Raw genomic sequence first — 72,089 nt, forward strand, 5'->3', positions numbered from 1 at the left:
ACTCTAAGCAACTATCCGCCACAAAGATCTATCATATTACCCTCCCCCCATTTCAGTCAGATGTCCTTCATCCATTATAGTGTTCCACATATAAACATATAGTTCCTTAGTCAGGACTCTACGACACTAAACATGAGTTCATTCATTTTTAGAGATCAGCCATCGCAGCCACAAGTTTCTCATTATCCTGTTTTATTTTGTCTGGTTTTATTCATATTTTATTAATATCTGGGTCCGATTAACAGATGTCAACATCTGGTGCCCAATTTTAGGAGGTCCGCATATATATTTTTATATTTTTATATTTTTTTATATATTTTTATATACTCTTTTATACCCTCCTTATGTCATCTCCTCACCATAGGTGACACCCTACTTTTAGTGTACTCTCTCTGTGTTGCCCCCCTCTTATACACATTTTATACACTTTTTATATATATTTTATATTTTTTATCAAAATTGTATTTACACCTTTTAAAGCTTTAAGCCTTTCATAAGCATTAGCATTTTATATGGGATTTTATATATGTAGATTTTATTAATAAGTATTTATCCTCTAGTGTATATCCACTAGTTTTATCATCCTTGTAAAATCAACGTATTTTCCATATTATATCTCAAAATGGATTTTATATAGTCTAACGCATTTAGATCATAGCTTTTCATTGTGTCTGTACACCATCACATTTGCTCACAAATTCATCTTTTTGTTTGAAGATTCAATCCAGAATTACGATTTGACTTATTATATAGCACAGTCGCACATTCGATTCCTACTGCATTTGATTTTTTTCTCTTCAACACACATGTTTGAAATAAACTCATTTGCATAGTCATCATATAATGTTGGCTTTTACTGTCAGAAATGTTAAGTACTAAGGAGCAATAAAAACCGGAACCGGAAATGGTAACCGGAAGCAAGAAAATGGTAAACAAAAACAACACATGCATTGATACAAACCGGAACCGGAAATGGTAACCGTAAACAATAAATGGTAAACAAAAGCAACACATGCATGATTTAGAAATTAGAGAGAAAGAATAGAGCCCATATAAACAGATCGCTAAGATAAGTCGCAATAAAATTACTCACACACATTAGCATAAGAATTGATATGAACAACCAGGACTAAAACGTCCCATAGGGTAGCTAAACAGGAAGTAAGGGCTAAACAGGAAGTAAGGGCTAGATCCACCAGCGAAACCGGAAGTATATGTATGAACAACAAATCCATATTAGGACACACACAAACTAGCCATATACAATGGAAAGACAATTTATAACTACACATGTCTTTAAAAACTTAGTAATGACCTCAATAACACAAGCAAAATAAATGCCTTCGCCCATACCCACAATGCTTTCGCCCATACCCATAATGCTACCAAACAGGAAGGGGGCATGGCCTATTAGTGTTTGGCGCCAAAACATCAGCCATAACTCTTATAAATACTGTGAGCTTACTCAGTTTATCAGTCTTGATAAAGGCCAGAGGTATATGGCCGAAACGCGTCGACAGATCTGAGTAAGCATAATACTGATATATCTATTGTACAGATTGCATATATTAGAGTATTGTTTGTTTTCTTTTTTTCAGGATTTTTTCTTTTTGCATAATCTTATTTTTTCAAAACATTGCATCAATACTGAACCACTGATTGATTGATTTGCACTGACATCACCAACATCACTTCGGATTTCGAAATTGACACTATTTTTTTATCCTATTTTATCCTTTTTCACCTTTTTTCATTTTTTTATAACATTTTTTTGGAGGGATTTCATCATTTTTTATCATCATTTTTTCATCACATAGAGTGAACACACATTTTTTCTACCACTTTTTTCTAAATTGTTGTATTGGACACTGATCACACCCAAATCTTGCTACTTTTTTCTCCTGCACAATATTGGATTACAATTAACCCTACACTATCTACCAGGAGCATCTTACACTTACTGGACTCAACCAAGGTGTTAATCATTTAACAGATACTCAGCATAAAAGGCTATATCATCAGCCACTGAATTTATCAGTATTTACAATTGTTTTTATTATTATATTGTATTGTATTTTACCTAACACTGTAATTTGCTACCATTTGTAACATGGATCCATGAACAACTATCAGTGTATATTGTTCTTTTTTATTATTATAATTATTGTATGGAATAAAAAAATTTGTAATTTTTAATTTTACATTCTATCAGCTAATTTTAGCCTATTTTAGCGTTCCCCACCCTACCCTCAGCCTTCTATTGGCGCTCACCTCTACCTTGCATATATCTTTTACACATTGGGCACGCTAGGGTACCCATCGAGGAGAGCTAGAGGCATCCCCCACCCCCCTTCCCCACCTGTTCTTTGCGCAGGATATACACCACCTTTATTCTAACGCCGGTTCATAAAGCTCTTAACTACTGTACTCTAAAGTACACTAACACCCATAAACTACCTATGTGCCCCTAAACCGAGGTCCCCCCACATCGCCGCCACTCGATTAAAATTTTTTAACCCCTAATCTGCCCTCCCTAACATCGCCGACATCTAACTTCAAACATTAACCCCTAATCTGCCGACCGGAGCTCACCGCTATTCTAATAAATGTATTAACCCCTAAAGCTAAGTCTAACCCTAACACTAACACCCCCCTAAGTTAAATATAATTTTAATCTAACAAAATTAATTAACTCTTATTAAATAAATTATTCCTATTTAAAACTAAATACTTACCTGTAAAATAAATCCTAATATAGCTACAATATAAATTATAATTACATTGTAGCTATTTTAGGATTAATATTTATTTTACAGGCAACTTTGTAATTATTTTAACCATGTACAATAGCTATTAAATAGTTAAGAACTATTTAATAGTTACCTAGTTAAAATAATTACAAAATTACCTGTAAAATAAATCCTAACCTAAGTTAAAATTAAACCTAACACTATACTATCATTAAATTAATTAAATAAAATACCTACAATTACCTACAATTAAACCTAACACTACACTATCAATAAATTAATTAAATACAATATGTACAAATAACTACAATGAAATTAACTAACTAAAGTACAAAAAATAAAAAAGAACTAAGTTACAAAAAATAAAAAAATATTTACAAACATAAGAAAAATATTACAACAATTTTAAACTAATTACACCTACTCTAAGCCCCCTAATAAAATAACAAAGACCCCCAAAATAAAAAATGCTCTACCCTATTCTAAATTACTAAAGTTCAAAGCTCTTTTACCTTACCAGCCCTGAACAGGGCCCTTTGCGGGGCATGCCCCAAGAAGTTCAGCTCTTTTTCCTGTAAAAAAAAACATACAATACCCCCCCCAACATTACAACCCACCACCCACATACCCCTAATCTAACCCAAACCCCCCTTAAATAAACCTAACACTAAGCCCATGAAGATCATCCTACCTTGTCTTCACCTCACCAGGTATCACCGATCCGTCCTGGCTCCAAAATCTTCATCCAACCCAAGCGGGGGCTGGCGATCCATCATCCGGTGGCTGAAGAGGTCCAGAAGAGGCTCCAAAGTCTTCATCCTATCCGGGAAGAAGAGTAGATCCGGACCGGCAACCATCATCTTCCAAGCGGCATCTTCTATCTTCATCCGATGAGGACCGGCTCCATCCTGAAGACCTCCGACGTGGACCCATCTTCATCCGGCGACGTCCAACTGAAGAATGACGGTTCCTTTAAGGGATCCCTGATCGCAACAGCCAATAGAATGCAAGCTCAATCTGATTGGCTGATCGGATCAGCCAATCGGATTGAACTTGATTCTGATTGGCTGATTCCATCAGCCAATCAGAATTTTCCTACCTTAATTCCGATTGGCTGATAGAATCCTATCAGCCAATCGGAATTCGAGGGACGCCATCTTGGATGACGTCCCTTAAAGGAACCTTCATTCGGCTAGTAGGGGTCGGGAGAAGAGGATGTTCCGCGTCGGATGGAAGATGATGGCTCCGGAAGAAAGAAGATTGAAGATGCCGTTGATAGAAGACTTCATCTGGATCATGGACCTCTTCAGCTCCCGCTTGGATGAAGACTTCATCCGGATCATGGACCTCTTCAGCTCCCGCTTGGATGAAGACTTCATCCGGATCATGGACCTCTTCAGCTCCCGCTTGGATGAAGACTTCAGCCGGATCATGGACCTCTTCAGCCCCCCGCTTGGGCTTGGATCAGGACATCGGAGGAGCTCTTCAGGACGGATCGGTGAACCTGGTATGGTGAAGATAAGGTAGGAAGATCTTCAGGGGCTTAGTGTTAGGTTTATTTAAGGGGGGTTTGGGTTAGATTAGGGGTATGTGGGTGGTGGGTTGTAATGTTGGGGGGGGTATTGTATGTTTTTTTTACAGGCAAAAGAGCTGAACTTCTTGGGGCATGCCCCGCAAAGGGCCCTGTTCAGGGCTGGTAAGGTAAAAGAGCTTTGAACTTTAGTAATTTAGAATAGGGTAGGGCATTTTGTTATTTTGGGGGTCTTTGTTATTTTATTAGGGGGCTTAGAGTAGGTGAAATTAGTTTAAAATTGTTGTAATATTTTTCTTATGTTTGTAAATATTTTTTTATTTTTTGTAACTTAGTTCTTTTTTACTTTTTGTACTTTAGTTAGTTTATTTCATTGTAGTTATTTGTAGATATTGTATTTAATTAATTTATTGATAGTGTAGTGTTAGGTTTAATTGTAGGTAATTGTAGGTATTTTATTTAATTAATTTAATGATAGTATAGTGTTAGGTTTAATTGTAACTTAGGTTAGGATTTATTTTACAGGTAATGTTGTAATTATTTTAACTAGGTAACTATTAAATAGTTCTTAACTATTTAATAGCTATTGTACCTGGTTAAAATAAATACAAAGTTACCTGTAAAATAAATATTAATCCTAAAATAGCTACAATGTAATTATAATTTATATTGTAGCTATATTAGGATTTATTTTACAGGTAAGTATTTAGCTTTAAATAGGAATAATTTATTTAATAAGAGTTAATTAATTTCGTTAGATTAAAATTATATTTAATTTAGGGGGGTGTTAGTGTTAGGGTTAGACTCAGCTTTAGGGGTTAATACATTTATTAGAATAGCGGTGAGCTCCGGTCGGCAGATTAGGGGTTAATAATTGAAGTTAGGTGTCGGCGATGTTAGGGAGGGCAGATTAGGGGTTAATACTATTTATTATAGGGTTAGTGAGGCGGATTAGGGGTTAATAACTTTATTATAGTAGCGCTCAGGTCCGGTCGGCAGATTAGGGGTTAATAAGTGTAGGCAGGTGGAGGCGACGTTGTGGGGAGCAGATTAGGGGTTAATAAATATAATATATGGGTCGGCGGTGTTAGGGGCAGCAGATTAGGGGTACATAGGGATAATGTAAGTAGCGGCGGTTTACGGAGCGGCAGATTAGGGGTTAAAAAAAATATGCAGGGGTCAGCGATAGCGGGGGCGGCAGAATAGGGGTTAATAAGTGTAAGGTTAGGGGTGTTTAGACTCGGGTTTCAAATTAGGGTGTTAGGTGCAGACGTAGGAAGTGTTTACGCATAGCAAACAATGGGGCTGCGTTAAGAGCTGAACGCGGCTTTTTTCCAGGTGTTAGGTTTTTTTTCAGCTCAAACAGCCCCATTGTTTCCTATGGGGGAATCGTGCACGAGCACGTTTTTGAGGCTGGCCGCGTCCGTAAGCAACTCTGGTATCGAGAGTTGAAGTTGCGTTAAAAATGCTCTACGCTCCTTTTTTGGAGCCTAACACAGCCTTTATGTGGACTCTCAATACCAGAGTTATTTTTATGGTGCGGCCAGAAAAAAGCCGGCGTTAGCTACGCGGGTCTTTACCGACAAAACTCTAAATCTAGCCGTAAAAAAGCTACAATGTAACTATTAGTTATATTGTAGCTATATTAATAGCTAGTAGGGGGCTTAGATTAGGTGTAATTAGTTTAAAATTCTTGTAATATTTTATTATTTTTGGTAATTTAGTGTTTGTTTGTTTTTTGGTACTTTTCTGATGGATGGAAGACCTCTTCTTGCCCCGCTTGGATGAAGACTTCTGCCGGTCTGGATGTACTCTTCTGCCCCATCGGATGAAGACTTCGGCCCGGCTGGGTGAACACAACTCAAGGTAGGGAGATCTTCAGGGGGGTAGTGTTAGGTTTATTTAAGGGGGTTTGGATTAGAGTAGGGGTATGTGGGTGGTGGGTTGTAATGTTGGGGGTGGTGGGTTTTTTTTACAGGCAAAAGAGCTGTTTTCTTTGGGGCATGCCCCCCGCAAAAGGCCCTTTTAAGGGCTGGTAAGGTAATAGAGCTGTTAACTTTTGTAATTTAGTATAGGGTAGGGCATTTTTTTTATTTTGGGGGGCTTTGTTATTTTATTAGGGGGCTTAGATTAGCTGTAATTAGTTTAAAATTGTCGGTCTGGATGTCCTCTTCTGCCCCATCGGATGAATACTTCGGCCCGGCTGGGTGAACTCGACTCAAGGTAGGGAGATCTTCAGGGGGGTAGTGTTAGGTTTATTTAAGGGGGGTTTGGGTTAGAGTAGGGCTATGTGGGTGGTGGGTTGTAATGTTGGGGGGTGGTATTGGTTTTTTTTTTTTACAGGCAAAAGAGCTGTTTTCTTTGGGGCATGCCCCGCAAAAGGCCCTTTTAAGGGCTGGTAAGGTAATAGAGCTGTTAACTTTTGTAATTTAGTATAGGGTAGGGCATTTTTTTATTTTGGGGGGGCTTTGTTATTTTATTAGGGGGCTTAGATTAGGTGTAATTAGTTTAAAATTCTTGTAATATTTTTTTATTTTTTGTAATTTAGTGTTAGTTTTTTTTGTAATTTAGTGTTTTTTTTGTACTTTAGTTTAGTTTATTTAATTGTAGATAATTGTAGGTACTTGTAGTTAATTTATTGAATTATAGTGTAGTGTTAGGTTTAATTGTAACTTAGGTTAGGATTTATTTTACAGGTAATTTTGTAATTATTTTAACTAGGTAGCTATTAAACAGTAAATATCTATTTAATAGCTATTGTACCTAGTTAAAATAAATACAAAGTTGCCTGTAAAATAAATATAAATCCTAAAATAGCTACAATGTAACTATTAGTTATATTGTAGCTATATTAGGGTTTATTTTACAGGTAAGTATTTAGTTTTAAATAGGATTCATTTATTTAATTAATTTAATGATAGTGTAGTGTTTGGTGTAATTGTAACTTAGGTTAGGATTTATTTTAAAGGTAAATTTGTATTTATTTTAGCTAGGTAGTTATTAAATAGTTATTAACTATTTAATAACTATTGTACCTAGTTAAAATAAATACAAACTTGCCTGTAAAATAAATATAAATCCTAAAATAGCTACAATGTAACTATTAGTTATAGTGCAGCAATATTAGGGTTTATTGTACAGGTAAGTATTTAGTTTTAAATAGTATTCATTTATTTAACTATAGTAAATTTATTTCGTTTTATTTAAATTATATTTAAGTTAGGGGGGTGTTAGGTTTAGGGTTAGACTTAGGTTTAGGGGTTAATACCCTTATTATAGTAGCGGCGACGTTGGGGGCGGGAGATTAGGGGTTAATAATTGTAGGTAGGTGGGGGCGATATTAGGGAGGGCAGATTAGGGGTTAATAAAATGTATTATAGTGTTTGCGAGGCGGGAGTGCAGCGGTTTAGAGGTTAATACATTTATTATAGTGGCGGCGATATCCTGTCGGTTGATTAGGGGTTAATACTTGTAGTTAGATTGGGGCGACGTTGAGGGGGGGCAGATTAGGGGTTAATAACTATAATGTAGGGGTCGGCGATGTTAGGGACAGCAGATTAGGGGTTAATAGCTATAATGTAGGCGGCGGCGATATCCGGTCGGCAGATTAGGGGTTAATACTTGTAGTTAGATTGTGGCGACGTTGGGGGGGGCAGATTAGGGGTTAATAACTATAATGTAGGTGTCGGCGATGTTAGGGACAGCAGATTAGAGGTTAATAGCTATAATGTAGGCGGCGGAGATATCCGGTCGGCAAATTAGGGGTTAATACTTGTAGTTAGATTGCGGCGACGTTGGGGGGGCAGATTAGGGGTTAATAACTATAATGTAGGGGTCGGCGATGTTAGGGACAGCAGATTAGGGGTTAATAGCTATAATGTAGGCGGCGGCGATATCCGGTCGGCAGATTAGGGGTTAATACTTGTAGTTAGATTGCGGCGACATTGGGGGGGGCAGATTAGGGATTAATAACTATAATGTAGGGGTCGGCGATGTTAGGGACAGCAGATTAGGGGTTAATTGCTATAATGTAGGCTGCGGCGATATCTGGTCGGCAGATTAGGGGTTAATACTTGTAGTTAGATTGTGGCGACGTTGGGGGGGGCAGATTAGGGGTTAATAACTATAATGTAGGGGTCGGCGATGTTAGGGACAGCAGATTAGGGGTTCATAGGGATAATGTAGGTTGCGGCGATATCCGGTCGGCAGATTAGGGGTTAAGTAATGTTATTATAGGGTTTGCGATGTGGGGGAGCCTCGGTTTAGTGGTTCATAGGCAGTTTATGGGTGTTAGTGACTTAGTGTACTAAATGGGTGTTAGTGTACTAAAACATACCGAATTTCGGAACCGAATAGAACCGAATTCAGCCGAATTCAGCCGAATCCGAATAAATCTGAAACTAATTTATTCGAATCCGAATAAATCCGAAACGAATTTATTCAAATTTTGCCGAATTCGATTCGATCCGAACCGAAATTCGAAAAGTCCGAATCGATGCACATGTCTACAACTCAGTATAATAAAAGGTGAACTTTCCTATGCACAAGAAATAATAAAAAATAATATGGTGTTTTGTATCCCAAACATGGAAGAAATGGCTCAATTTCAAACTGCAGCTTCTTGTGGAATAAAAAGACATTTAGGAATTGATGTCAAGTTGATTTTTTTTGATCAACAGAATAATGATTTGGCGAGGGATAAACATAAAGGGCTTACATTACAAGTGGGGTGCTAAATATTGCGCCCCCTCTAACTTGTGCTCATATTGTCGAAAGTAAATGCTACCACATGAGCACAAACTAAATTTGCGCTCTTTGGGTTAGCGCGACTAAAGTCCTAGTGTAAAGGGTTAGGGCTAAATTTAAAGCTGCACAAAGCACATCATATATTCAAATTAAAAAGTTATAATGGTTATAAGGTATATGACAAGTAATGGAAAGGGCTATAATGTATATATACTTACATGTACATGTCTAAATATGCATATTTATGTATATATATATATATATATATACATACTGTTAAATAGCCAGTGGCCCAGCACTCCAACTTAGGGGGTGTGTCCGTGACCTGGGTACAATCCTTAAAGCGAAGCAAGTATGTAAGACCATATAGTGAAGGGCACTCTTAGGTTTTATATAGAAGCCAATAAGTATTACTTTATTGATAGTGTCAAAAGAACATGGTCGACGTTTCGGCCCTCAGTTGGGCCTTCATCAGGACATTTACAGTCTGAAAAATAAACAAAAAACAAAAAACAAAAACTAATATATTATATGCTAATGTGGTACAAACAACAAAATCACCCATCACCAATCTATACATAAAATATACAAAAATAATAAAAGCATAATTAGGAGAATTCCGCAATACACCGCAAATAGACATGCCATAAACAACCAACAAAGATGGTTATTAGAGTCATGAAGTCATATGCAATACCCAGCACCTAGATATCAGGGCTGACCAATCCAAAACAAAGAAAATCAACAACCTAATTATTAATGATGAGCAAGCCATCAAAAATACCATAGATAAACGGTAGCGGGGCACAAACAATTCGAACTACAAGCCACCATTATGTTTAGAACCATTCAAAAGAGGTAACAAAAACAACACTTTCTGCTAATACGTAAATCCACAGAGCTCATAGCATAGCACATAGATGGCATAACGAGAAATGATGGAGATACAATGTAACTATTAGTTATATTGTAGCTAGCTTAGGGTTTATTTTACAGGTAAGTATTTAGTTTTAAATAGGAATTATTTAGTTATTAATTGTAGGTTTAATTTAGATTTCTATTAATTATATTTAAGTTAGGGGGTGTTAAGGTTAGGGTTAGACTTAGGTTTAGGGGTTAATAAATATAGTATAGTAGCGGCGACGTTGGGGGCGGCAGATTAGGGGTTAATAAATGTAGGTAGGTGGTGGCGATGTTAGGTACAGCTGATTAGGGGTTAATAATATTTAACTAATGTTTGCGATGCGCGAGTATGGCGGTTTAGGGGTTAATATGTTTATGAAATCGTGCACGAGCACGTACAACCAGCTCACCGCTGACTTAAGCAGCGCTGGTATTGGAGTGCGGTATATAGCACAATTTTGCTCTACGCTCACTTCTTGTCTTTTAATGCCGGGTTTATAAAAACCTGTAATACCAGCGCTGTAGAGAAGTGAGCGGTGATAATAACGTGCAAGTTAGTACTGTACCCCTCATAACGCAAAACTCGTAATCTAGCGCATTGTTTGTTAAGTTATAAAATATCTTTATTGAACTGTATTGAGAGCAAACCAAAAAGAGACAATATATATAAGGACTATATAACATAAAGCTCATGGACACAATAAATCTCTGATCACACAACAAGAGGAATTACCAAATCCTAATGGAAAACAGTAGGCTTCGTACAGAATTAATCTGGGACTTCTTTCAAGGATGATAATGTTTTATAATACTTACTTGCATGTGTTGGTGTCCTTGTTTGTATGACATTGTCTCAATAAAAACAATAATAAATAAATACATTTTTTAAAAAGCCAATTGCTACCTTTGCAGCTCTTCCGTTTTCCCTCCACAAGGTTTTCTTAACTCTCCAAGTGAATTTACCTAAACTAATGCATGCCTTAGTGAGGGGTTTTCCAAGCCCTTCAAGTTATATTATCCATCCCTTTTATTTACTTTCCCAGAGTCCAGACCAATTTTGAAGCAACCCATGTTTAGTTTTGAATTGCAATCAAACATCCTTTGCTTTGAATCCAAAATGTAAATTGCATATATTTTATTATGTATACATAGAACTTTTACATTTTGACGTCTTTGATGTATATTGGCTAAAACACATAAATCTTTTACTTGTTATTTTTATTTCCTACTATCTTCCAATAGAGAAAGAATTCAGTACAATGTGAACTAGTTTTTGCTGTGTCATAAAAAGTAAAATATACTCCTGTAGTTGTAAAATGGTCCAACAAATAAGAAACCATTTGCATCCACTAGATGGAGCCCCAGGATCTAATATCCACATTGAATAAACTATGGCAACTGTAATACAATTGCTAGTGGATTATTCATCTGAATTTTTTTTTTTAAATAAATATTTGAAGTATTCTTTGCATTAACTTCTCAGGTGTGTGTCTGGATATGCAGTTTTCATGTTTCCCAACATTTCAAGTGACCAAAAATGAAAACTTTAAATTCAGATGCATCCTCTGTTGTGTTGTCCATGGGAAATTAAAATACAGTGCTGAAATAGTGATATATGTAAAATGAGCACTTGCTCCACAGACAATTCGAGGCAGCATAAACTATGAAGATAGTTTAGTGCCTATAGGGCAGTGTATAAGACTGCAATTTCCTATTTGATATTGCTATTGTGCCACTTTACCTTACAAAAGAGGCAGCTACGGCATTTTGAATCATTTTCAGGGTGACTTTGCAGGTTGAGGATACATTGACCATGCCCACTAAAGGATCCTACCAAAAAACGTGCAATACAGACGCACAAAATATAAAATAATGTATAATTACATTTAATTCAATCAAATTTTCAAACTGCAAAAGATTCACAGAGCCAGATTCACTGGAGGAAATATTTTATTATTTTGTTTTCCTAAAGAAAAGTGGGTGAAACTCAGATGCCAAAATAAACAAATATGTATAGAAATCCAGCTACATTTTGCTGGATCCTCACAATTAAATATCCATGCCAAGCCCACATCTCAAGGCAGATTTGTACAGTTGGAAAATGCAGGATTAAAATGTATGTTTTAGAGGGATGAAAGATTCCAAACTTGCCAGTGGTAGTTCTCTGTGTGTGCTGTGTCCTCTGCACCTTCTGTCTTGTAGCAACCTCAATTTGTAAATTAAGTATTTGCTCTACATACAACAAGGAGAGAGGAAAATTTCTATTAGAAGCACAGGAATTCTCAACATGTAGCTTATGTCAACATGTTTCTATAAGTTTGTTGTTACCAGATATATTAGAGGCTGCTGAGCCCATCTTCTATATCAATGGAACCTCTATTATATATTTGTATTCTATGTTTTCCTTCTAAGTAATGGAGATTGAGTTTACTCCAATTTTCTCCCCATCTCTTCCCCTGTCTCTCTTTCCTAGGCCCTGATATTCAAAACATTGTCAATATTTTCAAAGAAAAGGGGAGTGACCAAGCAGTGACAGCGAGTTGCAATGTCTTCCCCATAGAAGTCAATTGTAGTGTGACGTCACCACCCACATTGCTGACATTGCCACTCGTTTGTATTTTGCTGCGGCCAGGGGGCCCTTTTTGAAGTGGGCATACACAGTGCAGACAGTGAACTCACTGAAACTAAAAATAGTTTCCGTGTAGGCACACTCCAAATATTGCCTGCGGGACCTAATTTTTACTTACTAACTGCCTCAGGCAATGTAGTGCTGGGAGACAAACATGGCTGATACCCTCTTTTCAACCTGCACTGCGATGATTCGAACATATCAATCTGGTGTCGATGTGTCTGAATCAAAATGCAGCCTACTCCCACTAGCATGCTCTGCTAACTCGCCCGGAATGCCTATAACTACATCATGCCTAACCTACACTCCCCTTGCACCACCTCACTACCTCCCACCGACCATCTACACCTACATCAGAGCTAACCTACACTCTCCGTGACTGCCTACACCTCATTATGCCTAACCTACACACCCCTGGTATGCCCAGCCAAGTCCCTAATACCGCCTACATTTAAGTTATGTCTAACCTACACTCCCCTGGAATGCCCAAGCTAACTCCCAAATACTGCAAACCGTCAGAAAATTACATGACTATAATAAACTATACTAAATAGTAAACCTCCTCTTTATAACTATAGGAGCTATATTGTTAAATTTATTATAAATGTTTAAATGATGTTTCACAGAGATCGAGTAGGGTGCAGGAGATCAAGTTGATGGGGACAAGAATTGAAGTGTCCACCATTCCTCCCAGAAGGCAGCACCCCAAAACAAGTGGTATCCCTAGATGCTGAGAGTCCATCTTCACGGCAGAGGTGGACTTAACGGCATCCTCCACTGCCTCCATTCCGCAATGTTCATCCGTGTTGGGGCCCTCTTCATCCTAACTCCTGGCGCTGGGGGCCCATCTTCAAAACCCTATACAGAAAAGGATAATTTGAATAAAAAATTAAATACTTTCTTGCTATTGATGAAGATTGTGGAGTGGAGGTGGCAGAAAATGCTGCAGAAGTCCGCCTGAAGACTTCACGGAAGAAGTCTGCCGTGAAGATGTTCCCCCGGCACAAGGAGCCGGGATGAAGAGGGCCCAAAGTTCCATCAAGGGAAGCCGGATTTTCGATCAGTGAGAACAATCTTTGGGGTTAATTAGGGCTTCTTCTTTTTTTTTAAGAATATGCTTTTTTATTAAAAATGTTATTAGAGGGGGGTTGTTATTTTCATTAATTGTAAAATAGCTGAATTATGTTTAGGACAATGCCCTGCACCAGTTCCTTTTAAGGTCTATTGTAATTTATTTTAGTGTTAGGGTCTAGGGGATTTTTTGGTTTGGGTGGGTTTTTTATTTTATGGGACAAGTAGATTAGTGTTAGGTATAATAATGGGTTTTTATTTGGGATACTGTATTTTTTTATTTTCGCTAACAGATTTTTTTATTTTATTGTAACTTAGATTTTTATTTTTTCATGTAACTTAGGGGGTTTAGTTTAGTGAGGGGTTTAGGTGTTATGTAGAGTAGGGTTAGTATGTGTTTGGGGTTTAGTGCAAATAAACCTTTTTAAGTGCTGGAGACCCTGCTTCTTTTGTTTGGGGTTGTGGCGGTTTACGGTTAATAGTGTTGGGTACTTGCAGTGGGTATGTGGCGTAAATGTGTTAATAGGATAGTACGTGCAGTGGGTACAGTTAGGTTCGTAAATAATTGAACGCTAACACAAGTTTTGTTATTTTGGCTGTTCACCAAAATACATTCAAGTTACAGTTAAATAATGCATATGGGCTTAAAGTGCAATCTCTCAGTTTTAATGTGAGGTATTAACATCCAAATTGGAGGAAGGGTTTAGAAATTAAAGCTTTTTATATGCAGCCCCCTCTTTTTCAACCAAATGTAATTGGGCAATTGACTCAAAAGCTGTTTCATGGACAAGTGTGGGCTATTCCTTCGTTATTTTATCATTAATTAAGCAGGTAAAAGGTCTGGAGTTGATTATAAGTGTGGCATTCACATCTTGAAGCTGTTGCTGTGAACCCTTAGCATGCATTCAAAGGAGCTCTCAATGCAAGTGAAACAGGCTGGGGGGGGGGGGGGAAACATAGGCAGCAAAAAAAAAAATCTATCAGAGAGATAGCAGGAACATTATAATAAATAAATAAACAGTTTGGTACATTCTGAGAAAAAAAGAATGCACTGGTGAGCTCTGCTACACAAAAAGGCTTGGACCCAATTCCCCAGCTTTGCACAACCAACATTGTTATATTAATATACTTTATAACATTTAAACCTCAAATTTCTGTCTGTTTCTAAGCCACTACAGACAGCCTCTTATAACATGCATTTGTATTTGCTTTTCACAACAGGGGAGTGCTAGTTCATGTGTGCCATATAGATAAGATTGTGCTAATGCCTATGGAGTTAAGAGTTAGCACAACACAGCACTAATTGGCTAAAATGGAAGTAAATAGATAATAAATAAATAGTCATGTGACCAGGGGGCTGTCAGAAGATGCATAGATACAAGGTAATCACAGAGGTAAAAAGTGTATTAATATAACAGTGTTGGTTGTGCAAAACAGGGGAATGGGTAATAAAGGGATTATCTATTTTTTAAAACAATAACAATTCTGGTGTAGCTAATCCCTTTATCACCCATTCCCCAGTTTTGCCTAACAAACACAATTATATATATACTCTTACCTCTTCAGACAGCCCCTAATCACATGGCTATTTATTTATTATCTATTGACTTGCATTTTAGCTAATTAGTGCTGTGTCATGCACAAATCCATGGGTGTGAGCACAATGTTATCTATATGGCCCACAAGAACTAGCAGTCTCCTGGTATGAAAAGCTAATTAAAAAGCATGTGATAAGAGGCTGTCTGTAGTGGCTTAGAACAGAAACAGCATGATCATATAAAAAAGCAGTAAAATCATTAAAGGGACACTGAACCTAATTTTTTTATTTCGTGATTTAGATAGAGCAGGCAATTTTAAGTAACTTTCTAATTTACTCCTATTATCAAATTTTCTTTATTCTCTTGGTATCTTTATTTGAAATGCAAGAATGTAAGTTTAGATGCCGGCCCATGTTTTGTGAAGAACCTAGTTTGTTTTTGCTGGTTGGTGGATAAATTCATCCACCAATCAAAAACTGCTGTCCAGAGTTCTGAACAAAGAAAAAAGCTTAGATGCCTTCTTTTTCAAATCAAGATAGCAAGAGAATGAAAAAACATTGATAATAGGAGTAAATTAGAAAGTTGCTTAAAATTGCATGCTCTATCTGAATTACAAAAGAAAAAATTTGGGTTCAGTGTCCCTATAAGCAATTGATTTGTCTTGTTTATTTATTTAGTGCAATGTGCATTGAAAGCAAGAAACAGTAATGTCCCTAACTTAATTAACTCTAGGTTTTCATCGTGCTTATTCTTGCCTCCATGGTTATTACCCTCATAAGACGTGTGCACGAGAGACCCACCCAGGAAGCCATGGTGTAAATAACAGCAGGCAAAAAGCAAATGAATGAACTTCTGAGGACACATCAGACACCAAAATGAAGACTTGTGCTGTGGCCACAAAAGTGGTAACTCAATAATTTTTATGTATGAAGTTATATTTCCTCTCCACTGGGCCTACATTTTGGGGATGGATGAGAGCTTTTGATTTCTGCACCAATCTTCTGTGTCACAAGGGGAGATAAAAATGTTATATTGTAATTGTTATGTATTAAAGATGGTATATACTCCTAGCAAATAAATATAACAGGTATACACTAAACACTATGAGGCCGATTTATCAAGGGCCGAATGGCCGTTGATGCCCCTGTTTCCGCGCAAGCCTTCAGGCTCGCGGGAAGCAGTAGTTATGAAGCAGCTGTCTTAACCGCTGCTCCTTAACTGGTCTGCTGCCTCTGAGGCTGCGGACATCAATTCGCCTGATCTTGTACGATCGGGTTGATTGACACCCCCTGCTAGTGGCCAATCGGCCAAGTGTATGCTGTCAGCATTCAGCGCTGTCTGGCGGGCCAGACTTTGATAAATATTTTAAGCTTTTATTTAAAAATCAGTTACAACATGTAAGCAAAAATTATACTGGAACTAACCTAGTAGCCATAAAGATAACAGATTGACACAGAATATATGAGTCATGATTACTTTTAGGAAAGGTAAAATCTGGGGAATATATATAAATATTGTGGTTGCAAATTACTTGCACACTGATTAATTGAAAAGATTTCAGTTTCTACAATGCACCTCTACTCCTAATGCACAGTACTTCAGGCCTTAAGGGGACAGTCAACACTAAAATTGTTATTGTTTAAAAAGTTAGATAACGCCTTTACTACCCATTCCCCAGCTTTGCACAACCAACATTGTTATATTAATAAACTTTATAACATTTAAACCTCTACATTTCTGCTTGTTTACAGACAGCCTCTTATCACATGCTTTTTTTATTTGCTTTTCACAACAGGATACTGCTAGTTCATGTGGGCCATATAGATAACATTGTGCTCACGCCCCTTGGTTCTGCACAACACAGCTAAAATGCAAGTCAGTAGATGATAAATAAAAAGTAATGTGATCAGGGGGCTGTCAAATAAGGCTTTGATGCAAGGTAATCACACAGAGGTTAAAAGTGTATTAATATAACAGTGTTGTTTATGCAAAACTGGGGAATGGGTAATAAAGGGATTATCTATGGCCCAGATTATGAGTTTTGGGTTAGATGCTATGCAGTGCTAATGAGCAGTTTTGTCTCACCGCTCACTTATCTACAGCGCTGGTATTACGAGTTTTCAGAAACCCGGCGTTAAAAGGCAAGAAGTGAGCATTGAGCAAAATTTTGCTCATTACCGCACTCCAATACCAGCGCTGCTTAAGTCAGCGGTGAGCTGGTCGTACGTGCTCGTACACAATTTCCCCATAGAAATCAACGGGGAGAGCTGGCTGAGAAAAAGCCTAAGACCTGCAAAAAAGCAGCGTAAAGCTCAGTAACCCAGCCCCATTGATTCCTATGGGGAAATAAAATGTATGTCTACACCTAACACCATAACATGAACCCTATTTTGATAGGGCTATTAGATTAGGTTTAATTAGTTTAGATATCTGTAATTTGTTTATTAATTTCTGTAATTTAGTGTTTTTTTTGTACTTTAGCTAATTTAATTTATTTAATTGTTATTAAGTTAGTTAATATATTTAATTATAGTGTAGTGTTAGGTGTTAGTGTAACTTAAGTTAGGTTTTATTTTACAGGTACTTTTGTATTTATTTTAGCTAGGTAGTTATTAAATAGTTATTAGATTTAGGGCTATTAGATTAAGTGCAATTCATTTAAATATCTTGTCATTTGTTTTTTATTTTGTGAAATTTAGTGTTTGTTTCTTTCGGTAATTTAGGTATTTGTATTTAATTTAGGTAATTTATTTAATTGTAGTGTAGTGATAGGTGTTAGTGAGTGTAACTTAGGTTAGGTTTTATTTTACAGGTACTTTTGTATTTACTTTAGCTAGGTAGTTATTAAATAGTTAATAACTATTTAGTAACTATTCTACCTAGTTAAAATAAATACAAACTTGCCTTAAAATAAAAATAAACCCTAAGCTAGCTACAATGTAACTATAAGTTATATTGTAGCTAGCTTAGGGTTTATTTTATAGGTAAGTATTTAGTTTTAAATAGGAATAATTTAGTTAATGATAGTAATTTTATTTAGACTTATTTAAATTATATTTTAGTTAGGGGGTGTTAGGGTTAGACTTAGATTTAGAGGTTAATACATTTAGTATAGTCGCGGCGACGTTGGGGCGGCAGATTGGGGTTAATAAATGTAGGTAGGTGGCAGCGATGTTAGGGACGGCAGATTAGGGGTTAATAATATTTAACCAATGTTTGCGAGGCGGGAGTGCGGCGGTTTAGGGGTTAATATGTTTATTATAGTGTCGGTGACGTTGGGGACGGCAGATTAAGGGTTAATAAGTGTAGGTAGGTTGCGGCGACATTGGGGTTGGCAGATTAGGGGTTAATAAATATAATGTAGGTGTCGGCGATGTTGGGGGCAGCAGTTTAGGGGTTCATAAATATAATGTAGGTGGCGGCAGTGTCCGGACTGGCAGATTAGGGGTTAAAAATTTTATTATAGTGTTTGCGATGTGGGAGGGCCTTGGTTTAGGGGATAATAGGTAGTTTATGGGTGTTAGTGTACTTTTTAGAACTTTAGTTATGAGTTTTATGTTACGGCATTGTACCATAAAACTCATAACTACTGACTTTTAAATGCGTTAGGGATCTTGACAGGGTAGGGTGTACCACTCACTTTTTGTCCTCCCAGGACAGACTCATAATACCGGCGCTATGGAAGTCCCATAGAAAAACGAGTTTACAAAGTTTACATAAGTCGTTTTGCGGTAAGGCCAAAGAAGTGTGCGGTACACCTAAACCTTCAAGACTCGTAATACCAGCGGGCATAAAAAAGCAGCGTTAGGACCTCTTAACGCTGCTTTTTTACCCTAATGCACAACTCGTAATCTAGCCGTATATTTTTAAACAATACAAATTTTTGAGTTGACTGTACCTTTAAGGTTGATGGGAAAGTATGGATTTCAAGAAAAAGCCCAGTACCTTGGAAAACATTAACTAAGCCATTGTAATGATAATGTCCTTGTAACATTAAAAACAGCAAAATAACAAAAATTATTTATAAACTCATCATCATAGCTCAGTTAGCTTTTAGCCCTGGAGACAAACACCAAAAGTAGTCCTCTAAGACCTGGTTTATCAACAGCCGGGCCATGGTCTTGATAGGTTCACCACTCCACACATCAGAAAGCATGCGTGGATTGAGTGTATTAGTTCACCCTGCTCCACAATCTCCATATTACTTAGTCTGTGAGGCAGAACCCTGTGAAAAAGTATTCAAGGGACTTTAGGTCTACTCAGATGCCTATATTTTTTTACCTGTCTAGAACCAGCAGCAATATTAAGCCTTTAGTCTTTCCCTTTCACCTCTTTGTCTTTTCATCTTCTGCTCATCATCTTCACAGGCTGACCTTCTCTTACTCTCTTTCTCTCCTTGTCAGATTCTCTGATAGACTAAGCCACTGTCTCTTCAGCATCATTCTTCCACTCATTCTTGGATCCTTCTGATTATAATGCTGAAGCTATATTTCCAACAAAAAAAGTTGCCTTATATAAGGGACATCCTTGTATGTTGTTTTTTTTAATTATATTTGCCTGACCACCTCGATTGGTAACATGAACATTTAACACATTCCATATCATTTTGTGCCAATATATGGTTAAAATTAATTTTTATACTTCATTGCAATTACAAATGAACATGAAACCTGGAAGTGACCTTAGGGTAAAAGCAAGGAGAAAGACTGATACTGTTATTGTGATCATTTGCATCTTAGAGAGACATGGAAGTCCTCATTTGAAATGAGAGACCTTAAATTTCCTGTTTCAGGTTCCTCTGAAGTGGCTGAAATACGAGCTCTATAAGTGCCTCCCCCCCTCCACCTCTAGATGTGAAAAAGTGGCTCTGCCCCTTGTAAAGAAGACTTAAAATCACATGCAAAAATATAATCATGTAGTGCACAAATGAAGAAAGGAATATATAAAATAATTTCATAGGAAGTGTATTTGCATAGAGCAGTGTTATCTCGCTTTTATAGCCATTTTTACCTGCCAATGTGATACCTGCCTATTACATCATAGCCCAACTGTGCACCATAATCTGCCTGTAGCACCTATCAGCTATTATCATGGTTTGCTTTCTGCAGATAGAATATGCTAGCTAAATCCTTACTTGCTATAGCTGAGGATGACCCTGGGCTGTGTTATCATTCACAGAGAAGTATCAATGTTATATAATTTCAATTTGTATCTGATTGTTATTAATTGATATGGTTAACTATGTTGTTAGTGCACAAATAAAGAAAAATGCCTAGGCATTTTATAGTAAAGTTTACATTTTTACTTCTTTAGCAAGGATATGCCGAAACTGCTATCTCAGATCAGCCTAACTTCCAAAATCACAATTAAATCAAGATACTAAACTCCAAAATTATCATTAAATTAAATGTTCATTGGTATCTCACATCACTTTAATTTAGTGCACCCTATATTTCCAATGGATTTCCAATGGATATTGTGGCCACACTAAATATTGCTCATATTACAAGTTGAAAGTTATGCGCTTGACCAAACCACACAACAGCGTTAAAAAGGTTAGTGTGACTTGAGACCTGAAGTAAAATGTCAGGGCTACAAAAATAGTATTGCAAAACACATGTAAAACATATTAAAATAAAGTTTCACACACACACACACACACACACATACACACACACACACACACACACACATATATATATATATATATATATACATATTATTGAAGATTAATAAGCAGTTTTGGAATACAATATTTATATTAATTGGAATGATAATAATAAAGAATTTGCTTGTGAGAAATTCAGCTCAATATAACAACTTTTATTTTTTCACAGCACCCAAAATCTTAGATCACACGATACAAAATTCTCTGCTTCCTTATTTGGTACTAATAAAAATGAGTTACATTAAATACATTGACATAACTGCATATAATTTCTTACATTAAATGCAAACAGACATGAAAACAACCTTATAGCTATAAAGTAAGTAAGTGCATAATATAATTACCTCTGGGGCCCCATTAAGAAGTCTGTCTTTACTTCTGGTAATCTATTGCTTGTAACCTCTCCTTACTTCTCTTCTCCTCTTCTTCACTCCCCCTTCTATCCCTACATCTTATATACCTTTAAATGATAGGCCTCTTCAGCTAATACTTCCCAAAGTGGATAATGGTGGATGCTTAGTATCATTTCGGGTTGGCTAAGAGTGTGATTGGTTCATCATAATAGCTGAATGTATATTATTGTTTCTAAAGTAATTTGTATCTCAGCACTTTACCTATTTCTGTATGCTATTTCTGACTGTTGAACAGCTGCTTTTAAGAACACCAGTTGGGCTATTAGTTATGTTCCTGTCATGGCTTTTTATGTAAACTAGTTTAACTAAAGGAGTTTATTGCTATATTCCTGTACATGTACATGTGTGTTCTAAGAAACTTTCAGCAAGCTGAACATTAAGTAGTTACATCACACACACACACACACACACACATATATAATTTGATCATATTTAGTCAATTACTCATATTGTAACAGTCATTCCCTTGGGGCCATGAGACATTTTTGGAGTAATTGCTTGTATCTTATCTGTAAACATTCTAAATTATTATGTATTTATTTATTTTATTTTATTTTTGCTATCTAAATTATTAAAAGAAAATTACAACACTAACAATAGTCTATTTTATATATATAAAACCAATGGTAATGTGTTTATGTGAGGTGTAGCATAATTTAGCATAAAAACTGGACATGACAGACCCATATAGGCCTCTTTCTCATGTTTGGCATAAACACTTTAGCTTCTGTAATACTTCTTCTCATAAGTCATGGACCATGGCACATGGAAAATGGTAATGTATTTCTTTCTTTTCTTGATGATATCTGTAGTCACCCATGTCACAGAGGCTCTTTCTCACTGTTGGGGTTGGCAGCAACAAATAAACTTCTGTAACCCTTTTTTTCCCAAGTCATAAAACATGACACCTGGAAAGTGGGAATGTCCTTTTACTTTTCAGAAAGCTTTTCTCCTTGATGACTTCTGTAGTTTCACAGAAGCTCTTATTAATGCAGCAACTATATTGGAGACTTATCTCACCTACAGTTGGTCTGGGCTTTTCTTCTAAGTCGTTTCCCAGCTAATGTGCTTCCCTCTTGTGCAGATAGTGAGGACGTTGATTTGCAGGCAGAATCCTTTTGAAACACTCTCTTACTTTTGGCATTGCAGTCATCTTTTTGGAGTAGCTTATTACTTGTTGCTGGCAGTAGACTTCTCTCTGATCTGGAGCTGGACTGTGGGTTTCTTCTTGTCACTGCTGGCAGTACACTACTCTCTGATCTGGAGCTGGACTGTGGGTTTCTTCTTGTCACTGCTGGCAGTACACTACTCTCTGATCTGGAGCTGGACTGTGGGTTTCTTCTTGTCACTGCTGGCAGTACACTACTCTCTGATCTGGAGCTGGACTCTGAGTTTCTTCTTGTCATTGCTGGCAATACACTACTCTCTGATCTGGAGCTGGACTGTGGATTTCTTCTTGTCACTGCTGGCAGTACACTACTCTCTGATCTGGAGCTGGACTGTGGGTTTCTTCTTGTCACCATTGTGAAGGCTGATGGATGAGCATCTACTGTCATAATAGTGGAAAACTTGTGAGAAATATTTTTCCTTATCAGCAAAAGATTGAGGATTATATTTGAATGTGGTGTCACAGTGTCTATGTGGCCAATGTGAGGGTAGAAAAACCCTAAATTTATCTCCTGAGAATTTCCTAGTACCATTCACCTCATTCCTAATTTAGGATTGAACAGAACACCATATCTACATATCTTATTTTTCTAAAGTTAGAATTATTGCATCTATAACACTGAATGATTTCCATTACATATGATTGCCATATATATTCAGTAGTTACTGAGAAATACCAGGTAAATAGCTTAACATAACATTTAACATGACTGTAGAATTGATGATTTAAAAGGATACCCCTCTTGAATTAAATAAGCAAGAAATAACTACCAATTTTAAAACTATATGTCGTTCATTATTTTATCTTAAGACCTAGAATTTCAAAAGATAAAATAATCATCTGCAAATGTAGACTATTAAACTATGGGGTATATCATTCTGCTTAGTTAATTACCTGAGTCCTAATTACCTATTGAGGTTTTACATGGAATAGTATGATGAACAATGTAAACCAATATAGGAGTATACTATGGTACCATATAAATTTTGTAAAAATATACTTTTACATATAGGAACAGTAGTTTAATAATCATAGATATGTGTTAGTTTTCAGAAAATGCTGGAACAAGGATTAATTGACTCATTGTAAAAGTACTTGTTAGTAACCTTTGGTTGGTTATGTTCTGTTACAAACTAAATTATAGCAATCAGCTTTAGTTCTGATATTTTAAGATGGAGATTCTCTGGATGCAACTGTGCCTCTGATGTCAGGCATGGCACTGCTTTCTGCTTTTGGTATCAGTCATTCCTTTTTGTGATACCTGTTAAAAAATATATAAAATGTAAATCTACATATAATATATACAATAGATAGATATAGATATATATTTATATATATATGCAGGGAAAAAAACTAATACTCCCACCAACTACAGCCACCTGGGTGCAAGTAAAGCAGATGATATTCTCCAAAAATAATGCACCCGTCCAAGTGAAACACCTTGTCATATACCATATTCCTTTTAAACCCTTTTTATACATTTATTTCAATAATTAACATATAGTTTACATTGAATATGTATATATATATATATATATATATATATATATATATATATATATAAATATTCTCCAAAAAATAATGCACTCTCAGCAGTTGCGTATTTAGGTTTTGTGCTGCCCTAGGCACTTGAAAATTCTGTTGCCCCCCGCCCTTTTTTATAGCCATATATTTTTGGTCATAGCATAACATGACATTTTTTTAAAAATTATTTTTCATTGCAAGGAACAATTTCCAATATATTTAAGTCACTAGGAGCAAATTAACAGAAATAAATTATAGAACAGTGTTTCTCTAATTGTCAAGAGTTAAATACAAAATAAAGTAAAGAAAAGTTGTTTTACTATGTATATTGAAATGTGCATTTTCTGAGAACGTTGATAACAAGGACTTAATTTAATTTAAATTATTTTTGTTTTTATTTGAAAATAAGTAGTGTTTGTTGATTTTTTTTTCTCTCTTTTTCTTTCCTTTTGTAAGCTGATTTATTAAAGTATCTCTAAATCAGACTGAAAATAAATTAATCTAAAATGACTCAACATTGTTAACCAGATCTCACACTAGCAATTATTGTGGAAGATAAGTAGCACAAGCAAACATATAAACACAGACACATAACCAAACAGAAAACAGAAATACACTAGTTACACTGACTGAGTAGGAGGACCTTGTTTGAGATAGAAATCAAATAATTGAATGTGATAATGACCTAGGTAGGCATATCAGCTCTGCTATAAAGCACATTCCTGGCTCAGATAAAACTTTTTTGGATGCCTATAACAAAGATTTTTGTTCTCCTTTGCTCCCTACCTGCGGGCACACTCTGTGCAGGGGGAAGCTTGCTAATTATTTGCAGACCACCGGAACTCTCCGTTATTAGCTGCCTCAATTCCATCACCCCCACACTAACACAATGTATACCATCAGACACTCGATCACTTGTACTACCACACATGTGGTCTATTTACTAGTGTGTCCATGCTCCAAGTTTTTGGGCAAAATGAAGGGCACCTTGAGAGATCGAATGGCCAATAACAGGCTGGCTATATGCCAGTCATTACTGTAGGATTCTTTGGATCAACCAGTGGCAGGGCACTGTGCGGAGCAGAGACACTCAGTGGCATTAATCAGATATACTCTGATTGACCATGTGCCGAAACCAGACCGGGTGGAGACCGGGATAAACTCCTACTCTCTAGAGAAGCCCAGTGGATCTACAGGTTGGGGACTATCTCCCCAGGAGGATTGAATTTTGCACCAGATTTCAAGGGGTTAATATAGTCTGATACATACCTGGGGTGCAGATATGTAGCGTGGTGTGATATGATGATAGTGTGCCAGCAGCATCTTGGGATGCGGTCAGTTCACTAGGGTTATCATATGAGGACCCTGACCCAGTGGAGGGGATCCGCTGGTGGGGAACTCGGAAGTGTCAACAATGTCTACAATTCATTGTCACCCACATAGCAGATGATACCAATTTTGCTTAAATCTGGGAGGTATGCCATATAGAAGGGGAAAGAAGAGGTTGGCCTTATCCCTTCTCTCCCTCTATGGATGTTACTAATGGAACATTGTGCCATTTTGGATGGAACTTACAATCTATCGGCTAGATTACGAGTTCGGCGTTAGCGTTAAAAAGCAGCGTTAAGGGGTCCTAACGCTGCTTTTGAACGCCTGCTGGTATTATGAGTCTGGCAGGTACAGGTGTACCACTCACTTTTCTTCCGCGACTTTTCCATACCGCAAATCCCCTTACGTCAATTGCGTATCCTATCCTTTTAATGGGATTTGCCTAACGCTGGTATTACAAGTCTTGGAAGAAGTGAGCGGTACAGCCTCTACCTCCAAGACTCCTACCGCATATAAAAGTCAGTAGTTAAGAGTTCTATGGGCTAACGCCGGAACATAAAGCTCTTAACTACAGTACTACAAAGTACACTAACACCCATAAACTACCTATTAACCTCTAAACCGAGGCCCCCCCCACATCGCAAACACTATAATAAAATTATTTAACCCCTAATCTGCCGACCGGACATCACCGCCACCTACATTATACCTATGAACCCCTAATCTGCTGCCCCTAACATTGCCAACACTTACATTATATTTATTAACCCCTAATCTGCCACCCCCAACGTCGCCGCCACCTAACTACAATGATTAACCCCTAATCTGCTGCCCCCAACGTCGCCGCTACTATATTAAATGTATTAACCCCTAAACCTAAGTCTAACCCTAACCCTAACACGCCCCTAACTTAAATCTATTTTTAATAAATCTAAATAAAATTACTATAATTAAATAAATTATTCCTATTTAAAAATAAATACTTACCTATAAAATAAACCATAAGATAGCTACAATATAACTAATAATTACATTGTAGCTATTTTAGGATTTATATTTATTTTACAGGCAACTTTGTATTTATTTTAACTAGGTACAATAGCTATTAAATAGTTAATAACTATTTAATAGCTTAAATAATTACAAAATTACCTGTAAAATAACTCCTAACCTAAGTTACAAATACAGCTAACACTACACTATCAATAAATTAATTTAATAAATTAACTACAATTATCTAAAAAAAATACAATTAAATAAACTAAACTAAATTACAAAAAAATAAATAAATAAATAAATATTACAAGAAGTTTAATCTAATTACATCTAATCTAATCCCCCTAATAAAATAAAAAATCCCCCCAAAATAATAAAATTCCCTATCCTAAACTAAATTACAAATAGCCCTTAAAAGGGCCTTTTGCGGGGCATTGCCCCAAAGTAATCAGCTCTTTTACCTGTAAAAAAAAGAAATACAATACCCCCCCCAACATTACAACCACCACCCACACACCCCTACTCTAAAACTCACCTGATCCCCTCTTAAAAAAACCTAACACTACCCCATTGAAGATCACCCTACCTTTAGCCGTCACCCAGCCGGGCACCGATGGGGCAGAAGAGGACATCCGGACCGGCACAAGTCTTCATCCGATCCGGCCAGAAGTCTTCATCGAATCCGGGCAGCAAAGGTCCTCCAAGCGGCATCTTCTATCTTCAATCAATCGGAGCGGAGCGGGTCCATCTTCAATCCAGCCGATGCGGAGCCATCCTCTTCTTCCGATGTCCTAACACTGAATGAAGGTTCCTTGGAATGAGCTGTAATCCTTTCAGGAGGCTGCTGTCCAGCAGTCTCATAGGCTAAGCGGATTAAGCTTCTTAGTCAAAAAGAAAAAGAGGTTGCCGAAGCCTTTTGACCTCTCCTCTGTCCAGAGTAGACAACAAATAAAGCAGATGTTTGACGAAAATCTTTAGTAGCTTGTAAGTAAAACTTTAAAGCACGGACCACGTCCAGATTGTGTAACACAAGGATGGAACAACAATCTCTTGATTGATATTCTTGTTAGATACCACCTTAGGTAAGAACCCAGGTTTAGTACGCAGGACTACCTTATCCGTATGAAAAATCAGATAAGGAGAATCACATTGTAAGGCAGATAGCTCAGAGACTCTACGAGCCGAGGAAATAGCTACCAAAAAAAAAGAACTTTCCAAGATAAAAGCTTGATATCTATGGAATGAAGAGGTTCAAACGGAACTCCTTGAAGAACCTTAAGAACCAAGTTTAAGCTCCATGGTGGAGCAACAGGTTTAAACACAGGCTTGATTCTAACTAAAGCCTGACAAAATGCCTGAACGTCTGGAACATCTGCCAGATGCTTAACTAGCTGACAATCCTTTTTCCAAACCTTCTTGGAGAAAAGATAATATTCTACCCTTGGATTCACACCAATAAAGATATCTACGCCATACCTTATGGTAAATTTTCCTGGTGACAGGCTTTCGTGCCTGTCTTAAGGTATCAATAACTGACTCGGAGAAGCCACGCTTTGATAAAATCAAGCATTCAATCTCCAGGCAGTCAGCCTCAGAGAAATTAGATTTGGATGGTTGAAAGGACCCTGAAGTAGAAGGTCCTGTCTCAGAGGCAGAGACCATGGTGGAAAGGATGACATGTCCACTAGATCTGCATACCAGGTCCTGCGTGGCCACGCAGGTGCTATCAGAATCACCGATGCTCTCTCCTGCTTGATCTTGGCAAACAGTCGAGGGAGCAGAGGAAACGGTGGAAACACATAAGCCAGGTTGAAAGACCAGGGCGCTGCTAGAGCATCTATCAGTTTCGCCTTGGGATCCCTGGACCTGGATCCGTAACACGGAAGCTTGGCGTTCTGGCGAGACGCCATGAGATCCAGTTCTGGTTTGCCCCAACAATGAATCAGTTGTGCAAATACCTCCGAATGGAGTGACCACTCTCCCGGAGGAAAAGTCTGATGACTTAGAAAATCCGCCTCCCAGTGCTCTACACCTGGGATATTGATAGCTGATAGGTGGCAAGAGTGAATCTCTGCCCAGCGAATTATTTTTGAAACTTCTAACATCTCTAGGGAACTTCTCGTTCCCCCTTGATGGTTGATGTAAGCTACAGTTGTGATGTTGTCCGACTGAAATCTGATGTCCCTCAGAGTTGCTAACTGAGGCCAAGCCTGAAGAGCCTTGAATATCGCTCTTAGTTCCAGAATATTTAATGGAAGGAGAGACTTCTCCTGAGTCCACGATCCCTGAGCCTTCAGGGAGTTCCAGACTGCACCCCAACCTAGAAGGCTGGCATCTGTCGTAACAATTGTCCAATCTGGCCTGCGAAAGGTCATACCTTTGGACAGATGGACCCGAGATAGCCACCAGAGAAGAGAATCCCTGGTCTCTTGGTCCAGATTCAGTTGAGGGGACAAATCTGTGTAATCCCTGTTCCACTGACTGAGCATGCATAGTTGCAGCGGTCTGAGATGTAAGCGTGCAAACGGCACTATGTCCATTGCCGCTACCATTAAGCCGATTACTTCCATACACTGAACCACCAAAGGGCGCGGAATGGAATGAAGAACCCGGCAGGAATTTAGAAGCTTTGATAACCTGGACTCCGTCAGGTGAATTTTCATTTCTACAGAATCTATCAGAGTCCCTAGAAAGGAAACTCTTGTGAGTGGGGATAGAGAACTCTTTTCCTCGTTCACTTTCCACCCATGCGACCACAGAAATGCCAGTACTACGTCCGTATGAGACTTGGCAATTTGGAAGTTTGACGCCTGTATCAGGATGTCGTCTAAATAAGGGGCTACTGCTATGCCCTGCGGCCTTAGGACCGCCATAAGCAACCCTAGAACCTTTGTAAAGATTCTTGGGGCTGTAGCTAATCCCAAGGGAAGAGCTACAACTGGTAATGCCTGTCTTGAAAGGCAAACCTGAGAAACCGATGATGATCTTTGTGTATCGGAATGTGAAGATAAGCATCCTTTAGATCCACTGTAGTCATATATTGACCCTCCTGGATCAGTGGTAGGATGGTACGAATAGTTTCCATCTTGAACAACTGAACTTTGAGGAATTTGTTTAAGATCTTTAGATCCAAAATTGGTCTGAAGGTTCCCTCTTTTTTGGGAACCACAAACAGATTTGAGTAAAAACCCTGTCCCTGTTCCTCCTTTGGAGCTGGATGGATCACTCCCATAACTAGGAGGTCTCGTACACAGTGTAAGAATGCCTCTCTCTTTATCTGGTGTGCAGATAATTGTGAAAGGTGAAATCTCCCTTTTGGGGGGGAAGCTTTGAAGTCCAGAAGATATCCCTGGGATATAATTTCCAACGCCCAGGGATCCTGAACATCTCTTGCCCACGCCTGGGCAAAGAGTGAAAGTCTGCCCCCTACTAGATCAGTTCCCTGATAGGGGGCCGTTCCTTCATGCTGTCTTAGAGGCAGCAGCAGGCTTTTTTACCTGCTTACCTTTTTTCCAGGTCAGGTTTGGTCTCCAGACCGTCTTGGATTAAGCAAAAGTTCCCTCTTGTTTATTATTAGAGGAAGTTGATGCCGCACCTGCCTTGAAGTTTTGAAAGGCATGAAAATTAGACTGTTTGGCCCTAGATTTGGACCTGTCCTGAGGAAGGGCATGACCTTTTCCTCCAGTGATATCAGCAATAATCTCCTTCAACCAGGCCCGAATAGGGTCTGCCCCTTGAAGGGAATGTTAAGTAGCTTAGATTTTGAAGTCACGTCAGCTGACCATGATCTAAGCCATAGCGCTCTGCGCGCCTGTATATCAAAACCAGAATTCTTAGCCGTTAGTTTAGTCAAATGAACAATGGCATCAGAATAAAATAATTGGCTAGCTTAAGTGCTCTAAGTTTGCCAAGTATGTCATCCAATGGAGTCGCTACCTGTAAAGCCTCTTCCAGAGACTCAAACCAGTACGCCGCAGCAGCAGTGACAGGGGCAATGCATGCAAGGGGCTGTAGGATAAAACCTTGTTGAATAAATATTTTCTTAAGGTAACCTCTAATTTTTTTATCCATTGGATCTAAAAAAAAAAGCACAACTGTCCTCGACAGGGATAGTAGTACACTTTACTAGAGTAGAAACTGCTCCCTCCACCTTAGGGACTGTCTGCCATAAGTCCCGTGTGGTGGCGTCTATTGGAAACATTTTTCTAAAAATAGGAGGGGAAGAGAACGGCACACCTGGTCTATCCCATTCCTTATTAATAGTTTCTGTAAACCTTTTAGGTATTTGGAAAAACATCAGTACACACCGGCACTGCAAAGTATTTATCCAGTCTACACAATTTCTCTGGCACTGCAATTGTATCACAGTCATTCAGAGCAGCTAAAACCTCCCTAAGCAACACGCAGAGGTGTTCAAGCTTAAATTTAAATGTAGAAATATTAGAATCAGGTATCTTTCCTGAGTCATTAACATCACCCACTGAATGAAGCTCTCTTTCCTCAGCTTCTGCATATTGTGAGGCAGTATCAGACATGGTTCTTAAAGCGTCAGTATGCTCTGCATTTTGCTCACCCCAGAGCTATCTCGCTTACCTCTAAGTTCAGGTAGTCTGGCTAATACCGCTGACAGTGTATTATCCATGACTGCCGCCATGTCTTGTAAAGTAAACGCTATGGGCGCCCTAGATGCATTTGGCGCCATTTGAGCGTGAGTCCCTTAAGCGGGAGTCAAAGGGTCTGACACGTGGGGAAAGTTAGTCAGCATAACTTCCCCCTCGTCAGATTCCTCTGGTGATAAATTTTTTAAAGACAGAAAATGATCTTTATTGCATAAAATTAAATCAGTACATTTGGTACACATTCTAAGAGGGGGTTCCACCATGGCTTTTAAACATAATAAACAAAGAGTTTCCTCTATGTCAGACATGTTTATACAGAATAGCAATGAGACTAGCAAGCTTGGAAAACACTTTAAATCAAGTTAACAAGCAAATATAAAAAATGGTACTGTGCCTTTAAGAGAAACAAATTTTGTCAGAATTTGAAAAACAGTGAAAAAAAGCAGTAAATCAAATGAAATTTTTACAGTGTGAATAATAGGCTAACAGAGCATTGCACCCACTTGCAAATGGATGATTAACCCCTTAGTTCAAAAAACGGATAAAAAAAAACCGAAATAGACGTTTTTTAACAGTCACAACCAACTGCCACAGCAAGCTGTGGCCCTACGTTCCCCAATAAACGACTTTGAGATGCCTTTGGGCCCTTTAGAGATGTCCTATAGCATTCAGAGGGCCTTTGAGGGAAGCTGGATGTTACAGTTTGTAATTTTAACTGCACCAACTGTAACTTTTATACTACAACAGTGGAAATTGTTTGTAGTCAAAATTTAAGCCAGCCATGTGGAAAAAACTAGGCCCCAATAAAGTTTTATCACCAAAGCATATATAAAAACGATTAAACATGCCAGCAAACGTTTTATATTGCAATATCATAAGGGTATTACCCCTGGGAGTAAGCATGATACCAGTCGTTATTAAATCACTGTATTCAGGCTTAACTTACATTAATCCGGTATCAGCAGCATTTTCTAGTGTTTTCCATCTCTAGAAAAAATTATAACTGCACATACCTGATAGCAGAATAAACTGCACGCCATTCTCTCGCTGAAGTTACCTCATCTGTATAATCCCCTCAGACATATGTGAGAACAGCAATGGATCTTAGTTACAACCTGCTAAGATCATAGAAACCTCAGGCAGATTCTTCTTCTATTTACTGCCTGAGATAAAATAGCACAACTCCGGTACTATTTAAAAATAGCAAACTTTTGATTGAAGAAAATAAACTAGCTATATTTAACCACTCTCTCCTACAACGTCCTTGCTTGTTGAGAGTTGCAAGAGAATGACTGGCTATGACAGTTAGGGGAGGAGCTATATTACAGCTCTGCTGTGGGTGTCCTCTTGCAACTTCCTGTTGGGAATGAGAATATCCCACAAGTAATGGATGATCCGTGGACTGGATACACCTTACAAGAGAAAAGGCCCTTTTAAGGGCTATTTGTAATTTAGTTTAGGATAGGGAATTTTATTATTTTGGGGGGCTTTTTATTTTATTAGGGGGATTAGATTAGGTGTAATTAGATTAAACTTCTTGTAATATTTTTTTATTTTTTGTAATTTAGTGGGGTTTTTTGTACTATAGTTTAGTTTATTTAATTGTATTTTATGTTAGATAATTGTAGTTAATTTATTTAATTAATTTATTGATAGTGTAGTGTTAGGTGTATTTGTAACTTAGGTTAGGATTTATTTTACAGGTAATTTTGTAATTATTTTAACTAGGTAGCTATTAAATAGTTATTAACTATTTAATAGCTATTGTGCCTAGTTAAAATAAATACAAAGTTGCCTGTAAAATAAATATAAATCCTAAAATAGCAACAATGCAATTATTAGTTAAATTGTAGCTATTTTATGGTTTATTTTATAGGTAAGTATTTATTTTTAAATAGGAATAATTTATTTAATTATAGTAATTTTATTTAGATTTATTAAAAATAGATTTAAGTTAGGGGGTGTTAGGGTTAGACTTAGGTTTAGGGGTTAATACATTTAATATAGTAGCAGCGACGTTGGGGGCGGCAGATTAGGGGTTAATAATTGTAGTTATGTGGCGGCGACATTGGGGGCGGTAGATTAGGGGTTAATAAATATAATGTAGGTGTCGGCGATGTTAGGGGCAGCAGATTAGGGGTTCATAGGTATAATGTAGGTGGCGGCGGTGTCCGGAGCGGCAGATTAGGGGTTAATAATATAATGCAGGTGGCGATGATGTTGGGGGAGGCAGATTAGGGGTTAATAAGTGTAAGGTTAAGGGTGCTTAGACTCGGGGTTCATGTTAGGGTGTTAGGTGTAGACTTAGAAAGTATTTCCCCATAGGAATCAATGGGGCTGCGTTAGGAACTGAACGCTGCTTTTTTGCAGGTGTTAGGTTTTTTCCAGCCGTCTCAGCCCATTTTTTCCTATGGGGAAATCGTGCACGAGTACGTTTTGCCAGCTTACCGCTGACTTAAGCAACGCTGGTAATACAGGTAGAGCTAAATTTGCTCAACGCTCACTTTTCTGAGGCTAACGCAGCCATTCAGAAAACTTGTAATACCAGCGTTGTTTAAAGTGAGCGCTGGAAAAAAAAGGCTCGTTAGCAACGCAAGTTTTTACCGACAAAACTTGTAAGCTGGGCATATGTTTGATATGTGCCTTTCAACATAAGAGTTTATTTCAACAAGAGGAGATACAGTGCTATCTGTACATTTTTCTTTTAATTTGTATCTATCTATGGATACTGTGTTTCATTGCGTTATTTTATATGAAACATGTCAGGGGGACCCTACAGTGAGGTTCCTTGGCATATGTATGAAATGTTTATATTTGCAAGTGTAGTACTAATGTGTTTAGTTTTAGTTGCTGCACAATTTTTCTTTGGTGTATTCATACAGGCTTATACATTAGACAGGTTTGGTCTATTTTACATCTATATGTAGCCTTATACACTAATACAAGACTTGCCTGAAGTATACTTTATTTTTAGATGTGTGATAATTTTCGCACCTGCACTGATACGCCAGGTCTTTTGTTATTACTTTATACACCTAGTAGAGGGTGTTAACACTGTTGGAATGTGTTTCACTTTAAAGCTTAGCACCTATAGTACACTTAGTAATTTGCCAGCACATGATTTACACTTTCGGCATTACCGGAAGTGGTATTATGACTACTTCCGGTTTGCTGTTTTTTTACATTGATTTTTTTCATCGTTAATATGCTTATACGCAAATTATATGGTATATGACAAGGTGTTTCACTTGGACGGGCTCAAAAATGTATATATATATTTGTGTATATATTAGTATGTGTGTGTGTATATATGCTTTGTAAATGTGTATATATGTGTATATATACAGACATCCCAACTCTCCCTGAAGTTAAGGGAGTCTCCCTGATTGTAATAGCAGCTCCCTGATGCCAGCAAATGGAATGCAAGCTCCCTGAAACTCCAAGTACCATAATCCAATGTGGCCCAAATCCGGAAAAAAAAATCTTTAAGGAATGCCTAAAGCATGCATCAGTAACCAAAAAGCCCCCACTGATTTTAATAAAATAAAAACGCAAATACTACTTTATTTACTACACGTAATTAAACTTCGTATTCTAAAACATTTAAGCATTCACCAAGCGTACGATCACTGGAAAACTTAATTTATGTAAGAACTTACCTGATAAATTAATTTCTTTCATATTGGCAAGAGTCCATGAGCTAGTGACGTATGGGATAAACAATCCTACCAGGAGGGGCATAGTTTCCCAAACCTCAAAATGCCTATAAATACACCCCTTACCACACCCACAATTCAGTTTTTATGAATAGCCAAGTAGAGGGGTGATAAAGAAAGGAGTAAAATGCATCAACAAAGGAATTTGGAAATAATTGTGCTTTATACAAAAAAATCATAACCACCATAAAAAGGGTGGGCCTCATGGACTCTTGCCAATATGAAAGAAATGAATTTATCAGGTAAGTTCTTACATAAATGATGTTTTCTCTCATGTAATTGGCAAGAGTCCATGAGCCAGTGACATATGGGATAGTAATACCCAAGATGTGGAACTCCACAGAAGAGTCACTAGAGAGGGAGGGATAAAATAATAACAGCCATTTTCCGCTGAAAAAAATAACTCCACAACCCAAAATATAAGTTTATTCTCATAATAAAAAGAAAAAACTCAAACATAAGCAGAGGAATAAAACTTAAACAGCTGCCTAAAAAACTTCTACCAAAAACTGCTTCCGAAGAAGCAAATACATCAAAACGGTAGAATTTAGTAAATGTATGCAAAGAAGACCAAGTTGCTGCTTTGCAAATCTGATCAACTGAAGCTTCATTCTTAAAAGCCCATGAAGTGGAGACTGACCTAGTAGAATGAGCTGTAATTATCTGAGGCGGAGCCTGACCCGACTCCAAATAAGCCTGACAAATCAAAAGCTTTAACCAAGATGCCAAGGAAATGGCAGAAGCCTTCTGACCTTTCCTAGAGCCAGAAAAGATAACAAATAGACTAGAAGTCTTCCTGAAATCTTTAGTAGCTTCAACATAATATTTCAAAGCTCTTACCACATCCAAAGAATGTAAGGATCTCTCCAAAGAATTCTTAGGATTAGGACACAAAGAAGTGACAACAATTTCTTTATTAATGTTGTTAGAATTCACAACCTTAGGTAGAAATTTAAATGACGTCCGCAAAACAGCTTTATCCTGATGGAAAATCAGAAAAGGAGATTCACAAGAAAGAGCAGATAATTCAGAAACTCTTCTAGCAAAAGAGATGGCCAAAAAGAACAACACTTTCCAAGAAAATAGTTTAATGTCCAAAGAATGCATAGGCTCAAAAGGAGGAGCCTGTAAAGCCTTCAAAACCAAATTAAGACTCCAAGGAGGAGAAATTTATTTAATGACAGGCTTGATACGGACCAAAGCCTGTACAAAACAGTGAATATCAGGAAGCTTAGCAATCTTTCTCTGAAATAGAACAGAAAGAGCAGAGATTTGTCCCTTCAAGGAACTTGCAGACAAACCCTTATCCAAACCCTCTTGAAGAAACTGTAAAATTCTAGGAATTCTAAAAGAATGCCAGGAGAATTTATGAGAACACCATGAAATATAAGTCTTTCAAACTCGATAATAAATCTTCCTAGAAACAAATTTACGAGCCTGTAACATATTAATCACTGAGTCAGAGAAACTTCTATGACTAAGCACTAGGCATTCAATTTCCATACCTTCAAATTTAATGATTTGAGATCCTGATGGAAAAACGGACCTTGAGACAGAAGGTCTGGCCTTAATGGAAGTGGCCAAGGTTGGCAACTGGACATCTGAACAAGATCCGCATACCAAAACCTGTGTGGCCATGCTAGAGCTACCAGCAACACAAACGATTGTTCCATGATAATCTTGGAAATTACTCTTGGAAGAAGAACCAGAGGCGGGAAGATATAAGCAGGTTGGTAACACCAAGGAACTGCTAACACATCCACCGCATCCGCCTGAGGATACCTGGACCTGGACAGGTACCTGAGTAGTTTCTTGTTTAGATGGGAAGCCATAAGATCTATTTCTGGAAGACCCCACATCTGAAAAATCTGAGAAAACACATTTGGATGGAGCGACCACTCCCCCGGATGTAAAGTCTGACGGCTGAGATAATCCGCATCCCAATTGTCTATACCTGGGATATGAACCACAGAAACTAGACAGGAGCTGGATTCCGCTCAAGCAAGTATCCAACATACTTCTTTCATAGCTTGGGGACTGTGAGTCCCACCCTGATGATTGACATATTCCACAGTTGTGATATTGTCTGTCTTAAAACAAATGAATGGTTTTCTCTTTAACAAAGGCCAAACCTGAAGAGCCCTGAAAATAGCACAAAGTTCTAAAATATTGATTGGTAATCTCGCCTCTGGAGATTTCCAAACCCCTTGTGCTTTCAGAGATCACCAGACAGCTCCCCAACCTGAAAGACTTGCATCTGTTGTGATCACAGTCCAGGTTGGACGAACAAAAGAGGCCCCTTGAACTATATGATGGTAATCTAACCACCAATACAGAGAGAGTCAAACATTGGGATTTAAGGATATTAATTGTGATATCTTTGTATAATCCCTGCACCATTGGTTCAGCATACGAAGCTGGAGAGGTCTCATATGAAAACAAGCAAAGGGGATCGCGTCCGATGCTGCAGTCATGAGACCTAAAACTTCCATGCACATAGCTACTGAAGGGAATGATTGAGACTGAAGGTTCGACAAGCTGAAACCAATTTTAATCATCTCTTGTCTGTTAGAGACAGAGTCATGGACACTGAATCTATCTGGAAACCAAAAAGGTGACCCTTGTCTGAGAAATCAAAGAACTTTTTGGTAAATTGATACTCCAACCATGTCTTTGAAGAAACAACACTAGTTGATTTGTGTGAGATTCTGCAGAATGTAAAGACTGAGCTAGTACCAAAATATCGTCCAAATAAGGAAACACTGCAATACCCAGTTCTCTGATTACAGAGAGTAGGGCACCGAGAACCTTTGAAAAGAGCTGTCGCTAGGCCAAATGGAAGAGCGACAAATTGGTAATGCTTGTCTAGAAAAGAGAATCTCAGAAACTGATAGTGATTTGGATGAATCGGAATATGAAGATATGCATCCTGTAAGTCTATTGTGGACATATAATGCCCTTGCTGAACAAAAGGCAGAATAGTTCTTATAGTCACCATTTTGAAAGTTGGCACTCTTACATAACGATTCAAAATTTTCAGATCCAGAACTGGCCTGAATGAATTTTCTTTCTTTGGGACAATGAATAGATTTAAATAAAACCCCAGACCCTGTTCCTGAAATGGAACTGGTATGATTACCCCTGAAAGCTCCAGGTCTGAAACACACTTCAGAAAATCCGGAGCCTTTACTGGATTTGCTGGGATGCGTGAGAGAAAAAAATCTTCTCACAGGAGGTCTTACTCTTAATCCTATTCGATACCCTTGAGAGACAATACTCTGAATCCATTGATTTTGGACACAATCTGCCCAAATGTTTTGGAAGAATCTTAATCTGCCCCCTACCAGCTGAGCGGGAAAAAGGGCCGCACCTTTATGCAGACTTGGGGGCTGGCTTTGGTTTCTTAAATGGTTTGGATTTACTCCAACTTGAAGAAGGTTTCCAATTGGAACCAGATTCTTTGGGGGAAGGATTAGGTTTCTGTTCCATATTTTGTCGAAAGGAATGAAAAACAGTTAGAAGCTTTAGATTTACCCTTAGGTCTTTTATCCTGAGGCAAAAAAACTCCCTTCCCCCCAGTGACAGTTGAAATAATTGAATCCAGCTGAGAACCAAATAACATTACCTTGGAAATAAAGAGATAGTAATCTAGACTTAGATACCATGTCAGCATTCCAATATGTAAGCCACAAAGCTCTTCTAGCTAAAATAGCTAAAGATATAGATTTAACATCAATTTTGAACATCAAAAATGGCATTACAGATAAAATGATTAGCATGTTGAAGCAAGCGAACAATGCTAGACAAATCAGGATCCATTCCCTGTTGCACTAAACTTTCCAACCAAAAAGTTGATGCAGCTACAACATCAGCCATAGAAATGTCAGGCCTGAGAAGATGGCCAGAATATAAATAAGTTTTCCTTAGATAAGATTCAAGTTTCCTATCTAAAGGATCTTTAAAAGAAGTACTATCTTCCATAGTAATAGTAGTACGTTTAGCAAGAGTAGAAATAGCCCTATCAACTTTGGGGATCTTTTCCCAAAACTCCAATCTAACTGCTGGCAAAGGATACAATTTTTTAAACCTTGAAGAAGGAATAAAAGAAGTACCAGGCCTATTCCATTCCTTAGAAATCATATCAGAAATAGCATTAGAAACTGGAAAAACCTCTGGAGTAACTACAGGAGGTTTACAAACAGAATTTAAACGTTTACTAGTTTTAATATCAAGAGGACTAGCTTCCTCAATATCCAATGTAATCAACACCTCTTTTCAACAGGGAACGAATATACTCCATTTTAAATAAATAAATAGATTTGTCAGTGTCAACATCTGAGGAAGGATCTTCTAAATCAGATAGGTCCTCATCAGAGGAAGATAATTCAGTATGTTGTCGGTCATTTGTAAATTCATCAACTTTTTTAGAAGTTTTAAAAGACCTTTTACGTTTATTAAAAGGATGGCAGACAAAGCCTTCTGAATCGCATCAGCAATAAAATCTTTTATATTCACAGGTATATCATGTACATTAGATGTTGAAGGAACAACAGGCATTGTACTATTACTGATGGACACATTCTCTGCATGTAAAAGCTTATCATGACAAATATTACATACTCCACAAATTACAACAAATGCACTTAGCTTTGGTAGAACTGTTATCAGGCAGCAGGGTTCCAACAGTGATTTCTGAGACAGGATCAGATTGAGACATCTTGCAAATGTAAGAGAAAAAACAACATATAAAGCAAAATGATCAATTTATATGGCAGTTTCAGGAATGGGAAAAAATGCAAACAGCATAGCCCTCTGACTTTGAAAAAAGGCAAGAGGCATTTAGGAATGGGACTTTAAATAATGAAATTGTTTGGCACCAAGTATGACGCACAACGCAAACTGAAATTTTTTTGGAGCTAACAACATCCAGAAAGGGACACACTCGCATCATTGAAGACGCTACCTTGTGCAAGGAACTCGCCGTCAACTAAGACACCGGAAATGACGAATTTGCATCATCGGACGTACCTTCGCGCCAAAAAAATCCTCACACCAAGAATGACGCAATAAACTTTGGCATTTTGCGCCCTTGCAAGCCTAATTTTGCCCGCGAAATTTAATGAAAAAGCAGTCAATTGAGAAAAGACTATACCCCAGGTAAGAAAAAAAAATCCTAAATATGTTTTTTCCCAAATATGAAACTAATAGTCTGCAAAAGGAAATATACATAAACCTGACTCATGGCAAATATGAGTACAATACATATATTTAGAACTTTATATTAATGAATAAAGTGCCAAACCATAGCTGAGCGTGTCTTAAGTAATGAAAACATACTTACCGAAAGACACCAATCCACATATAGCAGATATCCAAACCAGTACTGAAACAGTTATTAGTAGAGGTAATGGAATATGAAAGTATATCGTCAGTCTGAATAAGGGAGGTAGAAGATGAATCTCTACAACCTATAACAGAGAACCTATGAAATAGATCTCCCGCGAGGAAAACCAATGTATTCAATAGGTGATATTCCCTTCACATCCCTCTGACATTCACTGTATTCTGAGAGGAATCCGGCTTCAAAATACTGAGAAGCGCATATCAATGTAGAATCTAAGCACAAACTTACTTCACCACCTTTATGGTAGGCAAAATTTGTAAAACTGAATTGTGGGTGTGGTAAGGGGTGTATTCATAGGCATTTTGAGGTTTAAGAAACTTTGCCCCTCCTGGTAGGATTGTATATCACATACGTCACTAGCTCATGGACTCTTGCCAATTACATGAAAGAAAATAGGTTTGTCATATGTGGTTGTGCAATAAAACTACATTTTTTTTAATGTGACTTTAGTGGGAAGCTACTTTAATGATAAGTCTCTATCTTATTTAGGGTTTCAAGGTGTCCAATATATAATTGGGGGGGGGGGGGGGGGGGGGTGGAGGCGCAGTAGCGGGTGAAGTCACCTCCCTGAAATTAGATTTTGCAGGTTGGGATGTCTGTGTATATATATATGGATCCTTCTGTTTACAGCCACTCACAGTCCCTGGTGACGCTACACCACTCCCACTGTTGTTGACGTCACACGCCAAGTAATCATCACAGGTGCTTGCAAGCAGAAGACAAGTGGAAACAACAAAAACCGGAGGACTTAAGCTAAGTATATGCTGTGTTTTCCACCTAATTATTATACTTGCTAGTGACTCTTTATCCAGCAGTACTAATTGCGGAACGTCTATCTGCCTTAAGAGGAGATTCCCTGGTATATACAAAGAGTGAAAATAAGCGCTTTTCTATACAAAATATAGTTCACCTCTGTTTGGACTGCAGTCATATGTATAACATGTATTTTGCCTTCTTACCATATATGTCCTATAAACATTAGTTTCAATGTACTATTCGTTAGAAATATAAGTTTTTTGGTTAACCCCTTATTGTTTTTGATGTTGCTTTTTTTGATTTATAGTACAGGGAAAGAACTAGGTCTCAGTGCACTTTAAATGTTTTAGATTTTGCTGTCTATAGTGGTGACTGAAACTGACAGATAAGATACCGCTATATACTTGAGTGTATTTTTTTGGGAACCAATTATAAATACATTTTTGAAGGTCTTTTATGTGTGCCGTGTATTTATCCCTTGCTGTTCTAGGGTAATCTTATATACCCTGGTATTTTTTCTACCTTCATTATATATTTTTTATATTTACTAGAAGGGTGGCACCATTTAGAGCAAATTAGCAATATTACCTACTCTCTCACACCCCCTATATTTAGTTTTTACTTTTTTGAGGATAATAATTTGAGGATTCAATTGTCCTTTTCTGGTGAGATTGGAGTAGATTGCTTAAGGAGTTCTTAGTTTTAAAACTCCTACATTTTCCCATAACTCTGTCTGTCTTTGTTCAGCTGCCACTACCATGGCGTACACTCTCTCAGATGATTTATGGGAGGCAGAACTTAAAGATTCTCTGGCTAATGATATTAGTGGGGGGAATGATGAGAATGATGAAGAAGTGGTAACCATTTTCAGTGCTTTTAGGAAATATAGATACTTTTTGAGTAGACAATTGAAAATCAAAGCAGAAAATACTAGTCTGGCAAATTATATTGAAAAGAAAATAATCCCTAGGGGACTAAGACTGTCACTTGATCCAGGTGCCAATACAAGGGAGGATGAGGAGGGAGACTCTTTCATAGAAGAATGGAATGAGAAACTCTCCTCGACCTCTCTTGATCTAATGGAAATGATGATCAAAAGAAATAATAAAAGGTTAGAGAAAGTAAAGGGGGAGGCAGAAACAGCAATGATCAAGGTTAACTCTTTCGAATGTGACCCTAAATTTGAGAAATTGAATGGAGAAACAAGCTCAAATATCTCTAAGTTGAAAACTGACATTAAATCAAGAAAATGCAGGAAACTAAGGAGAGATCAGGATGACTATAAAAATGGTAGGGTTTACACATATAAATCTCAGAAAGGGACTTATGACTCAGGGACTGATATGTCAGACTCAGAATCAGGACCCTGAAAAAACTCCCTAGCAAATACACAAACAGAAGGAGGAGGAAAAACAGAAGGGGAAAAAGGAAGAGACCCTTATGGGGGGCAAGGGAAGGAAAAGAGATATCCAACCAGAGAAAAGAGAGGGAGAGGGGACCAGGCACCTCAGAGCAGGGGGAGGTACAGAGGGAGGGGATTACGCAGGGGCTTTTAAAAACCCCAATGGATGAGGAATTACAGATAGTAAACCTTTCCTCTTTTCCTCTAAACCTAGCCCATATCGAACTCCTTAAAAAAGTATGTCCTTCTGCCCCAATGCACCAATTGACAAGTTTGAGGTCATAAAAGACCTACATCTCTTTGCAAGAAAGATTGTCCTGTCTGTCATCATGAAATCTAAATCAGACAACAACTATACATTAGATGCAACTGATCAAGTGGCCCTTAATGATTTAGAGTTACTTCTTGCTGAAAACCAAGTTGTTTTTGATGATGACACACAGAGAGAATCTTTGGTGGATAGAAAGTATGCCTTTAAACCGAAATCAACATATATGCCCTCACTTTCCCTGGTTCCAGCGGTTAATCTATTTGTAAAACAAATGGAGAAAGATATAGAAGATATATCAAGCTAACAAACTTTTGACAACCTAAAACCAAGGGAAAGAATAGCATTAAAAGAATTAAGTATGGCCAAAGGTTTGGTGATGAAGCCTGCCGACAAGGGCGGTAATTTGGTTTTACTTGATGAGCATTTATATGTGAATGAAGTTAAACGGCAGCTGAACAACAAAAAGCAATATGAAAAAATTTGTGGCAACCCTATGGGTCATATCCAAAATTCCCTTTTTAAACTTTTGAATGATGCAAGAAGCAAAGGGGTCATTACCCAAAATGAGTTCAAATTCCTATATCCTGAGCACCCAGTTATGCCTGTTTTTTATATATTGCCAAAGCTACACAAAAATATGCAGTGCCCCCCGGGAAGGCCTATAGTCTCGGGAATAGGGAGTGCTACGGAAAAAATTGGGGAATATGTTGATAAATACCTACGACCCTTTTTGCTGACCTTAACATCATATGTTAAGGACACAGCCGACCTTTTGAGAAAGTTGGATGGAGTAGAAGTAAATGAAAAGACCATTCTGGCATCTCTTGATGTAGAGGGTCTTTACTCCTCCATACCACATAAAATAGGCTTAGCAGCAATTAGGAGGTTCTTAGAAACTAGAGGACCAACATATGCTGAACACACTGAATTTGTCTATTCCCTGTTAGAGTTTATCTTGAAAAACAATGTTTTTTCATTTGACGGACAGATCTTTCGCCAACTGTGCGGGACAGCGATGGGGGCAGTTTGTGCCCCCACATATGCATGTCTACATCTGGGCCTTTGGGAATCAGAGATCTTTGAGTACTATTCAAAGGTCTTTGAGGACAAAGTGCTACTATGGATTAGATATGTGGACGATGTTCTTGTCCTGTGGGATGGGACGGCAGAAGAATTCAATGAATTTGTTGCTGCCCTTAACCACAACGACAAGAACATCATCCTGACGTCAGAAACCAACACAGTAGAACTAAATTTTCTAGATGTGACTTTGAAAAAAGAGGGAGTAAGAATAGTGACGGAAAATTATAGGAAAAAGAACGCAACTAACAATATCTTACATGCAGGTAGTAGCCATCCGGACCACCTTAAAAAAGGGATCCCGTATGGCCAATTCCTCCGTCTAAGGAGAAACTGCTCCTCTCTTTCCAAGTTTGACACTCATGCAGCCTTAATGAAAGAGAGATTCCTAAAAAGAGGTTATTCCAATAAGTGCCTCAAGAAATCTCTCTGGAAAGCCAGAAATATGTCTAGGGATGACTTGCTATACCGAAACAATTCTAAACATGAAAATAGCAAGATTAGATTCATCTCTAATTTCAATAATCAATGGGAGAGTCTAAGGTCAGTTTTCAAGAAAAATTGGCACATCTTATCCCTTGATGAAAAACTTAACAGTGTGATGGGGGATACCGCACTGCTGACAGCTAGAAAAGCACAGAGTTTAAAGGATAAACTGGTGAGGAGCCAATTCTCAAGGGGCCCCTCGGCCTCTGATTGGCTGAGAAAGGACAGAGGTATTAAAGGTAGCTTTCCATGTGGGCACTGTGTATACTGTGCCCACATGGATAGCACAAAACAATTCTCTGTCCAGGATGGAAAGATCTTTGACATAAGATTCTTTTTTAACTGCAAATCGGAAGGGGTGATATATCTTCTGCGGTGCTCCTGTCCGGCTTTCTATGTTGGAAAAACAAAAAGAATGGTGAAGGAACGAGTACAGGAGCACAGAGATGATATTCTCCACTCCAGAGAAACTAACGTTGCTAGACATTTCTGTAATGTACACAATCAAAATGTAGATTCATTGAAGTTTATCATAATAGATAAAGGCATCACAAATGGACGTGGTGGTAATAATGATAGGGTCCTCCTGCAAAAAGAGGCGAAATGGATCTACAGACTGGGAACTAGATTACCAAAAGGTTTAAATGATAAGCTTGAATTTGTCCACTTTTTATAAATATCTATTTTTAAATGTAATAAACATCTGTTTGAAGTGTGCGCCAGGATAGAGGGTAATTTCTATCTATCTTCTGTTGTGTATTTGAAAGTACTGGGGGTAACCAGGAATTAGGTTGAACCAAAATATATTTAGTTATTACTTTCTAACACAATATAGAGTTTTGATAGGCTTTTTTGAATACAGGGTTAAAAGTGATACAGCTTTAAGGTGTTGCAAGGATACTTGGGAAAAACACCTGTAAGCAATTAGGTATCTGCATAAAAGAGGAAGTCCATGCCCTGATGATCCCCTGTAACACATACTGGGGGGGAGAAACGTGCGTTGGCACTATGTGTTTATGAGAACCCAGGTACCTGTCGAATGTACCGTGGGCCAGGATTTCTAGTGCACCTGTCTAGACCTATTCCCTGAATCTCATGTTTCTTCAGAGACATTTTGGCTTTATACATGCAGCTGTACATCTCAAGTGAGCTACGAGTTGTTCTGGTGTGACTCCGACAGTGGAGTAAGTGGTTTGAGGAGTGTGCTATTGGAATGCAATGGAAGATGTGCCTATACGATAGGTGAATGTACACATAACTTTGCGATACAGCACTTTGCCAAAGCTCTTGGCAAAATTCACAACGCAATATCGATTCAACTGGATCCTTCTGTTTACAGCCACTCACAGTCCCTGGTGACGCTACACCACTCCCACTGTTGTTGACGTCACACGCCAAGTAATCATCACAGGTGCTTGCAAGCAGAAGACAAGTGGAAACAACAAAAACCGGAGGACTTAAGCTAAGTATATGCTGTGTTTTCCACCTAATTATTATACTTGCTAGTGACTCTTTATCCAGCAGTACTAATTGCGGAACGTCTATCTGCCTTAAGAGGAGATTCCCTGGTATATACAAAGAGTGAAAATAAGCGCTTTTCTATACAAAATATAGTTCACCTCTGTTTGGACTGCAGTCATATGTATAACATGTATTTTGCCTTCTTACCATATATGTCCTATAAACATTAGTTTCAATGTACTATTCGTTAGAAATATAAGTTTTTAGGTTAACCCCTTATTGTTTTTGATGTTGCTTTTTTTGATTTATAGTACAGGGAAAGAACTAGGTCTCAGTGCACTTTAAATGTTTTAGATTTTGCTGTCTATAGTGGTGACTGAAACTGACAGATAAGATACCGCTATATACTTGAGTGTATTTTTTTGGGAACCAATTATAAATACATTTTTGAAGGTCTTTTATGTGTGCCGTGTATTTATCCCTTGCTGTTCTAGGGTAATCTTATATACCCTGGTATTTTTTCTATCTTCCTTATATATTTTTTATATTTACTAGAAGGGTGGCACCATTTAGAGCAAATTAGCAATATTACCTACTCTCTCACACCCCCTATATTTAGTTTTTACTTTTTTGAGGATAATAATTTGAGGATTCAATTGTCCTTTTCTGGTGAGATTGGAGTAGATTGCTTAAGGAGTTCTTAGTTTTAAAACTCCTACATTTTCCCATAACTCTGTCTGTCTTTGTTCAGCTGCCACTACCATGGTGTACACTCTCTCAGATGATTTATGGGAGGCAGAACTTAAAGATTCTCTGGCTAATGATATTAGTGGGGGGAATGATGAGAATGATGAAGAAGTGGTAACCATTTTCAGTGCTTTTAGGAAATATAGATACCTTTTGAGTAGACAATTGAAAATCAAAGCAGAAAATACTAGTCTGGCAAATTATATTGAAAAGAAAATAATCCCTAGGGGACTAAGACTGTCACTTGATCCAGGTGCCAATACAAGGGAGGATGAGGAGGGAGACTCTTTCATAGAAGAATGGAATGAGAAACTCTCCTCGACCTCTCTTGATCTAATGGAAATGATGATCAAAAGAAATAATAAAAGGTTAGAGAAAGTAAAGGGGGAGGCAGAAACAGCAATGATCAAGGTTAACTCTTTCGAATGTGACCCTAAATTTGAGAAATTGAATGGAGAAACAAGCTCAAATATCTCTAAGTTGAAAACTGACATTAAATCAAGAAAATGCAGGAAACTAAGGAGAGATCAGGATGACTATAAAAATGGTAGGGTTTACACATATAAATCTCAGAAAGGGACTTATGACTCAGGGACTGATATGTCAGACTCAGAATCAGGACCCTCAAAAAACTCCCTAGCAAATACACAAACAGAAGGAGGAGGAAAAACAGAAGGGGAAAAAGGAAGAGACCCTTATGGGGGGCAAGGGAAGGAAAAGAGATATCCAACCAGAGAAAAGAGAGGGAGAGGGGACCAGGCACCTCAGAGCAGGGGGAGGTACAGAGGGAGGGGATTACGCAGGGGCTTTTAAAAACCCCAATGGATGAGGAATTACAGATAGTAAACCTTTCCTCTTTTCCTCTAAACCTAGCCCATATCGAACTCCTTAAAAAAGGTATGTCCTTCTGCCCCAATGCACCAATTGACAAGTTTGAGGTCATAAAAGACCTACATCTCTTTGCAAGAAAGATTGTCCTGTCTGTCATCATGAAATCTAAATCAGACAACAACTATACATTAGATGCAACTGATCAAGTGGCCCTTAATGATTTAGAGTTACTTCTTGCTGAAAACCAAGTTGTTTTTGATGATGACACACAGAGAGAATCTTTGGTGGATAGAAAGTATGCCTTTAAACCGAAATCAACATATATGCCCTCACTTTCCCTGGTTCCAGCGGTTAATCTATTTGTAAAACAAATGGAGAAAGATATAGAAGATATATCAAGCTAACAAACTTTTGACAACCTAAAACCAAGGGAAAGAATAGCATTAAAAGAATTAAGTATGGCCAAAGGTTTGGTGATGAAGCCTGCCGACAAGGGCGGTAATTTGGTTTTACTTGATGAGCATTTATATGTGAATGAAGTTAAACGGCAGCTGAACAACAAAAAGCAATATGAAAAAATTCGTGGCAACCCTATGGGTCATATCCAAAATTCCCTTTTTAAACTTTTGAATGATGCAAGAAGCAAAGGGGTCATTACCCAAAATGAGTTCAAATTCCTATATCCTGAGCACCCAGTTATGCCTGTTTTTTATATATTGCCAAAGCTACACAAAAATATGCAGTGCCCCCCGGGAAGGCCTATAGTCTCGGGAATAGGGAGTGCTACGGAAAAAATTGGGGAATATGTTGATAAATACCTACGACCCTTTTTGCTGACCTTAACATCATATGTTAAGGACACAGCCGACCTTTTGAGAAAGTTGGATGGAGTAGAAGTAAATGAAAAGACCATTCTGGCATCTCTTGATGTAGAGGGTCTTTACTCCTCCATACCACATAAAATAGGCTTAGCAGCAATTAGGAGGTTCTTAGAAACTAGAGGACCAACATATGCTGAACACACTGAATTTGTCTATTCCCTGTTAGAGTTTATCTTGAAAAATAATGTTTTTTCATTTGACGGACAGATCTTTCGCCAACTGTGCGGGACAGCGATGGGGGCAGTTTGTGCCCCCACATATGCATGTCTACATCTGGGCCTTTGGGAATCAGAGATCTTTGAGTACTATTCAAAGGTCTTTGAGGACAAAGTGCTACTATGGATTAGATATGTGGACGATGTTCTTGTCCTGTGGGATGGGACGGCAGAAGAATTCAATGAATTTGTTGCTGCCCTTAACCACAACGACAAGAACATCATCCTGACGTCAGAAACCAACACAGTAGAACTAAATTTTCTAGATGTGACTTTGAAAAAAGAGGGAGTAAGAATAGTGACGGAAAATTATAGGAAAAAGAACGCAACTAACAATATCTTACATGCAGGTAGTAGCCATCCGGACCACCTTAAAAAAGGGATCCCGTATGGCCAATTCCTCCGTCTGAGGAGAAACTGCTCCTCTCTTTCCAAGTTTGACACTCATGCAGCCTTAATGAAAGAGAGATTCCTAAAAAGAGGTTATTCCAATAAGTGCCTCAAGAAATCTCTCTGGAAAGCCAGAAATATGTCTAGGGATGACTTGCTATACCGAAACAATTCTAAACATGAAAATAGCAAGATTAGATTCATCTCTAATTTCAATAATCAATGGGAGAGTCTAAGGTCAGTTTTCAAGAAAAATTGGCACATCTTATCCCTTGATGAAAAACTTAACAGTGTGATGGGGGATACCGCACTGCTGACAGCTAGAAAAGCACAGAGTTTAAAGGATAAACTGGTGAGGAGCCAATTCTCAAGGGGCCCCTCGGCCTCTGATTGGCTGAGAAAGGACAGAGGTATTAAAGGTAGCTTTCCATGTGGGCACTGTGTATACTGTGCCCACATGGATAGCACAAAACAATTCTCTGTCCAGGATGGAAAGATCTTTGACATAAGATTCTTTTTTAACTGCAAATCGGAAGGGGTGATATATCTTCTGCGGTGCTCCTGTCCGGCTTTCTATGTTGGAAAAACAAAAAGAATGGTGAAGGAACGAGTACAGGAGCACAGAGATGATATTCTCCACTCCAGAGAAACTAACGTTGCTAGATATTTCTGTAATGTACACAATCAAAATGTAGATTCATTGAAGTTTATCATAATAGATAAAGGCATCACAAATGGACGTGGTGGTAATAATGATAGGGTCCTCCTGCAAAAAGAGGCGAAATGGATCTACAGACTGGGAACTAGATTACCAAAAGGTTTAAATGATAAGCTTGAATTTGTCCACTTTTTATAAATATCTATTTTTAAATGTAATAAACATCTGTTTGAAGTGTGCGCCAGGATAGAGGGTAATTTCTATCTATCTTCTGTTGTGTATTTGAAAGTACTGGGGGTAACCAGGAATTAGGTTGAACCAAAATATATTTAGTTATTACTTTCTAACACAATATAGAGTTTTGATAGGCTTTTTTGAATACAGGGTTAAAAGTGATACAGCTTTAAGGTGTTGCAAGGATACTTGGGAAAAACACCTGTAAGCAATTAGGTATCTGCATAAAAGAGGAAGTCCATGCCCTGATGATCCCCTGTAACACATACTGGAGGTGGGGGAGAAACGTGCGTTGGCACTATGTGTTTATGAGAACCCAGGTACCTGTCGAATGTACCGTGGGCCAGGATTTCTAGTGCACCTGTCTAGACCTATTCCCTGAATCTCATGTTTCTTCAGAGACATTTTGGCTTTATACATGCAGCTGTACATCTCAAGTGAGCTACGAGTTGTTCTGGTGTGACTCCGACAGTGGAGTAAGTGGTTTGAGGAGTGTGCTATTGGAATGCAATGGAAGATGTGCCTATACGATAGGTGAATGTACACATAACTTTGCGATACAGCACTTTGCCAAAGCTCTTGGCAAAATTCACAACGCAATATCGATTCAACTGGATCCTTCTGTTTACAGCCACTCACAGTCCCTGGTGACGCTACACCACTCCCACTGTTGTTGACGTCACACGCCAAGTAATCATCACAGGTGCTTGCAAGCAGAAGACAAGTGGAAACAACAAAAACCGGAGGACTTAAGCTAAGTATATGCTGTGTTTTCCACCTAATTATTATACTTGCTAGTGACTCTTTATCCAGCAGTACTAATTGCGGAACGTCTATCTGCCTTAAGAGGAGATTCCCTGGTATATACAAAGAGTGAAAATAAGCGCTTTTCTATACAAAATATAGTTCACCTCTGTTTGGACTGCAGTCATATGTATAACATGTATTTTGCCTTCTTACCATATATGTCCTATAAACATTAGGTTCAATGTACTATTCGTTAGAAATATAAGTTTTTAGGTTAACCCCTTATTGTTTTTGATGTTGCTTTTTTTATTTATAGTACAGGGAAAGAACTAGGTCTCAGTGCACTTTAAATGTTTTAGATTTTGCTGTCTATAGTGGTGACTGAAACTGACAGATAAGATACCGCTATATACTTGAGTGTATTTTTTTGGGAACCAATTATAAATACATTTTTGAAGGTCTTTTATGTGTGCCGTGTATTTATCCCTTGCTGTTCTAGGGTAATCTTATATACCCTGGTATTTTTTCTATCTTCATTATATATTTTTTAAATTTACTAGAAGGGTGGCACCATTTAGAGCAAATTAGCAATATTACCTACTCTCTCACCCCCCCTATATTTAGTATATATATATATATATATATATATATATATATATATATATATATATATATATATACAGTATATATGTGTGTACATATATGTTAACACACATACATACGTATACACAAATATAAATAAACACACTTTTGAGCCCTTCCAAGTCAAGCACCTTTAAAATATAAAATATCTATGTTTAGCAAGATTAATGTTTTTTGTTTTTTTTTTGCTGTTTAAATAGAAATACTTCAAATACTTTTTGTTTTTTCTTTTGTAGGTTCTTGTATAATAAATTATGCTGACGCACAAATCTATAACCGAATAACTGTTTAACTTATGCAATCATAACTCCAGTACAACAAAAACATTCACTTCCTCAATTCTTGGTCACATGACACTGTTCAGACTGCAACAAATCATCTTAGCTCTTAAAGCAACATGATAACATTACACATTACTTACTATTCACATATCATTACACCGCAACCCCCTTAAGAAAAACAAAATTTATGCTTACCTGATAAATTTATTTCTCTTGTGGTGTATCAAGTCCACGGATTCATCCATTACTTGTGGGATATTCTCCTTCCCAACAGGAAGCTGCAAGAGGATCACCCACAGCAGAGCTGTCTATATAGCTCCTCCCCTAACTGCCACTACCAGTCATTCGACCGAAGACAAGCAAGAGAAAGGAGAAACTATAGGGTGCAGTGGTGACTATAGTTTAAAAATAAAAAACACCTGCCTTAAAATGACAGGGCGGGCCGTGGACTGGATACACCACAAGAGAAATAAATTTATCAGGTAAACATAAATTTTGTTTTCTCTTGTAAGGTGTATCCAGTCCACAGATTCATCCATTACTTGTGGGATACCAATACCAAAGCTATAGGACACGGATGAAGGGAGGGACAAGGCAGGCGCTTAAATGGAAGGCACCACTGCCTGTAAGACCTTTCTCCCAAAAATAGCCTCCGAAGAAGCAAAAGTATCAAATTTGTAGAATTTATAAAAAGTATGAAGCGAAGACCAAGTCACCGCCTTACAAATCTGTTCAACAGAAGCCTCATTTTTAAAGGCCCATGTGGAAGCCACTGCTCTAGTGGAATGAGCTGTAATTCTTTCAGGGGCTGCTGGCCAGCAGTCTCATAAGCTAAGTGAATTATACTTCTTAACCAAAAGGAAAGAGAAGTTGCTGAAGCCTTTTGGCCTTTCCTCTGTCCAGAATAGATAACAAACAATGCAGAACCACGTCCAGATTGTGTAATAGACGTTCCTTCTTTGAAGAAGGATTACGACACAGTGACGGAACAACAATCTCCTGATTGATATTCTTATTAGATACCACCTTAGGAAGAAAAACAGGTTTGGTACGCAAAACTACCTTATCTGCATGGAAGATCAGATAAGGGGAATCACACTGCAAGGCAGATAACTCTGAAACTCTTCGAGCCGAAGAGATAGCTACCAAAAACAGAACTTTCCAAGATAAAAGCTTGATATCTATGGAATGCAGAGGTTCAAACGGAACCCCTTGAAGAACTTTAAGAACTAAATTTAAACTCCATGGCGGAGCAACAGGTTTAAACACAGGCTTGATTCTAACTAAAGCCTGACAAAACGCCTGAACGTCTGGAACATCCGCCAGATGCTTGTGCAAAAGAATAGACAGAGCAGAAATCTGTCCCTTTAAGGAACTAGCTGACAATCCCTTCTCCAATCCTTCTTGGAGAAAAGATAATATCCTGGGAATCCTGACTTTACTCCATGAGTAACCCTTGGATTCACACCAATGAAGATATTTACACCATATCTTATGATAGATTTTCCTGGTGACAGGCTTTCGAGCCTGAATTAAGGTATCAATGATTGATTCGGAGAAACCACGTTTTGATAAAATCAAGCGTTCAATCTCCAAGCAATCAGACGCAGAGAAATTAGATTTGGATGGTTGAAAGGACCCTGAAGTAGAAGGTCCTGCCTCAGTAGTAGAGTCCATGGTGGAAGGGATGACATGTCCACCAGATCTGCATACCAAGTCCTGCGTGGCCACGCAGGTGCTATCAAAATCACTGAAGCTCTCTCCTGCTTGATCTTGGCAATCAGACGAGGGAGCAGAGGAAACGGTGGAAACACATAAGCCAGGTTGAAAGACCAAGGCACTGCTAGAGCATCTATCAGCGCTGCCTTGGGATCCTTGGACCTGGGTCCATAACAAGGAAGCTTGGCATTCTGGCAGGATGCCAAGAGATCCAGTTCTGGTTTGCCCCAAAGTTGAATCAACTGTGCAAACACCTCCGGATGGAGTTCCCACTCCCCCGGATGAAAAGTCTGTCGACTTAGAAAATCCGCCTCCCAGTTCTCTACTCCTGGGATATGGATAGCTGATAGATGGCAAGAGTGAACCTCTGCCCATAGAATTATTTTTGAAACCTCCAACATTGCTAGGGAACTCCTTGTTCCCCCTTGATGGTTGATGTAGGCTACAGTCGTGATGTTGTCCGACTGAAATCTGATGAACCTGACCGCAGCTAGCTGAGGCCAAGCCTGAAGAGCATTGAATATCGCTCTTAGTTCCAGAATGTTTATCGGAAGGAGTGTCTCCTCCTGAGTCCACAAGCCCTGAGCCTTCAGGGAGTTCCCGACTGCACCCCAGCCCAGAAGGCTGGCATCTGTCGTTGCTATTGTCCAATCTGGCCTGCGGAAATTCATACCCTTGGACAGATGGACCCAAGATAACCACCAGAGAAGAGAATCCCTGGTCTCTTGATCCAGATTTAGTAGAGGGGACAAATCTGTGTAATCCCCATTCCACTGATTGAGCATGCAGAGTTGCAGCGGTCTGAGATGTAGGGGGCAAACGGCACTATGTCCATTGCCGCTACCATTAAGCCAATTACTTCCATACACTGAGCCACTGAAGGGTGAGAAGTAGAATAAAGAACACAGCAGGAATTTAGAAGTTTTGACAACCTGGCCTCTGTCAGGTAAATCTTCATTTCTACAGAATCTATCAGAGTTCCTAGGAAGGAAACTCTTGTGAGAGGGGATAGAGAACTTTTTTCTTCGTTCACTTTCCACCCATGCGACCTCAGAAATGCCAGAACAATGTCTGTATGGGACCTGGCGATTTGAAAATTCAATGCCTGTATTAGAATATCGTCTAGGTAAGGGGCTACTGCTATACCCTGCGGCCTTAGGACCGCTAGGAGTGACCCCAGAACCTTCGTAAAGATTCTTGGTGCTGTAGCTAACCCAAAGGAAAGAGCCACAAACTGGTAATGCCTGTCTAGGAAGGCGAACCTGAGAAACCGATGATGATCTCTGTGTATCAGAATGTGCAGATAAGCATCCTTTAAGTCCACGGTAGTCATATATTGACCCTCCTGGATCATAGGTAGGATGGTTCGAATAGTCTCCATCTTGAAGGATGGGACCCTGAGAAATTTGTTTAGGATCTTGAGATCTAAGATTGGTCTGAAGGTTCCCTCTTTCTTGGGAACCACAAACAGATTTGAATAGAAGCCTTGCCCCTGTTCCTCCTTTGGAACTGGGTTGATCACTCCCATAACTAGGAGGTCTTGAACACAATGTAAGAATGACTCTCTCTTTATCTGGTTTGCAGATAATTGTGAGAGATGAAATCTTCCTTTTGGGGAAGAAGCTTTGAAGTCCAGAAGATATCCCTGGGACACAATTTCCAATGCCCAGGGATCCTGGACATCTCTTGCCCAAGCCTGGGTGAAGAGAGAAAGTCTGCCCCCTACTAGATCCGTTACCGGATCGGGGGCTGATCTTTCATGCTGTCTTAGAGGCAGCAGCAGGTTTTTTGGCCTGTTTTCCTTTGTTCCAGGCCTGGTTAGGTCTCCAGACCAGCTTGGACTGGGCAAAATTTCCCTCTTGTTTTGTATTAGAGGAAGTTGAAGCTGCGCCACTCTTGAAGTTTCGAAAGGCACGAAAATTAGGCTGTTTGGTTCTTAATTTGTTGTACCTATCCTGAGGAAGGGCGTGACCTTTTCCTCCAGTAATATCAGAAATGATCTCCTTCAGTCCAGGCCCGAATAGGGTCTGCCCCTTGAAGGGAATGTTGAGAAGCTTAGACCAGGATTTAAGCCATAGCGCCCTACGCGCCTGAATAGCAAAACCTGAGTTCTTAGCCGTTAGTTTGGTTCAATGAACAACGGCATCAGAAACAAATTAATTGGCTAGCTTAAGAGCTTTAAGCTTGTCAAGGATATCATCCAATGGGGTTTCTACCTTTAGAGCCTCTTCTAAAGACTCAAACCAGAAGGCCGCAGCAGCAGTGACAGGGGCAATGCATGCAAGGGGCTGGAGAGTAAAACCTTGTTGAATAAAAATTTTCTTAAGGTAACCCTCAAATTTTTTGTCCATTGGGTCTAGAAAAGCACAACTGTCCTCGACAGGGATAGTTGTACGCTTCGCTAGAGTAGAGACTGCTCCCTCCACCTTAGGGACCATTTGCCACAAGTCCCATGTAGCGGCATCTATGGGAAACATCTTTTTAAAAACAGGAGGGGGAGAGAACGGTACACCTGGTCTATCCCATTCCTTAGTAATATTTCTGAAAACCTCTTAGGAATTGGAAAAACATCAGTGTAAACAGGCACTGCATAGTATTTATCCAATTTACACAATTTCTCTGGGACTACAATGGCGTCACAGTCATCCAGAGTTGCTAAAACCTCCCTGAGCAACATGCGGAGGTGTTCAAGCTTAAATTTAAATGTAGACATATCAGAATCAGGTTGTAGTGTCTTCCCTGAATCAGAAAAATCACCCACAGATAGAAGCTCTCCTTCTTCGGCTTCTGCACATTGTGAGGGTATATCGGACATAGCTACTAAAGCCTTTTTTCTAGTCCCAGAGCTGTCTCGCTTTCCTTGTAATCCTGGCAGTTTGGACAATACTTCTGTAAGAGTATGATTCGTAACTGCCGCCATGTCTTGTAAAGTATACGCAATGGGCGCGCTAGATGTACTTGGCACCTCTTGAGCGGGAGTTAAAGGCTCTGACACGTGGGGAGAGTTAGTCGGCATAACTTCCCCCTTGTCAATTTCCTCTGGTGATAAATCTTTTAAAGCCAGAATATGGTCTTTATAACTTATAGTAAGATCAGTGCATTTGGTACACATTCTAAGAGGGGGTTCCACAATGGCTTCTAAACATAATGAACTAGGAGTTTCCTCTATATCAGACATGTTTAACAGACTAGTAATGAGACAAGCAAGCTTTGAAAACACTTTAATTAATGTGAAAAAGCAGAATATAAAAAACGGTACTGTGCCTTTAAGGGAAAAAAACAAACACAAAAACTGCAAAACAGTGAAAAAAGCAGTTAACTCTATGAATTTTTTACAGTGTATATAATAGACTAAAATAGCATTGCACCCACTTGCAAATGGATGATTAACCCCTCAGGTTCAAAAACAAAGCAAAAAAAACGGTAAAAACCGTTATAACAGTCACAAGCAAACTGCCACAGCTCTACTGTGGCTCCTACCTTCCCATAAAACGATTTTTTTAGGCACAAAAACCCCTTACAGAGGTCCAATATGTCACGGGACTCCTTCAGGGAAGCTGGATGTCTCAAATGTAAGAAACAACTGCGCAATTAGAGCACAAAAATAGGCCCCTCCCACCATGCACTCAAAGTCAGAGGGCCTTAAAAAACTATTCCTAGGAGTAAAATAACAGCCATGTGGAAAACTAGGCCCCAAGTAAAGATTTATCACCTCAGTAAAAAATGTTCCTTATATATATAACGTTTTACATACTAAGCCATAATAGAAAGTAATATGAAAATTACCCTTTACTGCAAGCATGATGCCAGTCATTATTAAATCACTGCAATCAGGCTTACCTTAACTATATCAGGCACTGTCAGCATTTTCTAGTTCTTATCATCCTCTAGAAAAAAATATACTGAACATACCTAGGGGCAGTTAATTCTGCAGGCCGTTCTCCCAGCTGAAGTTTCTCCCATACTCTTCCGTTATGTGTGAGAACAGCAGTGGACCTTAGTTACAACCTGCTAAGATCATCAAAAACAGTACAACGCCGGCACCGTTTAAAAATAACAAACTTTTGATTGAAGATAAACTACACTAATTCACCACATCTCTCTAGCTACTTCCCTTGTCGAGAGCTGCAAGAGAATGACTGGCAGTGGCAGTTAGGGGAGGAGCTATATAGACAGTTCTGCCGTGGGTGATCCTCTTGCAGCTTCCTGTTGGGAAGGAGAATATCCCACAAGTAATGGATGAATCCGTGGACTGGATACACCTTACAAGAGAAATTACATAATTTCAAACAACATACATAAAGACAAATATATTCATTATATCTGTTCTAACAAGAAATTAGTTTTTTGTTTGGTTTGTTATTACTATTCTGATACATAATATTGACATAACTCTGTATCAGTCTTTCTGGACTTTTTCTTTGGCGTCCAGAACGTCTAACTTTTGGATCAGTTTCTCAGTTGTTAATTAGCACTTCATGAGTTCCTGTGATGTCAAACATATGTTCTGGTTCTTTCAGAATGTCTCTTCTGTTCCTTCTAAAAATCCTTCCATCCTTTTAATTGATTCTCACCTTGTCTCCCTTTTGCAATTCAAGTAAAGGCTTAGCTCTTGAATCAAAGTAGAACTTCTTTCTCACTTTCTGATTCTCCTTAAATTGCTTTACTTGTGCACCTTGCCTTGTAGCAAGCATATCTTCTTTAATGGGTAAATTAGAATGCAGATGTCCTCCCATAAGAAGCTGTGCTGGCGAATAACCACATTCAAGTGGCATAATGTGATTTGCTATCTGTCTTCGGTTACTATTCCAACAGATTTTTCAATCAGCTCAATGTACTGGAGAAAATGCGGGCTTGATGTAGTATGTACAAACTCCAAATCTTTGACAAACTTTTTGAAGTGGACATTGGCAAATTGTGGACCATTGTCAGAAAACACTTCATAAGGTATTCCAAGTCTAGCAAATACTGACTTTATGCAATGAATCCCATTCTTAGACGATGATTACTTCAATCCACAGACTGGATACAAGGAATGGTAATCTATAATAATGGCAAGACCTGTGTTTTGCATGAAAACAAGTCAACACCGACTATTTGATTTGGCCTTTCTGCTACTGGATGTGGATGCAACGGTTCTTTTGCATTGCTTACCTGGTACTTTAAGCATGTATCATTGGGGGACACTATGTCTAAAATGTCTTGGTTCATTTGTGGCCAGAACATTACTTCTCTTTCCCGTTTCCTGCATTTTTCAATGCCTAAGTGACCTTTATTTGTTCCCTCCAGCATGATCTTGTGGAAACTGTGAAGAATCACAAAAGCTGATTTTAAAGAAAATCCTATCAGCCACAGTCAGTTCAGTTCTGCAGCGCCAGTATTCTTGCACTCCTACTATGCAGCTCTGTTTGACATCAGGCCATCCAATTTGAATTGCTCGTTTGACCTTTCTTAATGTGTCATCTTTTTCTGTCTCTTGATGGATCAGCTGCATCTTTGAGTCAGAAATAGGCATAGCTGAGGTGATCATATCCACATAAGCTTGAATGTCTTCATATATCTTCTCATTTGGAACATGTGTTTGATCCATTGTTCAAGACAATTTATCAGCCATATAGATCAGTTTTCCTGGTGCGTATGTCACCTATAGGGTATAGAGTTGCTACTTGATTCTTGATCATTCTCTGAATTCTCAGATGACATTCATTAAGAAGCTTTGTGAATAATGCAATTAGTGGCTTATGATCAGTTTCAACATTGATCAGTTGTCCTGCAACCAACTGATGAAATCTTCCACATGCAAACGTGATGCTGAGAAGTTCTTTTTCTATTTAAGCATATCTTCTCTCAGCATGGGTCATGGAGCAGGAAGCATAAGCTACTGGTTGCCAGTTAACATCATATTCTTGTAGTAAAACTGCTCAAATCCATTTTATGATGCATTGTATACCATCTTAATGAGTTTAGCATGCTTGTAGAACCTTAACACTGGTTCATGCATAAGCACTTCCTTTAAGTGTTGCCATGCTGTTTCTTGCTGATAATTCCAGTCCCATGCATTTTTTTAAGTAACCATCACAGAGGAGCTCAACTCAACATCCCCATATAGTTTACCATGCCCAGAAATCTCTGTACATATTTTATGCTTTGTGGTCTCTTCATGTGTTCTATTGCAGATATCTTCATGGAATCTGGTCTTCACTCCTAATTTAGATTTTTCTCTGTTTAATTTCAAGGTTTGCTTGTTGAGTAACTTGTAGACTTGTTTTAGACCAGAGTCATGTTCCTCATATGACAATGTCATCCATGTATTTCTCACCTTCAATGTGTTTGTACTTCATGTTAATTGTTTTGTGATATACTTCTGGGGTGAATGCAATGCAAAATGGTAATCTTAAGAATCTGTATCTGGCATATGGCGTGATGATTGTATACAACTATGAACGGGCTTCATCCATCTTCATGAGTAGGGAATTTAAAATATTCTCTTTTTATTGATTTGTTTAAGTCTTGAGGATTAAAGGGACAGTCAACCCAAAAATTACTTTAACTTATTTAGATTAGTTAAATAACAATTTTTACAGTAAACTGTAGCCAAATATTCCTCTAAATAAACTTTGGCAGAAAATACACTTACTGATGTCATCTGGCTTTTTTGAAATGGCCGCCTGACCCCTCCTCCTCTGACGTCTACCAAAAGCTTGCACTAACAGGATCCTTTCTTCTCGTCCCTGCGCACTCCTGCAATTTCAGCTCTCTAGCAGCTGTTCATACCCGGCACTCACTGCCTCTCATCCATGCTGTGCACTGTGTGTTACAGAGAATGAGAGGCAGTGAGTGCTGGGCAGGCGGCGATGTGATGGTCTGTGCCCCTGTTTTAAGATTGCTTTAATACTCCAATTAGATTATAGTGAAATATTTTATAAAAGCAGCTTCCGTTTGCCCCAACATTGAGGTGCATGTGAATAAGTCCCGCCTTGTATGCCTAACTACTGCTTGTCTTTGCGGAGCCTCTCACCTCTCCTTTATTGCCCTGAAGTGCCCTCTCTCACCCTTCATAGGATACGCTCGCTCTGTCATTCCTCCATACTTCTGGAAAGCTAATTCTGTTGGGCTGCTGTCATCAGATTTTCCCTTCTCATTGTGATCACGGTTTCTCTCTAACTGAGCCTGAGCGCTATCTCGCTGCCCTGGCTGCTGTCTGTGATCTCAATGAGCCATGTTCCCATCACTACAGTTTTTGTCACTAAATCCAGAGTAGAAACATAGCTTGTGAAATCGTTCATTGAGATCACAGACAGCAGCAAGGGCAGCGAGATAGCGCTCAGGCTCAGTTAGGTGTCCTGGCAAAGATTATTGCAAAGCTGCATATCAATCAAGGGGGATCATACTGGTGGAAGGGTCATTATGTTCTATAAGTTTTGCTATTGACCTCTCTCACCATCCTGCTAGGGCAAATATATGTCAATAAAAGACATTGCGCTAAAGCTAGATCAAGAGGATTCTTGAAATAAATAAATGCAGTAGATGCCCTAGCAGTGTGCCAGGAGTGATAAATCTTCCTAAACGTTATTGTACCCAGTACTTATCAACAACCCTACATTCGTAGCGCAATGTCTTTTGTGCAAAATAAATGTGTCCACAAAATAGCTGTATTTTGTGATCACTTATTGAGCGCAATATAATTTGGTGGTAAAATTCCATATATGCTGCTATCATGTATACGCTAACTGTAAAATTGAAATACATTGTTGTGCATTTCAAATTTGATTTGTATGTTTTGTTTTAAACGTCCCACTGTACCATATATCTCCTAAACTGACCCAGCAATTTATTCTGTATCTGCTGTGTACATATGCCTATATGTTACCTTTTTTGACAATGTTTTAGAATAGGGGTAAATAATGGTATCTCTGTATTACTATGTAGAGCCAGACAGAGAATATATTTTTTTTAAGATCTAGAGGTATGAACAAAAGACATTGCGCTACAAATGTAGGGTTGTTGATAAGTACTGGGTACAATAAAGTTTAGGGTAATTTATCACTCCCGGCACACTGCTAGGGCATCTACTGCATTTATTTATTTCAGTAAGAATCCTCTTGATCTAGCTTTAGCGCAATGTCTTTTATTGACATATATTTGCCCTAGCAGTGTGCCTACATTAGTAGCGCAATGTCTTTTATTCATACGTCTAGATCTTTAGAAAAATATATTCTCTGTCTGGCTCTTCATAGTAATACAGAGATACCATTATATCACATTTAGCATTTGACCAACCAATAAGAAATATAGATAACATAAAACTCATTTGAATGTTGTTTATTTGTATAAGTATAGTGCATATTTATTGTTTCAATTTGTAGCATTTTTTTACTCTGTACCATATATCTCCTAAACTGACCCAGCGATGTATTCTGTATCTGCTGTGTACATATGCCTATATTTTACCTTTTTTTTGACAATGTCTTAGAATAGAGGTGTCTCTTAGAATAGGTGTGAATAATGGTATCTCTGTATTACTATATAGAGCCAGACAGAGAATATATTTTTCTAAAGATCTAGACGTATGAATAAAAGACATTGCGCTACTAATGTAGGCACACTGCTAGGGCAAATATATGTCAATAAAAGACATTGCGCTAAAGCTAGATCAAGAGGATTCTTACTGAAATAAATAAATGCAGTAGATGCCCTAGCAGTGTGCCGGGAGTGATAAATAACCCTAAACATTATTGTACCCAGTACTTATCAACAACCCTACATTTGTAGCGCAATGTCTTTTGTTCATACCTCTAGATCTTTAGAAAAATATATTCTTTGTCTGGCTCTACATAGTAATACAGAGATACCATTATTCACTCCTATTCTAAAACATTGTCAAAAAAGGTAACATATAGGCATATGTACACAGCAGATACAGAATAAATTGCTGGGTCAGTTTAGGAGATATATGGTACAGAGGGACGTTTAAAACAAAACATACAGATCAAATTTGAAATGCACAACAATGTATTTCAATTTTATAGTTAGCGTATACATGATAGCAGCATATATGGAATTTTACCACCAAATTATATTGCGCTCAGTAAGTGATCACAAAATACAGCTATTTTGTGGACACATTTATTTTGCACAAAAGACATTGCGCTACGAATGTAGGGTTGTTGATAAGTACTGGGTACAATAACGTTTAGGGTGATTTATCACTCCCGGCACACTGCTAGGGCATCTACTGCATTTATTTATTTCAGTAAGAATCCTCTTGATCTAGCTTTAGCGCAATGTCTTTTATTGACATATATTTGCCCTAGCGGGATGGGGAGAGAGGTCAATAGCAAAACTTATAGAACATAATGACCCTTCCACCAGTATGATCCCCCTTGATTGATATGCAGCTTTGCAATAATCTTTGCCAGGACACCTAACTGAGCCTGAGCGCTATCTCGCTGCCCTGGCTGCTGTCTGTGATCTCAATGAGCGATTTCACAAGCTATGTTTCTACTCTGGATTTAGTGACAAAAGCTATAGTGACAGGAACATGGCTCATTGAGATCACAGACAGCAGCCAGGGCAGCGAGATAGCGCTCTGGCTCAGTTAGGGAGAAACCGTGATCACAATGAGAAGGGAAAATCTGATGACAGCAGCCCAACAGAATTAGCTTTCCAGAAGTATGGAGGAATGACAGAGCGAGCGTATCCTATGAAGGGTGAGAGAGGGCACTTCAGGGCAATAAAGGAGAGGTGAGAGGCTCTGCAAAGACAAGCAGTAGTTAGGCATACAAGGCGGGACTTATTCACATGCACCTCAATGTTGGGGCAAACGGAAGCTGCTTTTATAAAATATTTCACTATAATCTAATTGGAGTATTAAAGCAATCTTAAAACAGGGGCACAGACCATCACATCGCCGCCTGCCCAGCACTCACTGCCTCTCATTCTCTGTAACACACAGCGCACAGCATGGATGAGAGGCAGTGAGTGCCGGGTATGAACAGCTGCTAGAGAGCTGAAATTGCAGGAGCGCGCAGGGATGAGAAGAAAGGATCCTGTTAGTGCAAGCTTTTAGTAGACGTCAGAGGAGGAAGGGTCAGGCGGCCATTTTAAAAGCCAGATGACATCAGTAAGTGTATTTTCTGCCAAAGTTTATTTAGAGGAATATTTGGCTACAGTTTACTGTAAAAATTGTTATTTAACTAATCTAAATAAGTTAAAGTAATTTTTGGGTTGACTGTCCCTTTAAGGCAAATCCTTAATTTTCCATTTTTCTTTTCCACTATCACCAGAGAATTCACCCACTCTGGGCCAGATTACAAGTAGACCGCTAAATATCACTTGCATGCTACCATATGGGAGCCTTGTTCTAATTCTGTCACAGGCGGCATCAGAACTTCACGCAGCGAAGGGGGTAGGTAGCACAGGGATAGGAAGAATTTTTAAATATATATGATTATATACATATATATTTATGTGTTAATATGTATAAATACACATATCACCATATAAATATACATGTATATAATTATACATACATACATTGCGGTCTATGGGAACACACAGTTCCCATAGATCGCAATGTAAAGGCACTTTTCAGTGCTGTTTTTTTTCTAACACCCCACTCTCACCAACTTTAGATCCCAAATACTGCTTAGTGCCGTTGATTTTAAAAATGTACTTTTTTGTAAAGTAAAAACTATAATGCCCTCTATTTTTAAGGCATTTGGTGCACTTTTTGAAAAGGAACCAGAGATCTGATCTCTGGTTAATTTTCAGAGCCCTAATTGCTACTGCAAGCTTGTGGTCGCAATAACCAGCCACTTCTATTGGCTGGTTAATTATCTCGCTCCCGCAAATTTGCCCGTTTGTGGGAGCGCAAACATTTTGCACTCCACTTGTAATCTGGCCCTCTGTTGGTGCATCAATTCATGTATTTTTGTAATGTCTCCCAGGCTTTCCAGTCTGTCATGTTCTGCTTTAAGCTGGTCTTCCAGTGCAAATGGCAATTTTCTGCATGGATATACTACTGGCGGTATCAATTTTTCTATCCTGATGATTTCAAAATGCACTGAGATAAGAAGCAGCATTCAACGGCTTATAAATTAGCATACAAGCCTACTTAGGTTTAGCTTTCAACAAAGAATACCAAGGGATCAAAGAAAATTGGATTATAAAAGTAAATTGGAAAATTGTTTAGAATTGCATGCCCTATCTGAATCATGAAACTTTAATTTTGAATCACTGAAAGCATAAAAAAATACATTGTAATATAAAATGATAATATGTAGAAAGTGTTTTTCATACCAAACATTAGTACAAGCTTAGAAAAAAATGTAGAAAGCCAAGATTATTTTATAAAATATTTTCCAAATTTTATTTTTGTTTTACTTGTTTATTTTACATTTTTTTTTAGAATTACATGCAATTTAAAGGTCATTTCTCAAGAAATATGAGCAGTAACCTTTTTACATGACAGTGATGAAAATATGACTTAATTAAAGTAATAATTTAGAGGATTCCACCAGCCATCCTTTGACGTTATAACTTCAAATATGTAAACCTGGATGTTGTAAATCTGTCTTTTTAAAAGTCAACAATGAAATGTTCTTTTCCACAGTGTACTATGCAGTTTGAAAGACACATTTAAGATGCAAGATTTTTTAAGGGACATAACCAGATTCCAATTCCACCTGTGAGGGCTATCCTGAGGGTTCTATAGGCAAGCAACAAGTTCACTTCACACTAAACACTTGAAAACAAACTATTACTGTTGTTAAAGGTATTTAATACTTAAGATTTAAAGGGACATTCAAAGGTAAACTTTCATAATTCAGACAGAACATGCATTTTAAAACACATGTATTATCAAATTAACTTAATTCTCTTGGTATCCTTGTTATAAGGCATACCTAGACAGGCTTAAGAGCAGTGCACTACTTAGAGCTGGTTGGTGATTGGTGGCTCAGCAGATGTGTGTTTGATTAGGTTTTAGTAGTGCATTCTGCTCTGTATCTTACTTTAACTGTGTGTTTAACCCCTTTTTAAGCAATAGTGCAATAATAAAATTATTAAAGCATGAAAACTAACAAAAAGAAATATATACCTAGATAGTAATCTCACTATGATAAAAAAAAATATGAACATTGAAGAGATATGAGTGATCTGGCACAAATGAAAGATGGTAGGTTAAAAAATATTCTTAATATTTGTAGATTAAAAGCCTTCGTACTGTTCAGATTTACATGCCTACAAACTTAAAGGGACATGAAACCCAAAAATGTTCTTTCATGATTTAGCTAGAGCATACAATTTTAAACAACTTTCCTGTTTATTTCTATTATCAAATTGCTTAAAATGAATGTTAACTTTCACGAATGAAAGCGCTGTTTTTAAAAATACTATTAAAAACAGGGGCATTTTCATTCATGAAAGTTTACATAGCAGCCATTCTTTTAAAATACTTACCTTTTATTCTTAGCAAGCGTGGAACACCGGAGCAGCAATTCCCCCAGGATTTCATATGCCTTTTAACAAAAAGATAGACCTAGAGCTGCTTTCAATTTTTAAAAATATAAAAAATCTGAGAGGATATTTCTATCCATCAGCCCACTCCTGCTCCTTGAACCAGCAAATGTGTACTTGTGAAATACATCCTAACGGATCCTGCTCTCATAGAAAACAAAGGGATGTCACACTAGAAAGAGCAGCCAGCCGGAGTGAAGAGTTTGTTCATCTGTCTTCTATTTTGGTCCCACTTTGTTCCTTGATCCCTATGACACTGCTATCAGTTTGTCTTACCCTATGGATCCTCTCTGGCCTGCAGCATAAACCCCCCAACAACACAACTAAGATTTTGTGGAGATACAGAAGCACTTCAGAACTACAAAGACTAACAAAATGTAACCAGTCTTTGCAATAATTAGTTTTATATACAGCATAAGAAAAAATCCCTGAAACATTAAAGTATAGGTAGACAGGAAATAATAGTAACACCATTATTGTTGTTTCTACAGCCCTTGTACCTATTCTATAGGATTTATCCTGATAGATGCAGACAGTTTGATATTATAAGAGTAGTATATCTTTAGAAAATCCTCCACTAAGCTCTGTTTTTATTATTAGTAGGTGTATTCATACATCATATTTTATAAGTGCCTTGTTATTGTACTTTTTCACCTTTGATTGTTTACGGCTGAAACGCGTAGATTTGCTCACTCTCACCTTATGTATTTTTACTTATCTCGTTGTCCGCAATTATTGGTAGTAGGTCAGGTACATTGAACCACTTGATGTTTTATGAGCGGTCTCTGTATGTATAATCCCTGCTATAAAAAAACAGCAAAGCACTTACTGCCAATATCCAGGTGCATGCTGTCAGGATCCTGCACAGATCCCAAATAAATGCAATGAGTGAAAGACAGAAGCACCACTAGGCGTACCTAGTGGTGCTGCTGTCTTTCACACATTGTATAATCCCTGCCCCAGGACCTACCATATTACCTGCGGATTACTTGTTACCCTGGATATCCGTTAAAACTACAGCTCCTAAACAGGTGAACACACTTTTGATCCGTATACCGGATCTGGAAGTAGGACAAGGAGACTCCAATACCTCTATAACCAGTGGGGTCTGCGTGCAAAAAAGACTTTTGTACCATAATCTACCTCCCTTTGCTTCTACAGGAAATACGGACCTCCAAAATGTGCTATAATTCATAACAGGCCTTTGAAGCACACTCCTTAAAGTGGACATTCACTTTTCTCGGTCCCATTGCAGCAAAATTGGATATACAAGTCATTCAGAGCCCCGTGTATTCCACTGCTCTGCTTTTTCTCCATTCCTAAGTCACACTTGTGAGCAACTTTCACAAACATTTTTACTCTATTGAAAAGACTTTTTAATCCGGTACCGCATTGTATATATTTTTTTAATTTGTATTAATTCCATTGCTCCATTTTATGTCCCATATGTTACCTATATATGTTTGTATTATACAGAGATCACCCAGCGCCTGTTGGTATTGACCTTTGGCTAAGATAAATTGACCCCTAGTGGTCAATGGACAAACAATCAGATTTAAAAATATATATCAAAGCGCCAACAATAGAAGCAGGGTCTTATCTAAAATAAATTACTTTGACAATATTTATTATAATATTCATTCCATTTCTGGAAAATAATACATAAATTAAATAGCAATGTGAGTAAGTAACTGTTTACAATTACCTCTTGTTAAAATTGACTATTTTCCAACATGGAGTTTCCAAGTGAATACAATGAATAAAATATAACACCTGTATGTGTATTCTCCAATTGTAGTCAAAAAATGAAGTAAAAAATAAAGTAAAAAATCACATAAAAGTCAATGAAAACCTTATATTCCCTCATGGATCCATGTTCACAATCTAAAATGTGACAATGTTAACAGTCAATATACAGTAAAATATAAAATGAGGTTACCCCAAATTTCTTGATAAAAATATTGAGATTTAAAGCTCACCTACTAGTTAGGTGTGGAGGGATTCAAATTACCCCTTTAACTTTTATATTGGACTTCCTTTCCTATTGCTAACTTTCTCTATTTCAGGCTGCAATATACTAAAACATCGGCTTATCTGATAGAGTTTTGGCACAATGATAATTTATTTGCATACACTCCTAATGTCTGAGCGGAATTACCGCTATAGCTCAGCGGGTAACCGCTATTGAATGAATGAACTAGTCACTATTTCAAAGTATAGTTCACCAGAACTTAAGCTCACTGGTAGAGCTTGTGCACAATTTCCTTGATATTGATGAAAACACTTATATTTTCAGCGAGTGGCTATTATTTCAATCGATTACTGAGTGACTAATACAAAATAACCATGTGCAAACAGCTAATACAAAATCAACAAAATAAACATGTGCAAACAACTTAAACCGTGTACAAATTGTTCCACTGTGAGAAAGGTATTCACTGTGAGAAAAAATTATTACTGTGATATAAGTTGAGTATAAAAACTCACTATGTGTTTAACTTGCAAATTTTAACATAAAACTTATCTAATCTAACTTGGTGCAAATGCGCTAATTCTTAATGTGACGTGATATTCCCTGGATAGTGGTTGTTAATAATCCCTATTGGTTGTAACACATAGCTTCTGTTGATAATGTCTCAATTTACTGGATCTTTCAAATGTTTTGTTAGTCGGTCTCCTATTACTCTTTCACTTTCTTTTGACTTGTGTAATCCTAATGTTTTTAACCTTAGTTTCGGTGTCCCAATTATTAGTCTATTTGTCTTGGCCTTTTCAAACTTTAATAATTCGTCAATTTTTGGGCGTATTTAATTTTTGATGATCCCTATTGGTTGTAATATCTCACTTTTGTTGGGGGTGTGTATTATATCTCTTTTCTTATTGGTTCTAGATAGGGTAACCAGCTTGAGGATCTTGTACGGGTTTTCAAAACCCTCTTAAAATAGTGTCGTTGTTTTTCCACAACAGATTTATCCTTACCCTAATATATACACTTTTATTAGGACTTTCGTCACGGCTTATTAAGCCTAGATCAATGGCAAGGTTTCCTTTCTCTACCTCGCTGTAATTCTTATATTGTAATACTTCTCACTTTCTTTTTAAATATACGACAGGTAACAGTCTTATACACATATGAGTGTATGAACTAGATTGTACTCCACTTTTCTGTTAGATATTCAACAAGTGACAATCCTATACACACATACGTGTATGAACAAGATCTCACTCTGCTTTTCTTAATTGATACTTATATATTCTTTATAATGTTGACTCCTTCTGTATCGCCCTCCCTTTAATCTTAATTTATGTCACTCTACCTCTTGGTAATTCAAGCTTATCTTATTTATTTATTTAAACATCTTCCAAATCAAATTCACTTGTTCTTAATGCTTCCTTACTTTGTATTATATAATATGATGTAATGTATATTGTCATGGTGGTTTATCGGGGGCCCAGAATTAAAAATCGGGTTATCCTTATAAACTAAATTGTATGGTTCTCCATTTCTGGAGAACTAAGGATGGTTGGTTTATCATAAATTTAAAAAATCTGTGAAAATAAATGAAAATAAACTTTTAGTGAAAATAAACTTTTGCACAACTTTTATTTTTGGATTTTTCTGTGCAATTTCCACTGTTTTATTGTTGTTGTTTTCCCAACAATAAATATGTCTAGTCTTGTGTTTATTATGAAAGGACTAAACAGGGGCCACTATTTTTCATAGAGGGACCATACTTTATGAGGGGTTCTTATATGTCATGTTTAGACATTGTGTTATATGCATCAAAAATGAATAAGATTGAATAATATTATTTTAGCCTCAGAATCCTTTTGTAGTAGTTTGTGTCTTATTTTGATATTGTTATCAGTTATTATAAAAGATAAATTAAAAAAGGGGATAACATTTTCTGTGTGGTATATAGGTCAGATGTTGTTTTATGGAGACATACCTTCTTTATTTTTATTTATAGACAAGTCTGTTGGTTAAAAAATGAGGGTTTCTTTTATCCTTCCAATTTTCTGGAATTTGTTTTTATTGGGATAAGTACATTCTTTAAGTCTCTTCAGTGAAGGATGTTTGATCAGTTTTCCAATGTTTATTTATCTTCATTTTCACAGAGGTTATAGACCATTACAGTTTTACATTTAGGATTTGTCAATGATGTTTGATCAGTTTTCCAATGTTTTTTTATCTTCTTTTTCACAGAGTTTTACATTTAGGATTTATATATTTTAGATTAGATTCCAGAGATGGGACAAGTCCTCCTTATTATTTAACCCTCTTGGGTATAGACAGTCCATATAGAAGATCCATTTCGATTCCTCTATCAGAAGTTTTCTTTCGTGGTCACCTCCTCTTCAATTTTTGTGAACCTTTTTTATTCCTATATATTTCAAAGATTTTGTCTCTCCATGATGTTTTTCAAAGAAGTGGTTATATAGGGGTGTTTCTTTGCTTAACTTTTCAATACAGAGAAGGTGTTCATGTATTCGATCCTTCAACTGTCTGGACGTCTGTCCAATATATTGTAATCCACATGGACATTGGAGTAGATAAATGACATTCCTATCGTGGCATCGGATCAGTTCTTCAATTCTGTATTTTTTTGTATTGTGATTGGATTGGAATTCAGTGGTTTTTATTCCACTTTTACATGCTTTACATGTATGGCATGGGAAAAATCCTTTCACCATCTTCCCAAACGGATCTTTGATTGTTGGCAATTTCTTTTTTTGCGTGCTAGGTGCCAGTCTATTTTTTAAATTGTTGGCCCTTCGATATACAAAGATTGTTTTTTCTGGGAGTTTTCTCCTAAGATGTCATCATCTTTCAATATACTCCAATGTTTCCTGTAGATATCTCCAATTATTCGGCAATTCTGACTATATTCTGTTATTAAGGGAACCTTCACCATCTCTTCATCATTTGTTGTCGTCCTTTCTTTGTATTTAGTTAGATTCCTTCTTTCCACTATTCTTACTTCTTCTATTCTTTGGTCCAGTAATTCTTCGCTGTAACCTCTGTCAAGAAACTTGGCCTTAATAATCTGGGCTTGTTCTTCCCATTTCAAGGCATCAGAACAATTATTTTTCATCCTAAGGAGTTGCCCTTTTGGGATGTTCCTTTTCCAGTTGGTATGGTGACAGCTTTTTTGGTGGACATAATTGTTACTGTCCACCTTCTTGAAAAATGTAGATGTCTCTATCTTCCCTTCCTTCACTTCTATATTTAAATCCAGATAGGTCAATGTTGTTTGACTCCATTCGTACGTAAAATGTAGATTGACATCATTCTTATTCATAACACTAATAGTGTATTCTAGATCTTCTTGTGACCCTCTCCATATTAGTATGATGTCATCAATATATCGGCGGTAGAGAACCAGGTCCGCGCCCGCTGGCAGGATTCCCAGAATATCTCTTCCCATTTAGCCATATAGAGATTGGCATAGCTGGGCGCGAACCTGGTTCCCATCGCCGTACCGCAAACTTGTCTATAGAGCTTGCCATTATTACAAAAGTAATTATGGTTCAATATATAGTGGATACCATCCAAAATAAAATCACATTGATTAGATGGAATTTCTGTATCCTTCTCTAAATAGAATTTTACAGCTTTCAACCCTTCATTATGGGGTATGCTGGTATACAGCGCGGTAACATCACACGTTACCAAGATGAAATTGCTTTCCCATTTTAGATCTTCAAGGAGATGGATTATTTGGGTTGAATCCCTTAAGTAAGAAGGGCATTCTTTGACATGTCGTTGTAGATGTCTGTCCACATATTCAGACAGATTACTACTTAGGGAACCAATCCCTGATATTATTGGTCTTCCGGGTGGCTTGTTTAGATTTTTGTGAATCTTTGGAAGATGGTATATGATTGGTGTTCTTGGAAATTTTACATTTATGTAGCTGTATTCTTTATCACTTAAAATGCCATCTTCCTTAGCTGCCATCAGTAAATCCACTAGTTCTTTCTTGTATATATTTATTGGGTTTTCACCTAATTTTTGGTACGTGTTTTCATCGCTTAAAATTCTTTCAGTCTCCTCATTGTAATCTGACCTATTCATTGCCACAATACCTCCACCCTTATCCGCTGATTTAATTGTGAGGTTGTGGTTCTGTTCCAATTCCTTGATGGTTTCAAATTGTTTAGCGGTTAGATTCTTGTTTTTCAAATTTAACTTTTTTGAATTGATGTCACGTATCTCTCTGCACACTATCGTTTCAAATGTCTCCAGTGCATTCCCTTTGTGTGTCAGGGGATAAAATGTTGATTTTGGCTTAAGTTCTGTATGCTTGTAGCCATCTTCCTGTCCTTTATATTCAAAATTGTTTGATCCATACCCCATTCTTTCTAGGGGAGATTTAAGAAAGAACCTTTTAAGAGTAAGTTTCCTTATAAACTCCTTTGTGCTCACAAAGGAGTTAAATTTATCCAAACTTTTAGATGGTGCAAATGATAAACCAAGTCCTAAAACTGATTTTTCGTTTTTATTCAACTCATAGGAGCTCAGATTGAATATCCCTTTTTCAATCACAGTGTCTTCTTCTTTTTAAATAATTAATAAATCAATATCAATTAGTCAAATCAAAACTCAGTATAAAAATAGGTTGAACATCAAAAATGAATTATAACTTAAATTCATAAATGAATAACAAATTATAACCTATTAAATATGAAGGAAAAAATTCCTTAGGCAGAGAAATAAAATATGCAGAAACAAAACATATGATAATTTAATCTTCACCAGA

The sequence above is a fragment of the Bombina bombina genome, chromosome 2 (genome assembly GCF_027579735.1).
Source record: "Bombina bombina isolate aBomBom1 chromosome 2, aBomBom1.pri, whole genome shotgun sequence".
In the NCBI taxonomy this organism is placed as follows: domain Eukaryota; kingdom Metazoa; phylum Chordata; class Amphibia; order Anura; family Bombinatoridae; genus Bombina; species Bombina bombina.